The 59,321-nt window shown below is 41.5% G+C and overlaps 4 protein-coding genes and 2 non-coding genes across 6 annotated transcripts; 4 read left to right on the top strand and 2 right to left on the bottom strand.

Moving 5' to 3' along the window:
* Positions 1 to 4,138: 4,138 nt before the first annotated feature.
* gpr12 (G protein-coupled receptor 12) lies at positions 4,139 to 13,703 on the bottom strand. The gene is made up of 2 exons (XM_012857473.3): positions 13,566 to 13,703; positions 4,139 to 6,611 (listed from the first exon to the last, which is right to left on the bottom strand). Exon 2 carries the CDS (start codon positions 6,597 to 6,599, stop codon positions 5,574 to 5,576), a length of 1,026 nt encoding a protein of 341 aa, XP_012712927.2. The 5' UTR covers positions 6,600 to 6,611; positions 13,566 to 13,703; the 3' UTR covers positions 4,139 to 5,573.
* A 1,663-nt stretch (positions 13,704 to 15,366) lies between these two features.
* trnaq-cug lies at positions 15,367 to 15,438 on the top strand. The gene has a single exon. It is a non-coding gene; the product is annotated as a tRNA-Gln (tRNA).
* Positions 15,439 to 17,091: 1,653 nt separating this feature from the next.
* Positions 17,092 to 17,163, top strand: trnaq-cug. Its single transcript has one exon. It is a non-coding gene; the product is annotated as a tRNA-Gln (tRNA).
* Positions 17,164 to 17,726: 563 nt separating this feature from the next.
* Positions 17,727 to 32,529, bottom strand: usp12a (ubiquitin specific peptidase 12a). Its single transcript, XM_036125164.1, has 9 exons — positions 32,157 to 32,529; positions 31,159 to 31,239; positions 23,985 to 24,198; positions 23,663 to 23,898; positions 23,435 to 23,511; positions 21,610 to 21,693; positions 20,451 to 20,648; positions 18,729 to 18,807; positions 17,727 to 18,624 (listed from the first exon to the last, which is right to left on the bottom strand). The coding sequence occupies exons 1-9, from the start codon at positions 32,202 to 32,204 to the stop codon at positions 18,523 to 18,525; spliced, it is 1,119 nt and encodes a 372-aa protein (XP_035981057.1). The 5' UTR covers positions 32,205 to 32,529; the 3' UTR covers positions 17,727 to 18,522.
* A 3,522-nt stretch (positions 32,530 to 36,051) lies between these two features.
* Positions 36,052 to 40,047, top strand: rpl21 (ribosomal protein L21). The gene is made up of 6 exons (XM_012857435.3): positions 36,052 to 36,157; positions 36,760 to 36,838; positions 37,379 to 37,440; positions 39,276 to 39,388; positions 39,681 to 39,831; positions 39,923 to 40,047. Exons 2-6 carry the CDS (start codon positions 36,772 to 36,774, stop codon positions 40,010 to 40,012), a joined length of 483 nt encoding a protein of 160 aa, XP_012712889.1. The 5' UTR covers positions 36,052 to 36,157; positions 36,760 to 36,771; the 3' UTR covers positions 40,013 to 40,047.
* Positions 40,048 to 55,559: 15,512 nt separating this feature from the next.
* On the top strand, positions 55,560 to 59,106 carry gtf3ab (general transcription factor IIIA, b). Its single transcript, XM_012857436.3, has 9 exons — positions 55,560 to 55,754; positions 55,838 to 55,932; positions 56,014 to 56,110; positions 56,202 to 56,290; positions 56,373 to 56,446; positions 56,888 to 56,968; positions 57,050 to 57,282; positions 58,774 to 58,827; positions 58,897 to 59,106. The coding sequence occupies exons 1-9, from the start codon at positions 55,641 to 55,643 to the stop codon at positions 59,029 to 59,031; spliced, it is 972 nt and encodes a 323-aa protein (XP_012712890.2). The 5' UTR covers positions 55,560 to 55,640; the 3' UTR covers positions 59,032 to 59,106.
* The last annotated feature ends 215 nt before the right edge of the window (positions 59,107 to 59,321 follow it).

Below are 59,321 nucleotides of genomic sequence, written 5' to 3'. Positions count from 1 at the left end.
TTAGCAATCTCTCCCTGCTGCGTGTGCGTGTGCGTGTGCGTGTGTGTGTGTGTGTGTGTGAGTGTGAGTGTGAGAAAGGGGAGGGGCTAGTTTGTAACTCTGTAACCTCTGACCCAAAGAGAAATAAAACCATGAATGAAGGATCGCTGCTGAGCTGTCACGTCTCTTTAATGCTCCGCTCTCATCACAGACACAACACACAACACGACACTCACACACACCTGGCTGCGGGATTTGGGTTTCCATCGCAACAGTGCTGCTATGAAAGGGGGTTGCCAGGGAAACAGAAGAGCGCATAAAAGGAGGGCAGTGAGCCACGGCGAGGATGGAGAATAAACACCGACGAAATCAGCGGAGGCATCAGTTTTATGCACAGCACGTTTTGTCTTTAATACAAAATTAACAAGATCTCCTCTCAGTAGAGTGCACTAACCAAAGCAATAAAAAGTACATCTAACACTTTGGAAAAATAGACAGCACGTTCATCACAGACATTGTCATTTTTTTTTTTTTTGTTTTGTTTTACAATACTTCAGTTAAGTTAGTGCAGGTTGATTATCGTTAATACGTTCCGTTTTGCAGATAAATTACTCGTTGTGCCATTTTTAATTCCCACCCCACAAAAAAAAAAAAAAGAAAATAAATAAAGTGCATTTCACATTGAAAATCACGTCTACACAAGATGCTGTTTCTGTGACTATTCAGCCTCGTCGCTGGGTACAAAAACAAAAGGAACGCTCACGCTGACACACACATTCACAGGCCCTTGAGTGTTTTGATATTTAGCTCTAAATTAGGAACCATCAGAAAAAAGACACCTCGTCCTGCTGGTCCAACACCTCATTGGTGACACATATATATATATATATATACATATATATATATAGATATATATAGATATATAGATATATAGATATATAGATATCTATATCTATATATATAGATATATATAAAGATATAGATATATCTATATCTTTATATCTATCTATATCCATATCTATATCTATCTATATATATATATATATATATATATATATATATATATATATATATATATATATATATATATATATATATATATATGGATATGGATATAGATAGATATATATAGATATATAGATATAGATATATACGTATATAAAACAACTTCCTTCACATCTTTGTGCATTATTACAAAATAAATGCATTAATTAGATAAGTGGGGGTGTTCAGAAACAATAAATACACCCGACGTCGCAGTCCATCCCTTCTCCTGGATACAAAGCCCTTGTTAAAATGCTCAGCAATGAAGATCTTGTCGTTACAGTGGCAAGAACAGGTTCACATTCCCCGATTGTGTGTCGATTTGCTTCCCGAACGTCTGCCGCTTCAGTCGGCGAGCCCGACGGGCCAAAAATCCCCCCCCCAAAAAAAATTAAATCTGCATATTGAAGAGAGAGGAAATGAATGGAAAGTCAAACAACAATGGTGCAACCCAGCCGTTCCTCTCAGACTGACTAGCTTTGGTAGCACCATGCAGGGTGGGAAGAGGCCCGCCTCCTGTTCAGCAGGCCCTGTTTACCCAAACACAAGTCAAGAGGACGAGCTTGATAGATACTACATTCAGATAAAGGCTTTACAGCGCGCTCGTGTCGTACAACATCAGACACAGGAAAGGAGGAAAAGGAAATACAACTTCTTAGTTGCTGTGGTGAAGTAGGCTTTTCTCTAAAAAGTAAAGGTAAAAATGATTTATGATGGAACGGTCTGACCCACAGCGCCTTTTTTATTTTACTGGGATTTTGCATGACAGAACTGTGTGCATTTGCATTCAGCCCCCCCGTAATCCGATGCCCCATTTTTTAGTGACGCAATGCCTTTCAAACTTGATGCGGATAAATTTCAAATATTTGCCGCAACCTAGTGTTATTAACCAAGCGTTTGTCTTCATTACTAAATATTTCATGGTGAACAGGAACCAAAACATCCAGCAAATGTTATATACAAAAAGCAGAGTTTGGTTGCACGCCTAGAGCAATACAACAAGCATTTGTTTTTATTGAAACTTTGTCGTGGTGGGGATTAAATTTTTTGAAATACTCGATTTTCTTTTGTGGCCCGACGAGTAGTTTAAAGAAGATTCAGGGCAAAAAGTTTGAGGACCACTGGTTTAGATGGCCCAGTCAAAGTCCAGAACTTAATCCAACAAAGAATCTGTTGCAGCACTTAAACATGTCTGTCTACAGATGTTTTCCATCCGGTCTGACTCAGTTTGAGTTTTGCTGCAAGGCTAAAACGGGCCTAACTTTCAGGTTTTAGATGAGCAGGTGGAGACAGACACCATGTAGCTGTAACCGCACGGAAAGGTGCCTCTACTGAGGATTAACTCCGTGGGGCTGAATGCATTTTTCATTCGCTGAAACGTTTGAAACCATGTGATGTTTTCCTCCACAGCTATGCGTTCCTTTGGGTCGTTCTGTCAAACAAAGTCCCAATATAATGCTAGGAATCTGTGGCTGTGACAAAACAAAATGGGCAAAAGTCGGTGAATCTACAGGATTGAGTCTGCTTCTGCAACACAAGCCACTTTTTATTTTTTTTCATTTTTCAAGCTAATTTCCTCATTAAAAACAAACAAAACAAACAAAAAAAAATCCCCTCCTTCTTTGAAGCAGCAAAGTTGAAGATTTGAAGCTTCTGGAATGTTTTCATGAGGCTCGACGGGACAAAGTTTAAAAACACAATTAATAAAAAGCCATCATCTTTGTATTTGGAAGCAGCAATCACAAGATCACTCAGCGACACCTGTCTCTGATTTGAAGCAGAGCGCGGCGACAAGCGACGCAGAAGAAGACGCGGCAGGATCGGTATCGCCGGGGTCGTCCAGAGTCCCTGTTCCCTTTTGGCTGGAAGTGCTGGGGAGCCAAAAACATCCAGGTCCCGTTTCCAGCACGACCAACACGGAGCGGGGCCCGCTTTTTTTCTCAGAACCGACAGGAAGACTGACAGTGTAATCCTCTAAGGTCAGGGGTGCCAACGACACACTTGTTATCGGAGGTGACAACACTCAGAAAAGGCAGCGGCCGGAGGAAGAACTTCACAATTCTCCTCCGGATGTGACAAATGAGCCTAACCCTGTTTGGGGGTTTGTGGAAAAAAATGAGGCGGCGGTGTCACCGGGATGAACGAGCCGTTTGACCTTGGCCCCCCGGGGAGTGATTAAACCAAACCTTCCTTTGCTATCCATCTGTTTTGGCCCCCGTTCTAAGATGTAATGGTGCTTCAGGATGTTATTGCTCTCAGAGTATTGCTTCACATCTAAAAAAAAAAAATACCTACCGTTCAGGCTAGTTATTGCTGACATGATCCGGAGGAACGGAGAACCTACACATGACTGGAGACAGTAACTTTTTTTCTAATTTCATAAGACTTGCCAATCATGAGATTTACAACCCTAACAGAGATATTAATATCTGCACTGTTGAATAGATCGGAGGAATGTCCTTTTTAAGTGGAAAATCTATTCCATGGCAAATAGTCTTTTACGCCAAATCAAGGCAAATACAGTAATTTCAAGAAAATTTTACTTATTTTTAGTTCTGTTTTTGCAGTGTAAGGTCCCACACGTTAAACTCTGAAAAAGTGAGCTGCACGTTTGGATTCAAAGCCCCTTTACTCTTAAATTCAGCACAAACAGCTGCCTCCAGAGGCCATCAGGCCGGGTGAAGCTGAACGCCCATCGGACCCGACAGCAAAACAAGGCGGTGGCAGCATCATGCCGTGGGGATGCTCTGCTTCCTCAAGGACACAGAATGCGGTCAGAAGAGGTGGGAACATGGAGGGAGCTAAACAAAGATAGTGCAAAACACTTAAGCTTGGTGTAAAGGTTCGCCTTCCAGCAGCACTAACCCCCGTAACTATCCCTAAAGACCTGCAACTGTATTTTCCCCTAAGGTTTTCTGCAAAGTATGCATCGTGCATGCCTCTCTCTAAGGATGTTTTAGCGTAATTGTCCTTCCAGTTCACTATTATGCACACGTTTCTTTCTGTCCCATAAAAAATCCCAATGAAACAGGCAGTATTCGAGTCTGTGGTTGTAAAGAAAAGATAAAAAAAATGAACTTTTGCAAGGTGTTTTAATGCTAAAAGCAAAAGTAACTTTTTTTTAAAGAATGTGTGGCTCCCCATGACCTTGGTGGGACAGTTTTTAGCTCTTGTAATGCAGCTGCGGTGAAATACACCGTGGTACTTTTTGCACATAAACAAAATGACTCGGGTGACGGTGATGCACTCCTCCGCGTCAACGGGCTGCCCGCTGTCGTTTTCCTTTCCTGCTAGCAAACGTTCACAGACGGTTAAAACACAGCTGGGTCGTAAAAAACATGGATTTCACAAAATACAACGCTTTTTAAAAAAAAGGAGGGGGGGGGGTGAGGCGCTGAAGGGAGGAAAACAATACTGCTTTGTATTTGGGTTGATGACGTCACAAGAGGCACAAGTCACCAAGCCGATCAGCTGGCGTTAGCAAACGATGTGACAGATTTTAGCATTGATTCAGAACCATGAGAGCTGAATTTGAGCTGCAAGGAGTTCAACCCTCTGTGATTGAGAAATTTGATTGTAATCATGATAATAGAGGAGGGGGGGGGGGAAATAATACAAGCTGCCTTTGGCCTTCTGTGATGTCACCAGAGGCATGTTCATGTGGTAGCCTGTTCATTTTAATAAAACCTTCAGATAGAAACATATAAAACTGACGGCATTTGTGCCGTAGATGACAGATTATATCTAAAGTGGGTTTGCCTTAAATCTAACGGCTTGGATCGAACGGAAATTAATTTAGCTGTTCTGGCTAACTTTGGATCCCCATTTAGATCTTAAGATAACTTAAGAAAAGATCGAAGCGAATGACACGACTATAATCTGATAGGCTTGTTTTTTGGTTCAGCATGTGTGTGTGTGTGTGTGTGTGTGTGTGTGTATGTGTGCTAGCAAAAATGCAGAAGAGAGGTAATGCTTGGGCGGGTCTGCTTGGGGCCTTTTTCATATTGTTGCGCATTTACGCACAGAAAAAAAAAAAGAGAGAGAGGAGAGAGAAAGTAAGGGGGTGAGAAACGGGCGAGGCGAGGAGAAATATAGAGGGTAGATTTCTTCCCCGGCGTCTGTGGAGCGGATCAGAGAGCGCCGGGTCTATTTTTAGCTCCCCGCCGCTGCTCAGCTTTCGACGCACGTCCAGAGTGCAGCAGCAGCAGCAGCAGCAGCAGCAGCATCAACGGAGTGCCGGGTCGCTGCCGCTGGCTGCCCCAGACGGGCTTCAAGTGTTGCTCAGCCGCTGCACACCAGCAGGATCCTTCCGGTGCATCAGATAAAGCTACAGCTGTCGCATTGGAACAGGGGAAATAAGATAAGGGCGTGGCGCGCCTACAGTGGCCTACTTCTTGGCCCTGAGTAGGGAAGACAGGGAGACGCGGCGCTCCAGCCAGAGCTGCGCCCACAGCCCTTTGCCGCTGCCCTCCTCGCGCCGCCGGACGGGGTCCAGCAAGGGGCAGAGCCGCCCCAGCGCGCCCCTTCGTCTCGCCCGGGCCCGCGGGGGGTCACACGTCGCTGGGCGTCCGAGCGCGGTGCGCCACCCTGGCCGGCACGCAGCCGCAGCACACCAGCCACAGGGCCTTCTGGATCTCCTGGTTCCTGAAGGCGTAGATGACCGGGTTGATGACCGAGTTGTAGGTGGCCGGCACCAGCGTGGCGTACGTGTACAGCGGCGGGTAGGTGTAGTCGGCGACGAGCGAGTAGACGGTGAACGGCATCCAGCAGGCGGCGAACGTGCCCAGGATGATGGCCAGGGTGGACACGCCCTTGCGCGTGGTGACGTAGTGGGGCGTGGCGGCCAGGAAGTGGTGCTGGAGGGCGATCTGGTGGGCGTGGCGCATCACGATCTTGCAGATCTGGACGTAGAGCTGGAGCATGAGGCCGAAGAGCAGCAGGAAGGAGACGGACAGCACGGCGACGTTGTTCTTGGTGAGCGGGCGCACCACGCTGCAGGAGGCCTCCTCGGCCAGGCAGTTGACCCCCGTGATGGGCAGCAGGCCGAGGCACAGGGAGAGGCCCCACAGCAGCACCAGCATGGTGTAGGTGAAGGCCGCCGTCCGCTCCGAGTTGTAGGTGAGGGCGTAGTACAGCGACAGGTAGCGGTCGACGGTGATGGCCAGCAGGCTGAAGACGGAGGCCGAGAAGGAGGCCACCACCAGACCCACCGTCAGCAGCTGGGCCGAGTCCGAGCGAAGCAGGTAGGCACAGGTGAAGTGAAGGACCAGGCCCAGGCCGGCCAGCAGGTCCGCCAGGGCCAGGCTGCCGATCAGGAGGAACATGGGAGCCCTGAGCGCCGGGTTCTGCCAGATCACCAGCACCACCAGGGCGTTCTCGCAGGCGATGAGAGTCCCGGAGGAGCACAGCACGATGTCCCAGGGGTTGACCAGCAGTGGGAGCTGGCTGGGCGGCAGGGGGGAGTCCTCCACCGAGAAGGTCCCCAGGCCAGTGCTGTTGTCCATCAGTCCCCCGCTGGCCCACGACGTGGGATCAGGGCTCAGCCAGCTGGGGGAGGCCGGCGGCTCCTCGCTCATTGTGCCCCCCGTCTGAAACGAAAACGCACACACAAAAAAATCATCACTCGCAAAAAATATCTAGGGGTAAAATCAGGCCAGTTAATCCCATAAATAGAAAAAAGTGCCGGACCGATTATCCCTCCATCTTCAATTCAATTCAATTCAATTTTATTTATATAGCGCCAATTCATGAAACATGTCATCTCGAGGCACTTTACAAAGTCAAAATCAGTCAGATTATACAGATTGGTCAAAAATGTCCTATATAAGGAAACCAGTTGATTGCATCAAAGTCCCGACAAGCAGCATTCACTCCTGGAGAAGCGTAGAGCCACAGGAGAGGTCAGTCTGCATTGTCCATGGCTTTGCAGCAATCCCTCATACTGAGCAAGCATGAAGCGACAGTAGGAAGAAAAACTCCCCATTAACTGGAAGGAAAACCTCCAGCAGAACCGGGCTCAGTATGAACGGTCATCTGCCTCGACCGACTGGGGGTTACAGAAGACTTTGCACCTTTTTGTCAGTCATGAATCAGAATCAGGAAAATAAGCAAGCATGAGAATATCAGCAAAATGCTATATTCAGCTGGCAAGACAGGTTTATTTCTAGTCACATACAAGGCAGTCAGGTCCAAGGTGCTTTAAAGGACATCAAGGGAAAGACTGAAATACAATAATAACAAAACACCAACATAAAAGAAAACAATATGTTAAAATATAAATATTGGACGCTTAAAAGAAACAAATGTTTTAAACCGTCAGACCCTTTGTTTAAGTGTGGGAACACCGAGCGTCTCTGAAGACCTGTGGCAGTCTACCTGGTTCATACTTCACATGCAACGCAGCCATTTGGTGCTTAATAGAGTTATGAATGATGGATGGACTGGGCTATTTATTTTTTTCCTTGCCATAAAGATCTTTGCCAACTGGCGCCAGAAAATGCTATTATTGGGCTTTCGTCGTCTGGAAACAAATGTTTTTACAACCCTTTACGGGCGCAGCCATGATGAACTCGTTGAACTCGCTCAGCTGACAGTACAGCGATCTGATTGGCTGAGCAGCCAAAATCGAATCACGTGACCTTTTGGACCGGAGCGCAACAGTTTAGATTTTTTATCGGCTATAACTCAGTAATGTGCAAGTGAAAACGTGGGAACATTGGTGTTTTGAGATCACTGCTATGTGCAGCAACTTATCCCGGTGGATAGGAAAATCTGATCAATCCGCTTATTGATGTTATAAACACACTGAGTGTAGCAAACTAGGGTCCTGCAGTGACACGGAGACATGAGGTTGTCATCAGCTTACACATAATATGTTGTAGTACGCTATAATCTGAGCCGGTGGAACCATAAACATGTTAAACAAAAGTGGGCCGAGAATGGACTCTTGGGGAACTCCGTGGTTCCTTTTTTTTTGTACATCCAGATGTAGAAACAACACAAAGTAATCCCTGTCAGCCAAATAAGATCCGCACCAGTTTAGGAGAGTACCAGACAGTCCCTCCAAAACTGCAGCTCCTGTTGGGTGTTCCCGATTCACAGTTGGTAGTATCTATCAAAAATGGATCATGGATAAACAATGGCGGACCCGGTGGCAGGTTTACTATTTGCCAAGGCCAATGCTTGTTCTGGACATCTTTTCAATTGCTCGTTGCTCATTCAGACGTGGTGAACACAACTTCCCGAAGTTCAAACCACCACTGGAAGGGAAAAAAAGGATTAAAGGGACTTTGAAAGTGGCATGGTTGTTGGTCTGACTATTGCAGAGACTGCTGATCTACTGGGTCTTTCCTCTTACAACTATGCTTCGGGTTTACAAAGAGAAAACATCCAGTGAGCAGCGGTTGTGTGGATGAAAAAAAAAAATGCAAAGACGACAAAGCAATTCTAACTACAACTCGTCAGCATTCTGAAAACCATCTCTGAAAGCACAACACGTGGACCCGTGAAGAAAATGGGTCACAGCATCACAGAGAAACACACATTGGCTGCATCTCCTGTCAGCTAAGACCAGGAAACTGAGAGTACGATGCTCACAGGCTCACCAAACCGGCACAATAACAGACTGGGAAGTTTTGCTCGGTCTGACGCGTCTCAGTTTCAGCTGCAACATTGATATGGTAGGGTCAGACTTTTAATGTCAACAACACGGTGGATCAGATAACCATCCTGCGTCGTACCAGAAGAGTACGGTGTGAGCTACAGCCTACCTGAGTATTGTTGCTAAGCATGTTTTCCAACGCTCATCTTCTAGACCAGGGTTCAGCAACCTTTATCATGTAAAGCACTTTGCATTGTCTCTGTACTGAATTGTGCTATATAAATAAAATTGCCTTGCCTTGCCTTTACAACCCAAGGAGCCATTTTTGCCTTTGGTCCAGCTAATAAGAATTTGTTTAGAGCCACAAAGGGTAAGTGAGCCTCCAAAACCTAATTACCAGTTTTTACAATATTTACTACAATAAATGTTATAATAATCTAAAATATTTTATAAGCTTATTGAATAAAGGAAAGCATTGGATTCTTACATGCACTGCATAAAGGGAACTAAAAGTAAGTAAAATTTTCCTGAAATGATTGGTATTTCTCCTTGATTTGAGCAGGCAAGTTTAAACGACGTCTCAGTGGAAATAATTTTTGCACTTAAAATAAGAACAACTCATCTCCATGATCTAATTTAAAGTGCAGCATATCCAATTATCTTATTTTAGGGGTCAAAATACACATTCCATTGGCAGATAATCTTATTTACCAGCTACGTTTGAAGATAAATACACAAATTTGAAGAAAATATAATCTACTTTTAGTTCCCTTTTTGCAGTGTTAGAGAACGAATAAATTTTCTTTAATGCAATATAAAAAAAATTGTCATAGAAATGTCACCAAAAACAAGGAAGACCAGAAAGATTTACCCAACAAAAAAAACATTCCTTACATTATTGGTGTAAAAAAAAAGCACTATTCATTTATTACCTATAGATTTTAAAACATTGCTCAATCCTTATCATATTTGGCCAAACTTATTAAGAGCCACAGTGGGGGGACTGAAGAGCCACTTACGGCTCCTGAGCCACAGGTTGCAGACCCCCGTTCTAGTGGCTACTTCCTGCAGAATAATGCCAAAAAAGCTAAAATCACCCTAAACTGATATTATTTTATATGAAAATGGATTTACTGTACCCCAGTGGTCTCTGCAATCACCAGATCTCAGAAACCAGTCCACCAGAGCAGCTTTGCACTGCAAAAAGGGAACTAAAAGTAGGTAAAATCCTCTTGAAATTGGTGCCTTTTTCATTAATTTGAGCTGGTAAATCAGACTATTTGCCAATTGAATAAGATTTTTGCACTTGAAATAAGAACAATTCATCTCTATCATCTTATTTCGAGCTCAGGATGTCTAATTATTTCATATTAGGGGTAGAAATTCTCATTCTATTGGCAAATAGTCTTATTCAGTGGCTCAAATCAAGTAAAAATATACTGATTTTAAGAAAATTGTGCTTATTTTTAGTTCCCTTTTTGCAGTGTGGGGTGTGGTTGAAGGGGGGGCTCAGCTTTGTCAATGTGCAGCCAATAAATCTGCAGCAACGCTATCTTGTCAGTATGGACTAAAATCTACGATCCTTGAGGAGCGTAGTCAAGACCTTGTTTGCATCTATATTGATGTGTGTACGTAGAGGACCGCAGGGCACAACCTAACCTGCCTGCCATAAATGAAAACTGAAAATATGCTTCAGCTTACTGGTCCACCTTCAGAAGCAGGGAGATGTCCTAACTCACTCCAGGTCGTAACACTCGCTGAAGCACTCGGGCTCCATTCAATATAAATCCATCTAGACTATATATAGACACCATTTGAGTCTTTATATCCAACAACCCCTTCAGCCCTCTTTAACTATTTATCTTGAGGCAACAACAAAAGGATTGATATAAACTAAAAATATCTACTCATCTGTTGCTTTTTGTCTCTCGATGATGTGTGTGAGACCATCCCTCTGTATCGAACGTTTTACCTTTTTATCATTTTCAGTCGTTTCTGGTTATATTATTGTAGTTATCCATTAATTTTCATTCAGAATTGTAATCGTTTACCTTTATTTCTAGGAATTATCGCTTTGTTTAGTAATTTAGTTCCCACTCATTTGCTCTGCACTCTGCTATGTATTCATTTCACAAGCCATTATGTGATACGCGGTTTATGACGGGAGTCAGGATGAGTTTTACAGTATTTTTCATTACCAAGTAGATGAAGAGTTTTATAGTAAGAATTTCCAGCGGTTCAGTGTATGAAAATCCCATTCAGGTTCCACCAATCTAATTTATTTTAGATATTTAACTACATTTGATCAAATGCTCCTAAAATGCCTTTAGAAACGAGAAGCACCATATTGTAGTCGGAGGGCGCCGACATATTTACAATCAATGCTGGAAGTTCACTCTGGAAGTTTTTGACATTTCTCCTTCTAAGTATGATATGCAGAGACTGAGAGAAAGGTAAGGAAACTTAAACCTAAGGTCAATGTATTTAAGGCCTAAACTTAATTTAATACCTGTGCTTTTACCTCTCCCTGAAGGGCTAACCTTAACCCTAACATTGGTGGATGGGAAACCTAAACCTAAAGTCATCGGATTTAGTAAGACTTCATTAACTTACGCTTTGAACTGACTTCCGGCGATTTTGTTAGACCTCCAGTTCGTACATCTGACATTGATGGTAGAAATGGTGCCGTTAGAAGCTGCTAAAAGGTCTATTTCTACAGTGTGGAGTTGGAGGCTTCAAAACAGCATCACTATGCAGCAATGGAGACAATACAGGTGGATCGGGGTGACATTTAAAATAATTATTCTTTTTTTATTTTTTATTGCTTTCTTGTGCATTCCCTGAATTCATATCTCCCTGGGCATTGAGCCACATTGGATTGCATGTTCAGACAACCCATTGGTCCAATAGTCCGACACCCCAATAGTCTGATATAGTCGGATGACCCATTAGTCCAACAACCCAGTTTCAAGATGAAAAAAATGAGCTTGGTTTTTAGTATTGACTGTTAGCAGGCTTATACCTTGACAAGATTCATGCGCTAGGCCTATGCCCAAATTCATCTTATCTGTATACAGTTACCATGCCTAGTACGCTCTGATGGCATTAGCTTGTACTTCATGGTGAGTGCATGGCGAAGGAAACTAAACTTTTTCCACATTAGACAAGAACGGTCATGACTTGTGCCTTAGATTGTCGGACTATTGGGTTGTCGGACTAATGCTATGCACCCAGCAGGCTGCGTAGAAAAGGCCACATTTTCCCAGAGGGTTCAGGGTCCTCACTACCATTTTATTTCAGCGTAACGTTGGACAGCTGGTGCTGTGTGAACATGTGCATGTGTGTCATTTCGGTGCTTCTCTGGATGCATTCCCGCAGCGGAGCGTTGCGTGGTGCAGCTCGAAGGAGGTTGTTCGTCAGGCTAACAACAGCTAGCGCTAGCTTTAATGATGTCCGGGAGGTTTATAGCCGCGCTGATGCACGTTCAAGAGTTTTATTGACTTTTTTTACGTTGCTCTGAAACAGCCGTGTTGTTCTGTTCCGTGTCGTATTGACCGTTACTCTTAAATTTCAGCGTGACTTTCTGCCTAACGGTCCAATACGCTGAAATGCATTGGCTAGAACCCTGGGGTTTACACTACACACTAAAGACTAGTATTGCGCCGATGCCATTTTTTGACCTCGATACCGATACCCGATACCTGGCTGTGCAGTATCGGCCGATACTGATACCATACCGATACCATTACTTTGAAATTTATGTGTGTGTATATAAGAAGAACAGCATACTACTTTGATGTAAAATAAATGCTATCATGGCTTTGTCAAGCTGCTACCTTATTAAAGCAGGAAAAAAAGACTAATACAAAGTGAATCCAGTAGAACTAGTGAGTGTCGGGAGAGAGAAGGCTGCGTTCAAGTGACATACAAACATCAAAATGGTATCTGTGACCTATTTGTTGGTACTCGCCGATACCGATACCACCATTTTAGTGCGGTATCGGCGCTCCGGCCGATACTGGTATCAGTATCGGTGCAACACTACTAAAGACCCAAATAAACAAAGCAAAACTCGGTCAGGGTGCAGATGAACTGACTTGTTTTGGTTTGCTCGCTTTGTTCTCTCAGGTGCTTGTTCCACCCCGTGAACGATGGCGCCCTGAGCAGGTAGCCGCATCACCCATCCCAAAAACAGCCACCGGGAAGCGACACGACCAAATCTCTTTTGTTTGTTTAGGTCTCTGTTTAGTGTTTCCTCCACATCGAATCAATCAAACGGGTTTGCGTGCCCTGCGCTAAAAACCACTTGGTTCAGCTAAGTTGTTTATAAAATATTTACGTTGCACGGGGCTTTGCGCACAAGCGGTACTGGGTGTTCTCTGGGCTTCACCAGACTAAAGCATGGAGCTTTAGAGTTATTGTTTGAAAATTAAACACAACATTTTCTTTAATCATTCCCTTTAAACGTATAATTAAAGACGATTAAAACACTGCAGTTACTGTGCGAGACACGCTTATGGCAGCATCGTTGTTGGAGATGAACAGATTGGCTGTAAAAGTTATCACAACAGAGGCGGATTACAATGAAGGGCTCTGTTTAATGGGCGAATCGACAAAAAAACGAAATCAATGCCTTGCACTAACTTCCAGGTTGCAATAGTCGATACTGACAGCCGTGCACTGCCAATAGTCATCATAGCTCCACTCAGCAGCTGCCAGAGAACATACCGCACCCGTCATGGAGACACCTCAGCCTGCACACATGCATCCCTGCGCACCTTGCATTGGGGAGAAAATTACAATGCACCTTCACTTTCTCTGTTAATGGAGAAAACCCGGGGGGGGGGGGGGGGGGGGGGGGTATGCATCTTTCCGTGCAAAGGATGCTCAGTAATCCGTCTCCCTCCATTCATCCATCCATCCATCAATCCACCCATCCTACCTTGACTGTGCGAGGTGCGACTTCCCGTCTAGATGGAAGAAGAACGACAGCTTTGGGTTCCCATGTCGGGGGTGCAGATGATGCGGCGCCGGCGGACAGAGACGCAGCTCCGGGGAGAGGGACGAGGAGGGACGGGGATCATGGAAGAAGCGGCTGGGCCACTGGCGGGGCCGTGGAGTGCGGGTGTGCGCGCCGGGGAGAGAGCAGCAAGTGAGGCGGCCGCGGCGGAGGAGAGGAAGATGAGGTGAGGGAGAGTAGAGGAGGAGGGGGAGGGTGGAGATGATGATGATGATGATGATGATGAAGAGGAGGAGGATGGTGATGATCAAGGAGGAGTCCCAGAGGGACCAGGCTGCCGGAGACCGGTTGAACTCCGGTGGTTTCTGCTTCGCGCCTCATCGAGGCCAAAATGGTCTTTTTTTTTTTTTTTTTTTTTAAATGCGCGCTTCATTCAAATAAACACACAAGTCAAACAATGAATCCTAAAAGGTGGAAATATGATCACTCCTCATATCTGATAGAAGTTTTGTTTAATTTTTATCTAGAGGAACGTGCTCAGCTTTGACCTGACTGCTGAAGTTTCAGACGGCGGGGTGCAGCGAGTCGCTTTCCTCCTGCGACGCCCTGCTATTCTGGTCCTGTCTGGGTTATTAACAGCGACACTGATGTGTGTCACCCTCCTCCTCCTCCTCCTCCTCCTCCTCCTCCTCCTCCTCCTCCTCCTCTTCCTCCCTGTCCTCCATCTTCTGCTGCGCCGCCTCTAAGTCACCTCAGCAGACAGGTGGCGGGGCACAAAAATGCGCCCATCCGTATAGCGTCTCATTGAATTAAAATATAATTTAAAATAAGACTTGTTATAGGATTTAAAAAGTGAAAGTTGTATAGATTGGTCTAATTAAATTGATTTTTGATACAGAAATGTCACCCTGCTGAAAAAATGTCCACGTGCTGCACAGTATAGGCACCAAATATTCGGTCCAGGCTCCTTTTACATGATTTACTGCGTTAATGCAGCGTGGCATGGAGGTGATCATTCTGGGACAGAAGGAGCAGCTCTTCCTCTGAACAATGACCCGTAGATTTACTATTGGAGAGTTTGAAGAGCATAAACAAATTAAATTGGCCTCTTCATGAAAGTCGAAGGCGTAAAGTGCTCTAAAAGGATCTTGGATGTGATGCTGACTTTGGATTTGTGGAGCAACATCAGCAGCTCCTCAATTAATCACAGACATGTGGAAACTTTAGACTGGACGCTCCAGCATCTTGGATTCTGAGCCTCTCCGGGATCCTAAATTTCTGAACAAAATCCAAGATGTAGCTTCACTTGAAAAGAGGACTTTGGACCGTTGAGCAACACCACAGTCCCTTTTCCTCTATCGGAGGGAAGGCATTCCTGACATTGTCTCTGTTTCAGGAGCAGCTTAACACGGAATGGGAGTTTTAATTAATGATCCTGGAAACATCTGAGTGTTGAAGCACTGATTCCAGCTAGCACAGTCCACAGCTTATGAATCCCACCTTTAACCCTTGATTTGGCTTCACAATCTTCTCCAGGCAGCATTTATACCTGTTGATTGCGCTCATTTTCTTTCCACCTTCCCCGTTCCACAGCTTCTTTACTAATTACCTTTTGCGACTCAAACTCCTGGTGGACTGTCATGGACTGTGCGGTGCATAACTGTAAAAAACTCCCCTACGATCGTACTACATATTCCTGTTAAAGGGGAATTTTCCTCTCCACCGTCACTTCATGCATGCTCAGTATGGGGGATTGCTAACCAATCAACATAGCTACATATGTGGTTCCATGGTGTAATGGTTAGCACTCTGGACTCTGAATCCAGCGATCTGAGTTCAAATCTCGGTGGGACCTGACTTTTCAATGGATAGAAGTTATGGTGTACCAGAGGTTTTGGGTTCAACTGCTACTCAGGGTCTCCGAGCAAGACCCTCAACCCCAGATTTCTCCCCGGGTGCCGCACAGCTGAAAAACTTTCAGTGGCATGTATGTTGCAACAACAATAAAGATGATTATTATCAAGACTCAACCTATCTCTCTTGATTAATTGGTTAAATTTGACGTTAAGTTGCGCTATATAAATAAAAATCAATATATATCTAGATTCTCTTGACTGGTTTTAATGTTACTCTCTTTAGTCATAATCACCAATATGAAAAAAATAAACACCCCAGGATACGACTGGTCTTATGTAACTCTTTTCAGTCATAATATAAAAATAAACACTCAGGATACGTTGCCGTTTAATGAATCTATGTGCATTTTAATTCGATAAAATAAAAACTTTCAACAATATTCTCAATTATTCAGATGCATCTGTATGTAGTGCTGCCTTGCTGGACGAAAAAAAAAAAAAAAACTCCTGATGGGTTATTAACAGCAACCCTGATGTGTGTCACCCTCCTCCTCCTCCTCTTCCTCCCTGTCCTCCATCTTCTGCTGCGCCGCCTCTAAGTCACCTCAGCAGACAGGTGGCGGGGCACAAAAATGTGCCCATCCGACCAGCCAGGTATAGCCACTCATTGAATTAGAATATCATTCAAAATGAGACTTTTTATAGGATTTAAAAAGTGAAAGTTGTATAGATTGGACTAATAAAATTGATTTTTGATACAGAAATGTCACCCTGCTGACAGAATGCCCACGTGCTGCACAGTATAGGCACCAAATATTCGGTCCAGGCTCTTTTTACATGATTTACTGCGTTAATACAGCGTGGCATGGAGGTGATCAGCCTGGGACAGAAGGAGCAGCTCTTCCTCTGAACAATGACCCGTAGATTTACTATTGGAGAGTTTGAAGGGCATAAACAAATTAAATTGGCCTCTTCGTGAAAGTCGAAGGCGTAAAGTGCTCTAAAAGGATCTTGGATGTGATGCTGACTTTGGATTTGATAAGACAAGTGGAGCAACATCAGCAGCTCCTCAATTAATCACAGACATGTGGAAACTTTAGACTGGACGCTCCAGCATCTTGGATTCTGAGCCTCTCCAGGATCCTAAATTTCTAAACAAAATCCAAGATGTTGCTTCACTTGAAAAGAGGACTTTGGACCGTTGAGCAACACCACAGTCCCTTTTCCTCTATCGGAGGGAAGACATTCCTGACATTGTCTCTGGTTCAGGAGCAGCTTAACACGGATTGGTAGTTTTAATTAATGATCCTGGAAACATCTGAGTGATGAAGCACTGATTCCAGCCAGCACAGTCCACATGAATCCCACCTTTAACCCTTGATTTGGCTTCACAATCTTCTCCAGGCAGCTTTTAAACCTGTTGATTGCGCTCATTTTCTTTCCACCAAACTTCCCCGTTCCACAGCTTCTTTACTAATGACCTTTTGCGACTCAAACTCCTGGTGGACTGTCATGGACTGTGCGGTGCATAACTGTGAAAACTCCCCTACGATCTTACATATTCCTGTTAAAGGGGAGTTTTCCTCTCCACTGTCACTCCATGCATGCTCAGTATAGGGGGATTGCTAACCAATCAACAGAGCTACATATGTGGTTCCATGGTGTAATGGTTAGCACTCTGGACTCTGAATCCAGCGATCCGAGTTCAAATCTCGGTGGAACCTGACTTTTCAACGGGTAGAGGTTTTGGGTTCAACTGCTACTCAGTGTCTCCGAGCAAGACCCTTAATCCCAGATTGCGCCCCGTGCACAGTTGAACAATTTTCAGTGGCATGTAAATTGCAACAATAAAGATGATTATTATCAAGACTCAACCTATCTGTCTTGATTATTTGGTTAAAATTGACGTTAAGGTGACGCTATATAAATAAAACTCAATATATATCTAGATTCTCTTGACTGGTTTTAATGTAACTCTCTTTATTCGTAATGACCAATACGACTGGTCTTACGTAACTCGTTTTTAGTCAGAATATAAAAATAAACACTCAGGATACGTTGCCGTTTAATGAATCTATGTGCATTTTAATTCGATAAAATAAAAACTTTCGACCATATTCTCAATTATTCAGATGCATCCTGTATGTAGGGCTGCCTTGCTGGACGAAAAAAAAAAACAAAACGAAAAGCCAGAGTACCCGCACCGACCGCTAGATGGCGCCATAGAGCCTCCCCCATGAGTCATCAGCGCGCACCTGTGGGACACAAAGCAGGGCAGACGGTCCCCTCGATCTTATTGGCTTTATTTCTTTTTCTTTAAAACAGAAAATGATCGCTTCACAACAGGCCTTTTCGAGCAAGCAATCCCCCCCCCCCCCCTCCCGTCACATTAAGCTTGCCAACACCTACAAAACAGTATCAAAAGTGCACCATAGTGTTAATACATCTTCTCCAAGTCTAACATTTTTTTATTTTTATTTTTTTCAATGATAATATCTTAATGAAATATTTATACAAATACCATTCTGTACACTAGAAACACACAGCCCAGTGCTCTCTCTCTCTCTGTAGGGTGAGGGCACCCACCTCCTGTCCACCCTCCGTTACATCCATGACCCAAATAAACAAAAGAAGAAGAAGCATCCGTCACAGTTTAGGTTAACATTGTGGGAGGCGAAGACTCCAGGCCGATATTACGTCATATGAATTAAATACCCACTCACCCCACACCCAAGGCAAAAACTAGAACACCACTCATACAGCCAGTCGATATCTGTACAACCCTCAGTCTTTTTTTTTTTTTTTTAAACTATCTCGACACAGTTTCATTCGTTATAGTCTCTGTCCTCGCAGCGGCGGTGGATGTAAGGGGGGGAGGCGGGGGGTGCAGGAAGGACATGGTAAGTAGAGGGAACTGCCACGGCTGAGCTGCAGAGAAAGCACGGGCACTACGGCAGCTACCACGCCGTGCGGCTTTACAATCGGCTGCCCCCCCTTCCTCCTCCTCCTCTTCCTCCACGTGAAGTTCGTAGAGAGCGTCTCTGTGGGACCGCGTGGCAAAGCGCCCCGGCTCCACCTCCGCTTCAGTCTCTGGACTGGTAAAAGAGGATGTAGCCCGACTCGGAGTTCTTGGAGATTTCGGAGGTGAGGCCGTAGAACTCCTCTATGGCCTGGGCGTCGATTTTCTACAGGAGCAGAGGAGAAGACGTCCGGCTCGGTTAGCAGAGAGAGAGAGAGAGGGAGGGACGTAAAACGGGAAGGAACGTCAAATGCTTCCCTGCCCACTTACCTCTACGATGTCGTCGTCAAAGAGCAGCCAGAAGTCGTGACTTTTTACAATGGCGATATAGTGACCCCTGTTTGGACCGCTGAAAAGAAACAAAGTCGTTTTGTTATAGTTCCAGAATGACGTTTCTTTAAAAAAAAAACACTTTCTGGGAATTTGAGTGGATCATTTATTTCCCTACAGGATACACAACCTGTTATAACCACTGAGCTATATAATACACTGGAGTGCTAATCGCCGCTGTTTGAACGAGTCGCTTTGAAGCCACCAGCCGCCATATTGGTACTCCCTATTTCCCCCCAGTAACTAAGGAATATGTGCGCTACAGCATCGAATAACGAGGATTTTCTCATGTTCAGGGGGGGCTTAAAACTTTTAAAATGTCAGATGCCATATAGTTTTAGGTTATGTTCTAAAACTATTAAGTAATGAGAAAGTCATGTGCTGAAATATTTGGCATTTTATTTATTTAAATATATATGTCTAACATTTATAAACATATAAATAACAATATACAAAAACATATATTTACATATATATATATATACACACACACACATATATACATACTTATATATACATATATATATTTAATATGAATAACATGTAAAATATTTCAGCACCTAATTTCCTAGTAGTTGATAGTGTTAGTACATCCACTGACTGTAGAATTACCTGTGAAACGTTTTCACTCAGCCAGAAAACTGCTTGTTGTTGCAACCAAATCCTGTGGGATTCTGTGAGTAGGGAGTAGCAAGATGGCGGCCAGTGACTTCAGTTTTTCGGCAAAATCAGCACTCCAGTGTATTATATAGCTCAGTGGTTATAACGCAAGGTTTTAATGAGGTAAAAATAGTTACACCACATTTAATGATGCATATGTTCTGCACGGTTCAAATTTAAAAGACAAAACGACATTAGTGGGGATAAATATGTATAAAAAAAAGCTACAACATTCTGGTTGCTCCGGGCTTTGCAGGGTGCTGCCTCCACTTTTACCGTGTGTGGGGGAAAAGGAACATTTAAGTTCCCCAACAAGGTTTAGGGAGGCTGCCTTTGAGGTGACGGACCGTCATGTCCTGATTTAACGGCCAGAGCGATGGGTGGAAATCACTCCTGCCTCTTTTTTATTTATTTATTTATTTTTTTTATATATATATATATATATATATATATATATATATATATATATATATATATATATATATATATATATATATATATATATATATATATATATATATATATATATATATAAAAATGAATACCAATAAATAACAAACGAAAATATTGGGATTTCCTTTACCTGCTCGACAAAATACAATCATTTTAAATGAAGATATTAGATGTATTTAGCCTATTTTAGTAAATGGATTCCAATTGAATAGAGTAAAAGTCGTTGGATAGAAGTTGTCCTGTTTACTATGAAATTAAAGTGAATGTGAAAAGTCTGCTTATTAAAAAAGACACGTTTAGAGTAGTGGAGGAATCCTAAGCCATCAAAAGGGTTTAAACAGGAGTTCATCTCAAAGGAGAGAAAGAAACGTTCAGGACACTAGATCCGCTCCAAACGAGTTCAGCCCTTTCATCTTCGTCTTTCTTTTCAGCGCTGGAGTCTGCCTCAACACGCACGCCTTAAATAAACACAGACATGCCGACTCCCACTCACGCAAGTCAAGAGGAGAGAGAGCGTTTCCACGGCGGGTTGCGCGTTCGCACACTCACCTCCCACAATGCACCACCACAGCAACCAGGTCGTACAGCCTCTCGGGGTTGGTGGCGTCTCCGGAGGTGTTGAAGAGACGGAGCTCCAGGGGGAAGACGACGCGATAGGACAGCTTGGTGTACCGCTGCAGCTGCTCCATGTACTTAAAGCGCTTCAGGTGCAGGGCCAGGATCATGGGCAGCTTCTTTACGCGCATCCTGGAGGACGGGAGAGACGGGGAAAACGACTGAGACGCCGAACACCGCGCTGTCCTGTGCCTTTAGCAGCTCTTAGCGTCCTAACCGGAAACTTCTACACGTTTCACTGGGATTTTATTAACCAGACCAACATAAACACTGCAAAAAGGCAACTAAAATAAGTCAAGTTTTCTTGAAATGAGTGTTTTTGTCCTTGATTTGAGCAATTAAACAAGATTATCTGCCAATGGAATTAGTATTTTTACTCCTAAAATAAGATAATTAGATATATTCACTTGAAATAAGACGATGGAGATGGTTTTAAGTGCAAAACATCTTATTCCATTGGCAGATCATCTTATTTACCTGTTCAAAACACTAATTTCAAGAAGATTTGACTTACTTTTAGTTCTCTTTTGGCAGTGAAGAGATGAATAACTGGAAGGTGTGTTCAGCTCCTCCTGAATCCGTGCTGGGCTAGAAAAGAAATCTCTCAAGCTCGGACTGACTGGACGGAGAGCACACCTCTTATTTTCCTTCAGTTTCGAAATTATGCTCTGCTTGGTGTTGATCTCTCACATAAAATCCCACTAAAACACAGCGGAGCGTCAGGATGGAAGAAAAACGTCTCCCACACTGCACAAACAGATCTACAAATAAGTAAAATGTTTTTAAAGTGAGTGTATTTGTCGTTGATTTGAGCAGGTAATTAAGATTATCTGCCAATGGAATGAGTATTTTGACCCCTAATCTAAGATAATTAGACATCCTGCACTTTAAAAAAAGATGATGGAGATGAGTTGTTCCTATTTTAAGTGCAAAAATCTTATTCCATTGGCAAATTACCTTTTTTAACTGCTCAAATCAAGGACAATTGCATTCATTTAAGAACATTTTGTTTATTTTAAGTTCCGTTTTTGCAGTACAAGGGGCGTGAATACTGTAGCGGGACGTCGTACAGAAGACGATCTGCTGCACTGACCTCTTGTGCGCCTCCTGCTTGCTTCTACATTCCTCACAGTAGTACTTGTACTCGCTGCACAGCGTCTCTGTGTTGCTGAACCCTCTGAGAGGAAACAAGAGGACAAACTGGTTAACCTACGGCCTACATTTACAGAAACAATCCCTCGTTTCCTGGTGCCGCCTGCGGCTTCCCGCACAAAGCATGCCGGCGGCCATTAGCTTCAATAGATCTCTAATAATGCCCGCATTTTTCGTAGCAACATGTCTGCTGTAAAAAGTAAAAACACTAAAAGGAGCGATATGACCAGTTTGCAGGAAGCCAACTCGGACTGCAGCTGGGTCAAAGAGCGACCCTGAAGCAGACTAGTTAGTATGCAGCGATTGAGCATTTAGCATCCCTTCTCAGTAATTCAGCTGCTTACATAAAACAAAGCTCGAAAACAGTAAAACACACAAATGCAGGCGGACAAAACGTGACTGATTCATTCTGCACGAATATAAAGAGAACGGTAAGAAAAGACGACGGATGAAACGTTATTTCTACGCAAAGCAATAGAAACTGGACCTCGTAGTGAACGGCTCACACCAGATTTAAGCCAAACTTGTTCATACCAATGGCAGCTTTAGATTTAAAGTAATTTTCTTATTACCAGTTTCAACAGTTAAAATGGAAAAATAACCCACATGTACTGGGAATTTAAAGTTTTAGTAAAGTTAAATATGTTCTTTATCACGTAGTTCTGGTATAAAATAGTAGCAGAAATGTTTCATCGTGAAAGTTAGAAAATGATCCTTTTTGTAAAATAAAAACGTTCAGGTATGAACTTAAATGTCCCGCTGCCAACATAATAGGTTTGTAGATGCCTTAATTAATAATTTGCTCCTTCTGAGTTTCTGAACCGTGTTCTTGGCTCCAACACCTGGTTGACAAAGCTGCTGTGATGTTGGAACGGCAGTAAAAAAAAGGTGAGAGACGTGCATCCCGCCCCGCTCAGGATCTTTGTTTACAGAAAGGACTACTAGCTTGTTTCCTCTCTTTCATCACATTTGGATCAGAACATGTTGTCTTTGGAGTTCTACGTGGACAAAACTCAAATTCTGCACTGCAAAAACGGATCTAAAAATAAGTAAAATGTTCTTAAAGTTAGTCTATTTATCCTTGATTTGAGCAGGTAAATAAGATTATCTGCCAATGGAATGAGTATTTAGACCCCTAAAATAAGATAATTAGACATCCTGCACTTGAAATAAGATGATTGAGATTAATTGTTCCTATTTTAAGTGCAAAAATCTTATTCCATTGGCAAATAATCTTATTTACCTGCTCAAATCAAGGATAAATACACTCATTTTAAGAACATTTTACTTATTTCTAGTTCCGTTTTTGCAGTGTGCGATTCCCTGCATTTTCCGGACCATGACCTTGGTCCTGATTGACGTGCCAAGCGGTCCGGATTTGGACCAGAACCAGGAAAAATAGAAAGATTAACTAAGGCAGTTCAGATCTCTCTGGAAAGCAAAAGCAATGCTCGCTGTGGTGTTGTCCTGCTCAGAGCGAGGCATTCCAGCTGATTCATTAAAATAAATTATTGATTTGTTTCTTGCGTTGGAGGAAACTGCGAGTTTCGCACCGAAGTGAGCAGCACCAGCGGTCACGCACCCTTGCAGCATAAACAAAGGGGCAGGCGAGGCCGGCAGCCTGTCAAACTCTCCGTTACGCCGACAGAAAAGAAAAGAAGATTCCTGCAGCATTGAGGTTTAAAACGAGGCTCAGTAACTTTTCACATTTGAAAACTGCAGCCATTGTCCTCAGCTCTTTAATAAAGCTCAGCGTGCATCTCTACCTGAGGCAATGTGTGATGGAGGTATTCTGCTCTACGTCCACAGAGAGGTCCAGAAAGTCTTCATCTTTGCTGCTTATCTGCAGAGAAAACAAAAAGAAACATTAAGATGCATTTAATGAACCAAAAGCACCTCAAAGATTTAACAGAGGGTTGCAGCTTTTTAGCCAACAAGGAAGACAAATCGACTTCAGAGCAAAAACGTAAACGCAGTGAAGGTGTGGAGCTCACGGTTTCACAGGTGAGACAACGCGTCTCGTTGGTCAGCGTGCCTTGGAAGATCTCGTGGACCCAGGTCGGAGCGGGCGTGGCGTTGCTGTTGTTGTTCTGGGAGTCCAATGTGCCGTTGGCGAGACGGCCGTTTGACTTCTCCTGCTTCCTCTCCTCCTGCAGCAGGTCTGCGATGGTGTTCAGCAGGTAGTTCAGGAACTCGTGAGCATCCTGCTGCATGTAGTTGTCAAACAGCTCTGAGGAGGGAGCAGAACAGAAACTTCAGAACAGATCTTCTCTTCCACCTCGCGCGCCTCTGACCGCGTCTCTCGTCGCCGCTTACCGTTCTCCTTGCGTAGCCTGGTGATGAACTTCTTGGGCGGTATGACGCCGACTTTCCTCTTCTGGTTGGCGATGCTGTGGAACAGGTCCGCCAGGCAGGTCAGCAGGTTCTCCTTGCGCCGGGGCTGGCTGCGGTACGCTAGGATCTTCTCCCGAAACGGCCGGCAGAAGTACAGAGCCTGCAGCACCGAGTTGCAGTAGCAGGTGTTCCCGAACTGAAAGACGCAGGAGAGAAACGTTCACTGCGCCGTATTTAGCTAGAAAACAGGAACCCATACAGCTCACGCGTTGAAAAATGAACCATTTAGATTCGGTGTGTGGCTGTAACCTCTGCATGAATAATATTTATCCACAACAAACGAGGCAGGCTATATTTCTAAATCAAAGCTGTCGCCTTCATTTCTTCTTACAGCATTAAAATGCAACTTAAAGCGCAAATAATGTGAATCAGTCTTTATTTATGCATGCCCACTGTGTGCAAGAAGGAGTGAAGATGTAATAATAATAATTATTATTATTATTATAATATTGGAAATATGTTTGATTTTTTTAAGTATTTTTGTTGGAATTGTCCAACCCGACTTGTTACACTTCTAAGAAAGTGGATAAACGCAGCACATAAATTCACTTTTCACCTGCATTCACAGCTGTGTTCCCCCCCCCCCATTCTTGTCCATTTTTTTTATCATTTATTCCTAAAATCCCAAAAGAAACATTTGTATTTCTGTTCATTTTCAGCACAACGTAACTGACGTAAGATCTTTTTTCTATGCTAATCCCAACATACTTCCCCGTAAAAGCCTGAAAAAGCACAAATGTGCAGCATTTCTTAAAAAAAAAAGTTCTAACAAAACTAATTTCCAGCAGTCAACAAAACAAAAAAACAGGAAAACTGCAGGAAAACTCTGCATGCAAACATGCTCCAAAGCACGGACATTTTTCAGCCGACTATGTAGGCGAGCCAAACCACAAATGCAAAGGAGAATTTATGAAGGACTTTTATTAGGTCACTTGGACACTGTTGTCTTATAGTTTAGCTGCTTTAGCCCCATCTGGCCAGCTTTGACCAAATTCCCCTCCATTCCTCCAAACCGACACCAATAAGGCTTCTCTACCTCATACAATCTCTCACAAAAAACAAACACAACCTAAACTATTCCTGTGAAATGCTCCAAAAAGTGTATGAACACCATAGCCCAGCGTCCTCACCAGGACTTTTTTTTGCACCCGTGTGTTGTTCTGTTCCCAGGACGCATTTCCAAAGCGGAGCGTTGCGTAGAGCAGCTCCAACATGGCGGATCGTTAAGCTAATAACAGCTAGCATTAGCTAATGTGGTTCGGGAGGTTTACTGACTTTTCTATGTTGGTCTCAAAGATCCGTGTCATACTGACCGTTACGCTCATATAAACTAGCGTAACGGTCTGATTTCAGCGTAACTTTGACAACCTTCGGCGTAACGGCCCATTACGCTGAAATGTAACCATGTAGCCCACGACTGAACACTTTGTCCAAATGCAGTAAAATGGGACGGATTACCATTTTTCAGCACAGTAATGAATAATAGGACCATTGGTCTGCGGTGTAAGCAGCTAACTGAGGACTAGCCATTTTTATTTTACGTCCAGCAAATGAGTGTAAAAGTGTACACCATCTGAATCATCACATCGACATCAGTTTGCTAACCAGTTGATGATCGCTGCTTATGCTAGTGCTAACGCCACGGTTAGCTTAGGCTACGTTCACACTGCAGGTCTAGATGCTCAATTCAGATTTTTTTTCCTGCGGTCGTTCAAACTGCTGATTAAATGCAACCGCTAAGCAACCCGCATGTACACAAGGAGAAAGTAGATGTTGCAACAACGCATCCAATTCATTATATGGAAGTGACAACAATTCGTAACTGGACGGTTCAGGCTGCCATGAAAAAGTCGGATATTTGTGGCGTTTGCCTGCAGTGTAATCTGAACGTTGATTTTACTTCCACTAAACGTTCTTCAGGCTGATTCAATAACATTTACCTGTTTTTTCACATAGTTTGTTGTTTTCTTTGAACCGTGTACGTTTTTTGTGTTTCCATTTGTTGCCTCTTGGCCAGGACTCCCTTGAAAAAGAGGTTTTTAATCTGTTTTTCCTGGTTAAATAAAAAGGTAAAAGAAAACTGATACTCTTGTGGTGAAATGACCCAGCCTCCCCTCCTTTAACCCACAGGTACCCTGGCTGCACCACAGAAGCGAGACGTTACATCTCTCTTGCTCTTGTTTCCCATTTTATCAATAGCAAAATCTCATAAGCAGTTGTACAGCTCACTTTACTTCGTAGAATAATAAAGCTACAATTATCTACGAGTCTGCAGAACCAAAGAGGAAAAATTTTAGTTGTTTTTTTTTTGTTGAGGTTTGGAAACTTCAAGTTCCAATGTGCAATCAGCTGCAGGCACCAGAGAAGCCACAGGAATCCAGACATTAGGAAAGCAAACATGTAAACAATAATATTAGTTAGAGCTTCGGGTTTTTAGTAGAGCGAGTCCTTAGTACGGTAGATATTTAGTAAATCATGAGAACAACACGCTGCTAAAGCCGTCTCCTGGTTCACCAATGTGGAAAAATGCTCTTTCCACAATGTTTTTGGCATCTGGACAAACTTCAAATCAGTTAAAATCTATAATTCTCAGAACCGGTCTGGACTATTTCAGATCCACAGCTTGTCAGCAATAACTTCTCCACACAAAAACAAGTTTCCTGGCATCTAAACTGAACCCGGTTCAAAAACCCTGACCCCTTTGGATTTGTGCGTGTTTGTCGGGTAATAACTCAAATCAACGTTGAGCTGCGATGAGCTAAAAGGTAACAAGTTGTTGATTGCTCAGAAAAAAAAACGGTCAGATTCAGATTTGCATCTTATCTAAAAAAGGAAAAGCAAACCTATCTAGACTCGGGAAATGTAAACAAATAGCGAGCCAAACTTTTCAGGGCTGCACCAGATGCCTCCCTCCCCCTGAGATACGCTGGTTGTAGAAAAGTAGGGAGCAGGGGAGGCCAGGGGCTCCTCCGGCTGCTGCAAGCAGAGCTCACACTTCCCATGTCAAGATTTTCTGCCTTTTTAGACTCACTTCCCCAGGTTACTGCTAAAGTCAGCAAACAAAGGTTCCTACGAATCTAACAGCAGAAACGTTACGACTGTTTAAAATGAACGCATAAAACACCAGAACCATCCAACATGTCACGGAGCTTACAGAGTGAACCCCCCCCCCCAGAATCAACCTTGTCAGGACTTGTTCCCCCTTCTGAGTTACATAAAGACAGAAAACAAAGTGTAAAAACCATCTTCTTAAAGGTCAAAGTTCTGCATTTCTACTGTTTTCATCTTAAATAAACAGACTAGACCTGATACACTGCAAGAATGGAACTAAAAATAAGTCAAATTTTCCTGAAGTTAGTGCATTTGTCCTTGATTTGAGCGGGTAAATATGATTATCTGCCAATGGAATGATCATTTTGACACCCGAAATAAGATAATTAGATATACTGCACCTGAAATAAGATGATAGAGATGAGTTGTTCCTATTTTAAGTGCAAAAATCTCATTCTATTGGCGAACCATCTTATTTACCCGCTCAAATCAAGGACAAATACAGCCCTTTCAAGAAAATCTGACTTATTTTTAGTTTCCTTTTTGCAGTGTATGCTGTTTCACAGCACCAACATGAAAACATTTGTTTTTATTTAAAACAAACAAAAGCACTACATGTGACCTTTCTTTAGTGGTAGATGAATTTCATTTTATGCTCTACTGTCTGTTGTACAGTAACTTAAGAAGAGTTTTGTTTGGAAAAAAAAAAAAATCAATACAGTAATCCAGATTTATTATGGTTGGCTGAAGGGGAAATGTTGGGCTGGTTATTTGAGAATTAAATCTTCTGTGTGGCGCGATATGTGGAGCAAGCATGGAAAATGAGCCTGAAAACTCTGCATCCTGCTATGTTATATTACAGGTATATTTAAAGTGGTGTTGAACATATGGTCCTCTTCCTTTTTGGGGGTTTGTAGAGTCTTATGAGACCATGTGGGCTGGGCACATGTGTGCATGACACTTAAAAGTCATTTATTCATTCATTCACTACTGTTGCCAAAATAAACATATTGATTATTATAGGTAGAATAATGTTCTAACATTCATTTGCAGTTCATTTGTTTTTTGATACAAACTAATTAATGTGAGCAAACATGCTTCTCGTGGAAAATAAATCTTTTTGCCGCTTTGCTCTTTATATAAAAAAAAAACAAACACAAATATAAACAGCAGGTATTTGCTGTATAATCCATTAGCTGTCTGCTCTGGTAGAATCACATCATGGTGTTTAAAGGTGCATCACTGCATAAACCATTTCATGTAGGTGATGTTGCTGCAGATGTAAATTCTCCAAAGAATTATGGCATGCTGTTGTTTTGTCAGGATAAATGTCCCTCCTCAGTAAAAAGGTTTGTTGCATTAATGATACGCAGCTCTACCTAGTTGACTTCTGATTGGCTATAACTATATTTGGAAAACAGGTCACATTTCTCTCGTCCTTCGGGACTGAGTGGAAACTTCTATCCGTTTTTTCTAGTGTTGCACCGATAACGATACCAGTAACGGCCGGGGCGCCGATACCGCACTAAAATGGTGGTATCCGTATCGGCGAGTACCAACAAACAGGTCACAGATACCATTTTGATGTTTGTATGTCACACTTGAACGCAGCCTTCTCTCTCCCGACACTCACTAGTTCTACTGGATTCACTTTGTATTGGTCTTTTTTCCTGCTTTATTAAGGTAGCAGCTTGACAAAGCCATGATAGCAATTATTTTACATTCAAGTAGTATGCTGTTCTTAATATATACACACACACATAAATTTCAAAGTAATGGTATCGGTATCAGCCGATACTGCACAGCCAGGTATTGGGCCAAAAAATGGCATCGGCGCAACACCCTCGGACATATCAGCTCCCCTTTTTAGTAACCGCTGTGAAGTTAGTTTGAGGTGAATATGGGACATTAGCCCTCCGCGGCTTCCAGCCAATACAGGGAGGCTGATCTGGGGCTGCTGCTCCTTCGCCTGATGGTGTGCTCTGATTGGAGAATTTAATGACAGAGAAAGATAACCTATATTCTGATCTGACGGTTTTTGAGCAAAGCAACAAAGCTGACTGCCCCGGAGATCCTTCTGTATTCACTTTTGAGATTCACACAGCCTCTTCAGTGCACAACAGACCATATTATACCTCCAAAACCTCAGAAAAATTTAATTTGCTGTCATGGCCCCTTTAATAGAGCAACATTACCTTGATAAGAGTGATCGGTGGCGCTCCAGCACCAACACTGTCTTTATTGTCGCGACTGGAAATATTTTAAATTAGCAAACCTTTTCTTACAAGTTGCACAAAAGTACACTATTGTTCTTTCAGCCAGCTGACTGGCAGTGTGCAACGACAGGTTGGGGAGGAGGAGCGCAGCGCTACTTTATGCTCCGCACAGCAAGAAAAAGAAAGACGGTCACATCAGTCCTTTTTCTGCCATCTCATTAAAAAGGACTTTAAACCACAGGAACAGGGTTATTTAAAGCCTCCAACACACGAAAACATATATTGCCTCTGGAATTTCAAACAGTGGCGCTCGCAACGTTTCAGTTGCTGGTTTGACTCTTTAACAATGTTGCCACACCGTAAAAAAAAACATGGTTTGGTCATACACAACATGTGTGAAAAGGTAGAAGCAGTTTTAAGGCCTTTATCAGACGTATGTCAGACAAACAAGTGGGCCCAAGCACCCGATCACGCTGAAACATTTAATAACTCACAAAACCAAGAGTTGCATTTCATGGTTTATTTTTACTCAGCCCGAATCTAATCTTTTATTAAAAGGGACATAGGGAATTAAAGTGAGTTCCTTTGTCTTAAATACTATGGTCTGTGTTCTTTATTCCATCAATAAGTGGCTATAGCTGATTCGGAAGTTAACTTTAGGATAAAACTGCGTTGTTGTTTTTTTTTCAGATCAATGCAGGTCCAGTTTCTAAAGACTTTAAAAGAAGTCCCCCCCCCCCTCCCCAGGCTCACATTTTACTTTTAATTTTTATTGCAGACATTGGAAAGAACATTTCTACAGCTGAAGTGTCCCTTTATGCATATGCATATGTTGACTGTAACAAACAGGAAGTAGAGGTTGCCAACCAGCACAGACCACAGATCAGTAACGGAGTGAGGTTTTTATCAAATTGTTGCTATTTTTTCCCCACTGACGAGACTAACAAATGCTTGAGTGCCTTCGTCGGTCAACAGGAACCTTTCGAGTGTTATGGGAACATTCAGGAAGAGGCCGGCAGCAGAAACAGGTGATCAGTCATGTGACGTAAAAGTTCTCTACGTCAGAACTAATTCGACAAATGCGTCTCCCCTTTAGCATTTACCGTTTTTGGAAAAAGTCTAAAACTATCTCAAGTGAGCGTAAAGACTTTTTTTTCTTGGCGAAATTTAGTGAGTTAATTTGAATTTTGCTGTTTCCATCAACATTTCTTTTTCTTGATGCACATTAAAAGCACGCTTCTGCTGAGTGAGCCGATTCCAGGGAAATTGGGAAAACAGTGAACCTGGCAGTAAGTCTTATGAACATAAATATTTTATTGCAACTCATCCAAACCACACAACAGGCTGGTTATGTAAAGATTAAGTATATACTAAGATACTTTAATCAAGGCACCTATCGGACAGCCGGTCGAGGCAGATGACCGTTCATACTGAGCCTGGTTCTGCTGGAGGTTTTCCTTCCTGTTAATGGGGAGTTTTTCTTTCCACTGTGGCCTCATGCTTGCTCGGTATGAGGGATTGCTGCAAAGCCATGGACAATACAGACGACTCTCCCTGCAGCTTTACGCTTCTTCAGGAGTGAATGCTGCTTGTCGGGACTTTGATGCAATCAACAGGATTCCCTTATATAGGACATTTTTTGACCAATCTGTATAATCTGACTGATTTTGACTTTGTAAAGTGCCTTGAGATGACATGTTTCATGAATTGGCGCTATATAAATAAAATTTAATTGAAGTGAATTATGTAAACATTTAAAGGGGAGGACATTAAATCAACTTTTAAAGAAAAGATACCCAAACTTAAGAAGCACTCCATCGTTTACTCACGTTGACCAGGCCAAAGTAGTGCTCATTGACCGGAAACTGCTCAGATCCAATCTCTTTCTCCAGAGCAGAGGCATTGGCGCCCTGTAAAATGTGCAACACATACATGTTATATTTTTTTTTTTTTGGCAAACTCTTGATGAATTTGGCCTTTCATCATCACACCACACTGACAATTAATTTATTCTGATGGATAATTTCAAAACAACTCTTGCTCAAATGAGACATTTCTCACAATCTGGCAGTAATATCTGGCAGTAATGGTGGGCATGCCTGCACTTACTTCCACCCCTCCCACAGGACTTTACATACAACACTGCCGGGGTGATTTATAGAGGTTTGCATGATGTTAGGGAAGCTTGATAAAGCTACAATATGAAGAGAATACGCGATCAAGCCGCAGAAAGGAGGACAAGAAGAAACGGGAGCTGGAGACGGAGCACACAACTACGCCGCTAATGTTATAACAATGTCGTCATAGCCCACATTACTAGGATCTGTTAGCTGGTTAAAGCCCAGCGCGATATCCTAGTTGCTGCGTTCAATGTTTCCTCCACCAGCAATAAAGGCCAACTGTCTCTCCCCCCCACTCTGAAGTCACCCATTACCCAGCTGCTCCAGTTGTTGACAAGCAGAAACACTGATTTTAGCTAAAGATTAGCCGGTTAGCTTCAAATCCCAGCGTCAGCAGGTGCACTGTCACCGTCCGCACATATTAATACCGACAAACACGACCTGATTGCAGTGCAAAGCTACCGGCTAAGAACCTAGACACGCTCGTATAAAGTCCATATTCAGCCTTTGACATGAAAAAAAAAAGGAGTGCGGAGGAGAAGGCGGTGGGTGGCTACGTACCGAATCTGCTTGCTTAGCACAACTACCAGCATTAACTGCTTTAATTTCTATTTCCACGGCTTAAATAGCTAATAACGGCGTAGTCGTGGTTTTTCCGATAATAACATAGTTTGAATAATGCCAGTACGCGGCCACTGTGCACTCACCATGGTACAAAAAGAAGCAAATTTTGAGACTGTCATTAGGATTTCCATTCGGCTAGCGCCATCTTCCACAACACAGCCGCGCGCTGACAGGACTGGGCTGGCTGTCCTCGTGAGGAGACGCTGCTGAGCTCGCGACTGCTGCGGACAAACAGCCCGTGGAAGACAAGAGCGTTCACTGCCGGCTGCTTCCCTCTTCGGCTAGCTCGCGGGATTCTCGTTGCGGATCAGTTTCGGCACGCATTTGTACAATCCTTACTAAACGTTAGGCGGAACATTAAAAAGTACAAAAAACAGAGCAAGTAACGTCGGTTTAAACGGTCAGTGTCAGTAAACAAATTACAAGTGAGCGCCCTGTTGGTTAGGGCAGAAGCTTCCGTGGGTTTGCGCATGCGTGCTACTCTAGCGAAACATTTTTAAATAAATAAAGGATGTTGTGGATGGCTGGAAATATAAATATCCTTTATTGCTCCTCTGTGGGGAAATTCAGGTGTACAAGCAGGAAAGTATGCAGGTACACACAGAAGTGAATGAATATATATATATATATATATATATATATATATATATATATATATATATATATATATATATATATATATATATATATATATATATATACACACACATATATATACATATATATATATATATATATATATATATATATATATATATATACACACATATATATACATATATATATATATATATATATATATATATATATACACACACACACATATATATATATATATATATATATATTTATATATATATATACACACATATATATATATATATATATATATATATATATATATATATATATATATACACACATATATATATATATATATATATATATTAGTGTTGTGCCGATGCCATTTTTTTGGCCCCGATACCAATACCCGATATCTGGCTGTGCAGTATTGGCTGATACCGATACCATACCGATACCATCTGTTTGGAATTGATGTGTGTGTATATATGAAGAACTGCATACTACTTACGGTAGTAGAACTTTTTATTGCCTACCTGGAATGGGTGACAATAGTTGAATAAACCTTTGGCTCTCAAATGCCTAAATAGTGCAACTTTCACGAACTTATATAACATGTATAATACTAGTCGGGAGAGAGAAGGCTGCGTTCAAGTGACATACAAACATCAAAATGGTATTAGTGCCCTATTTGTTGGTACTTGCCGATACCGATTACACCATTTTAGTGCTGGATCTGGGCCCCGTCCAATACTGGTATCGGTATATATATATGTATGTATGTATGCATACCAGCACCTCTTGCGACCCCACAAGGGATAGACAAGTTAGAAATTGGATATATATAATCAGAAGTGACTGTAAGATTTGGGAAAATTTACAGCATCGGAAAAATAACACTATACAGTTATTGAAAAACGCATACTCAGATAGATAAATGTGCAACTGTGTAGGATAATTTACAAATGTTCAGAGTGCGCATCTGTGCATGCAGAATAGCCGAACGATTACAACACAAAACTGTGCATATAACAGCAGATTAGGGCTAGGCGATATGGCTTACAAAATAAAATCTCGATTTTATAATACGATTAATCGTTTTTTTCTCTCCTCCTTTTCATTTCAGAAAAATAAATTTGAAAAACTTGACAAAATAAATACAAGCTGTGAAACATGACTGTAAAACAAGATGGCAGGCTCTGCCATTAAAAACAATGAAACTATAACAAAATGTTTGCTGCTAGTGGTGTTACGCAATGAGCTAAGAACAGGCTTTACTTCACTTTTGTAACACCAAACTAACTTTTTAAAAAAGTATATGAATAAATTAAATACCTCGTACCATAGTAAAAAAAATAATTTCTCTATACAATATTTTGACTAAATTTATATTCAGCATTGCTGCTATTCTCTTCATGGAAGCCCAGTGAGTGCACTGGCAAAATAAAATCCAGATTTTCCAAAAATTAAACCTTAATCAATTGCAAATTTGAATTAACCAATTAAATAGATTTATTGCCCGCCCCTACAGCAGAAATGTTAACACTTATTGAGGTTGTTGGGAGCAGTGATGGTTTATAATGTCTAACAGCTGCTAAGAGGAAAGCTCAGCAATAACATTCCTTTGTGCACCTAGCTGAGGAGGCATCCTGGGACAGAGCTGGACTTCCCGATGAGCTTGTCTAATCGCCTTCTCTCAGCTGTATAAAAAGTTACTGCTCCAACAAACCACACCACAGACCATGGCTGACGTCACCACAGAGTCAAAGATGGCACTCCATGCACTCCAAAAGATGTCAGTCTCCTCAGCAGGTCAAGTCTACTCTGACCCCTCCTCTGAAGAGCAACAACTCTCAGAAATTAACCCATGAAATATGTCATTGTGTGTAATGAACTTATCATTTACAATCTAAATACATATATTGTCATTTACATTAGGTATATGTTTAAATATGAAATTATTTTACCTACATAGTTTATTTCGTATTATAAATAGAAACAATAAAGTACTGGGATTTATGCTTTCTGTGTGTTGTTAATGGATGAATAGAAACAATTAAGTTTTGAATGTTAGTGATGAAGCTTGTTCAAGTGAAACTAAAGAAGTCTAGTCAAGAATTTTCTTAGTTTGTTCTTATTTTAATGAAACAAAAGAAGTTATTTTAGTTGTAGCTCTTAGAAAAGTTGGACAAAGCTACTTTAGATCATAAAACCCCTGAGTATTTACTTAATTTATTTCTTATTATGAATAGAAACAATTAAGTAGTGATTTTATGCTTTCTGTACATTTATTAATGTATGAATACAAGCAATAAAGCTTGTTACAGTGAAACTAAAGACGTCTGGTCAAGAATTTGCTTAGCTAATTTATTTGTTAATGTAATGTTTTTCTTTTCCTATGTAAAATTTCCCTCTGTAATTTCTTTCTGTTCATGTACAGTGCTTTGAAACATCTTGTTATTGAAAAGTGCTATATAAATAAACTTGCCTTGCCATACCACATTTTTTATTGTGTTGTGAGCCATTTGTAGAAAACAAAATATTGTCCCTCCATATAAGGCCAGTAATATTACGGGGGGGGGAAATATACATTTCGTTTGTAGCACACACTCCAGTTGTCACACTTACTTTAAATGGCTTTTTTTCTTAGCATTTGTCACTGAAGAAAGAAGAGGGCAGTTGAGCAACAAACAGGACATTAGCAGGTCTGCTGGTGTTTCTGTAGCATCATAGATACAATAAAACACTCAAACTACTTCAATATTGAGATAAATTGGTTTAAATCCCCCCCCAAATCACTTTTGTAGTTATTTCTGCTACATCTTTATGAGCCATGTGCTGCATTTAAAATTTATAACAAGAGAGAAGGATATGAGAACAAAATGTCTAAATTTAAAGAGTTCAGCGTCTGCACAAACTAGGGTTGCTAACTCTTTGAAAAATAAATAATGGGACACTTTTTGGCCAGCCATTGTCTCGCACCCTACTGACATGATTAATCTGTTTTTATTTACCTTTCATCTTAGTATGAATAGGTATTGTAAACATTTGACTCAAACCTTAATTTAATGAGACACAGATTTTTGTTTCTATATATGGGTCTGTTCCTTTATTCAAGGGACAGCTGGCAACTTTAGCAGAAAGGCGCTAAAGATCTTTAAAGATCTCTGCCTCCACAAAATGAGAAAACACTCATCAAAAACGATTCCTACAATCCTCTCATCAATAAAATGTCGTCATCTTACTTATTTTTGTAACATTTTGCTTATTTATACATCTCAGCGTGGGGAAAACTTTTTTTTTTACCATTCCATCTGTCATAGTCTCTGCTTTTTATTGAAACGTCATATACTTTTAAAAAGGGACAAAAATAATAAAAATCGAGTTTCTTTGTTTTCGTTCAGGCAATCTAACAGTCTGCCTAAATCCTGCTTCACAAGGCGGAGCTAGGGGGCCTTTAATCTCTCTTTCCGCCGTACCCGCCATCTTGTAGAGACCCGGGGTAAGATGTTCTCCGTTAAAATCCTTGTTTTCTTCTTAATTACCAGCTGATTTATGTCTAGTAACACCAACACGCTCACCGGAAGCGTACATTTATCTCCCACCGAAGCGTTCACGGGTGGGAAATGATCACCTTACGTGGTTTTGTTCGCTAACTGTGAGCATGAGGAGCAGCGTGGCTCTCCATGCGGCCCTGTCTGGCTCAGAAACACCCGAGTAGCAACGTCCATATCCTCTAAAATAGACTAAATCTGAACGAAACGCTGTTGTAGCATCAAGGTTCTCGTTAAACACGGTCACAGGTGTGAACCGAGGTGCTGATCGCTGTTAGCTCGTATGTGTCACGTGTTTATTGTCAGCACCGGCGTGTCCGCAGCTTTGGCCAAATGTGCCCTTCTCTAAAAACTTATAATTGTATAGGAAATCTGAAAAGTTTTCGTGAGTTGCACTAAATTAGACATTGCATTTATTTTTTTTTCTTTTGTGGGGGATAACTCTGTTGCTGTGAAGGCTGGATACCAGAATTTTAGCTTTTGGTGACGTAGATTCAGACAGGCTGTGTATGCTGTGGGTTAGTAAAGCATTTCTGTTTCCCCCCCTCAGTTATCAGGCATCATGACGAACACCAGAGGCAAGAGGAGGGGGACCAGGTACATGTTCAGCAGGCCCTTCCGCAAACATGGTGAGTATCAGAATCAGACATACTTTAATAATCCCAGAGGGAAATTACTAATAGTGGACTAAAAGCGGATCCCTGGGCCGTGTCACATCTGGTCATGGTGCTTTATGAGCTGGGAATGGGTAGACTGGTGAAACCTTGAGAAAAATGTTTAGGGATCCTCTGTGATATTTAATGTTTCGCTTGTTTTCTTTTTTTTCCCCCTTTTAATTGGTCAAGTAATTTGCTCAGACATTTTGTTTCTATTATTTTTAAGCACCCATAGTCAATTTACTCAAACTGTGTGTAGCCTCCATGTATTAAAATAATATAAGGAGGGAATAAATTAGTGCAAAGTTGCAAATATTTTAGGTATCTGAAAAGTGCAAAACACTGGTTGACCAGGATTATTAGACCTGTATGCTGTTGAATAGAAGGAAATGTTACTGGCTCGATTTGAGTAAATGTTTTTTAATCTTCTGACTACAAAGTACAATAATCATAATTATTTAAAAACTGGATTTGCATCATTTAACGTGAACTTTTGTCCCCTTTACTCCTTAGGCCCAATCCCTCTGTCCACATACATGCGCATCTACAGGAAAGGAGACATCGTAGACATCAAGGTGGGAAATCACAAATTTAACCATTTAGACCTAGGTTCTGTTTAGACCCATCGATGCTGCAGTTTTATATTTAATACAGAAACCTTTAGTTCTGCAGTGGACTTTGACCCCAACGTGAAAGGCCGTGATCAGATAGGTGTCCCTTGACTTTTAATGTTAAGTCTGTGTGAGGAAAAATATGTTGTACCATAACTTTACAAATAGCAACTTTGATTTTGGTAAAAATTGTGATTTTACTGTTTTTAAAAACTTTACCCTTTTAGATTTCTTTCTTAGGCATTTTGGGGTCTTTTGGTTACTAATTGACATCTGCAACATTGAAAGGGAAATTTTGCTGCATCTCTGGACACCAGAAAACTTATAACAATTTTAGTTTGGGTCTGTGGACCACAGAAATTAAATTAAAGTTTTTTTTACATTAAGATGCAAAAGAGAAACGGTGGTTCTTTAAAGTGTGTATTTAGCGTACAGGTTTTCTAAGGCTATGTTTACACAGCAGGGAAATGCAACTCATTTGTCTTATTCACAGCAGTGTGAACAACCCAATTCCGATTTTTCCTATTTGTGCTTCTTCCATATGTGGTACTAATTCGGATATGTCAGATTTTTTTTTTTTTTTTTTAGTGTCCACTTTCTGAATGGTTATGTGGCATTTTATCCGTCTTTCACGTCACTGTCCTGTCTCTCGCTACACAGCCACACAGTAGCAACAGTTAGCGCTGCATAAAAGACCGTTCTTATTAGCTCTGCTGCTTTTTTTCTGGTCTTACTTCGTCTCGGCTCGTTGCTCAATTACTTTCTAAAAAATGAGATGCCAGCTGGTATCCGTGTTTTTCTTTTCAATGTTTTTTTTTTTTTTTTTTTTTTTTTAAAACAACTTTATTGAACACTTTTAGAAACAATTACATTCACCATTACTTCCGTAGCTGTAGCCACTTGGGAAAAGTTTGGAATCGGGTCTGGAGACGTATGGGGACAGAAAAATAGATTGTGTCTGTGTCGACCCTGACCCATTGGGTATGTCCGTCCTCAGTCCATTTATCACTAATTCAGTTTGACCAATCCTCGATCCATTTGTGTTTTGAAAACTCTGGATATTTGTGAAAATGGATATTTGACATAAAATATGGTGCTCCAGGTGGTCCTAAAATATAATTGATCCAAGTAGCTCCAAAAAGCAGAGAAGTAGCGCTTTGCCCAGAGATAAAAAAATAAATAAAAATCTCCATTTAAGTCTCAAAAGTATTAGTTTTTTAAAATGGAAAATGTTACCGGTTTAGTAATAAAGTAATGTTTGTACCTCACTAAGAACGGGAGCTGATCCTTTCCATGCTGTTGATCTACAGCACGAGTCAAACTGAAGGTCCGCGGGCCGAATCTGGCCCGTCAATGCAATACCTCCGGCCCTCAAGCGCCAAAAAAAGCTTATCATGCTATAAAGTAGAGGCAGTTATCCTTTTTTAAATTGTATAAAGTGGGTAAAATGGTGCATCCTGTAGAGAATGTAGTAACAGCATCCTGCCACTAAATGCCCGTTTTCTCACAACATATTAAAACAACCCAGAATTGTGAAAGAAAAAAAATTATGCAGAAAGTTTCACTCACCCCAATACCAATTTTTTTTGCCAGATAAACCGTTCAATGGGCCTAAGGGTGCTACTTTTGTTACTGTGAAGGTTTTTACATTTTTATGTGAACTGGAATGAAATTGTCTATATAGGTGCAACCGGCCCTTTAAATGACTTCATGATGCCGATATAGGAATGACTTTGACAGGCCTGGTCTGCAGCAAATATCCGGTCGTGACGGTTGTTGTCTGGCTCCATGTCTTCCAGGGCACAGGTACCATCCAGAAGGGGATGCCTCATAAATGCTACCACGGCAAAACAGGACGCGTCTACAACGTGACGCAGCATGCTGTCGGCATCATTGTCAACAAGCAGGTCAAGTGAGTAGAAACCAGCCGTTCTGTGACATTTTGACTGCTCTGAGGAATCAAATTATAGTTTTTCACACACTCTGTAAAATCCCCATCTTCACTTTGCCACCCGGAGCCTCTCTGTCCTCGGTGGTCATTCACGTGGGGGACATTAGCTCATCCTCACGCGCCCCAGTCCAAACCCAATGTTTGGGCTTTTGGGTTGTTTTGAGGAAACATTACAGGAGAGCAGCTTCACAGGGTGTTAGGATTCAGCCACTGTCTCACTACCTCATGCTTTTCTGCCCACTTTCCTTCTCAGAGGCAAGATCCTGGCCAAACGGATCAACGTGCGCATCGAGCACGTGAAGCATTCGAAGAGCAGGGACAGCTTCCTGCAGCGCGTCAAGGAGAACGAGCGCAAAAAGCTGGAGGCCAAGCAGAAAGGAACCTGGGTGGAGCTGAAACGCCAGGTATGAGCAGATCTATACCCGACATGTCGACGCTGCCGCACAGATGTCACGCTTTGGTCCTTTTTAACTGGTTTCTGTGTCGCCTCCTCAGCCCGCCCCGCCCCGCGAGGCTCACTTTGTCAGCACCAAGAAGAACGAGCCCCAGCTGCTGGAGCCCATCCCCTACGAGTTCATGGCGTAAAGTGCTCCGATTAATAAAGATGTTTGTACACACACCGTCTGACTCCGGCTCGTCTTTTTCGCTCTTTTAGTAAACGTGGAAGGGTGAGCCCTCACTCCGTGATGATCCTCCTCCTTTGATTTTCTAAGATGAAATCAAAAGCACCTCATTTCACCGGCGATCTGAGAGTGATGGGCTCACAGCGCGAGCTTTTTCATGCTGCCTTGGCTTTCAGCCCAGGGCGAAACGGGCAGGATTAATGTTTTCAGCCAGCCTGGAGGTTGTGTTGCTGCTTTCTGATTGGTCAGAGCGGCACCGATGTCTGGGTTGGGCTTAGAGAGCGCAGGACCTTTTGAGTTGTCTGCAGAACCTCCTGAAACGTGGAGGAGGTAACAATTAGCACAATTCCCACTGCTTGTTTTTAATATTAAAAATATGAATCTGATGATTAAAACCATTTAGATGGCATGTAGTTCAGACCTGGGTTATTCCACCTGAGTATAACAAATGGTTAGGTGTTCAGGAAGTTCAGGCCTTTTTATTGGCGGCTAAACTCCTCTACCATGTCTCCTGTACCCAAGATGACCATTTATAGATTTTCTTGGGGGTTTAGGTCAGACCAGTCAAGCACAGTGGTATGAAGGTAATTAAACATCAGTATTATGAAAATGTCCCACATGTCACCAACATGATGCCTGCAGGGACCAGGTTGTCCCAAAGGAACCTCTGTGCTGCCAACAATTTTTCTAAAAATGGCACAATCCACCAGTGAGCTGCAGCTAGATTTATTTTACTGCGTTTCCTTTTCAATCACTTGCATTTCTGTTTTTAAAATGACTAAAACTGCCTGGAAAAACATGTTTATTTTACATGAGGTTGAGCCGAACTCTGATTAAATGGCTCTCCGTTTTAAAAGGGCCGGGGTCTCTTGGCCTAGTCAAAGCCCGGAACCAAAGCCAGGTGAGTGGACCTGGTAAAAAACAGCTGGTAGGCCAGCTTGAAGGAGCCAAAGCACATTTCATTCCACTCCTGTAGTCCTTGATTGAATTGCTGCTAAAATACATATTGTTCCATAGTATTTGTGCATTTTACAAGAAGGAAAAGAGCCCAATAAAAGTTGGTTTTGTACGAATTAAGTGTTTTTTGTTTTTCTTTGGCTTTGTTGTGAGTGGTGTTTAGTCTGCTTGGGCAAGTATTTTCCAGGTTCCAAATAAATATAGGAAAACATGAGGTTTTTTTTGTCTCATTTTAGTTTCTAAAACAGAAATAATTCGCTATTCTTCAGAAGTTGTCTTGCTTTGGCATCTTCTGTGTCAAATCTAGTTTTGGGGCAGTAGAACAAGAAAGTGCAAACATTTCTCAAATATCTACCAGCTTTCATATTGAGATCTGAATATGTATACAGCAGGAAAACATCACATTTAATGCTAAACAAGTTTAGTGACAAAATGATACATTTGTCTTCTGTTAAGTTCCTTAATTGTTTGCTTTTCTAAACCACTTTCTGGATTCTGACTACACAACAGATTATATCCTAATAACAGCCTTGCAGTATTTTCACTCAACAGTTAAATGGTATCCATCAATATTTAATTATTACTGTTTTGTTTTTTTGCCCAGAACAACAAATGCTCTCTTGAGACTGCTGGTTTTTGGAGTTGCTGACTCTTTGTTCTATTAATGTTTTATATTAAGGGTAAAAAAAAACCCCACCAGAAATGGCTGATAATTTTAATGTTGCTCTTCTGATTACAGCATGAGTGTCCAAAGTGTGGCCCTGGGCCCCTGACAGCAGAATCCTATAATCTGGCTAGCGCAGGTGGCTGATGCAGATGGAGGCTTTTAAACTTTTAATTAGGGCAAATTATAATCTTACAGTTGAATTTTTTTGAGTTGTAACATAGTATTCTTTTAATAATCATTGTTTTACTTTCTATTTTCATAGCAAATTGGAACTTTTACACTGAAGCAGACTTTGATGCACCCAAATCTGCGTTTAATTAATTTATTACACTTGGCTAAAGAGTTTTCAGTGGAATATTATCTCAAATCCTGTTTCATTACTCTGATCGTTCTATATTTTATTTTTTCTGGTATGTTTTCACTCATATCCCAAAAACCTTGCAAACTGTATGCAAACATTAACACACCCCACCTCCCAAGGTCTTGGTACTACAGATCCATTTTCTACAAGAAATCTCACTAGTTGGTTAATTAAAATATTGCATGCTTAGTTCATTGTTGAGAAGGTAATAAAGAAAAAAATCGCAAAAATGTATTCTTGATTTTAGTGGAACATTTTTTTTTTTAGCCTGAGGATACTTTTGACTTTATGACTCAGGCCCATGTGTCAAAAAAAATAACTAAACAGAAAAAAAATAGTAATCACTGGATTACAGCTTTTACCAAACAGTATTTAGATTTTTTTCCTTTTATTCTTCCTTAATTAAATGTTTTCCACGACTACTTTTTACTTGAGTGTTATTTTAAAGTAATTTTACACCTGTGTGTAGCCTGCATCTTAAGGCAGCCCGTCTCTCCTTTCATACATAAAAAAACAGAAGCAGATAGAGTTTTTAACATTTAAAGGTTTCTCTTTTGTTGCGACAGAGTTGGAGTGGATTATTTGTTATTTGGAGTTGAGTTTACAAGTCTGAGGCGTTTGCATTTCTGCACTCAAGCCTATTGAGTGCACACCCACTCAACACACCCCTACGAAACTGGACCGCGGTGAAGTTAGTTTGATATTGGACATTGGACATTCAAGCTCCGCGGAGTCAGCGGGATCTAGCTCACGGTTGATCCGGTTGAAGGACTCCGTTTTCGGCCAGCGTCTCTCAGCTGCTCCCTTCTTGCACATGCGGTGGTGCAGTTAGGGACCGTCAAAAAAGTTTTGAACCAAGCACTCTTGAGAAATAAAAATCAATAAATTCCTTATGTAGTGATCAGCTAAGACAAAACTAATAGGAAATGATGCCAATAAATAACATCTGTAAGGCACACAAATAGTTATCCCATTTTAAGACTTTCTTTATTTTTAAAGAATTTTTATTATAGAAAAATGTGATATTTCTTCAATAGCTTCCAGGTCATGTGACCCACTGACTCCAAATCTATGTCAAATTGTTCTACTACATTAGCTTGATGGGGCACAGTCATTTTTATCCCATTTTAAGACTTTCTTTATTTTTAAAGAATTTTTATTATAGAAAAATGTGATATTTCTTCAATAGCTTCCAGGTCATGTGACCCACTGACTTCAAAATTATGTCAGATTGTTCTACTACATTAGCTTGATGGGGCACACTAATTTTTATCCAATTTTAAGCCTTTTTCTATTTTTAAAGAATTTTTATTATAAAAATAATTGATATTTCTTCAATAGCTTCCGGGTCATGTGACCCACTGACTCCAAATCTATGTCAAATTGTTCTACTACATTAGCTTGATGGGGCACAGTCATTTTTATCCCATTTTAAGACTTTCTTTATTTTTAAAGAATTTTTATTATAGAAAAATGTGATATTTCTTCAATAGCTTCCAGGTCATGTGACCCACTGACTTCAAAATTATGTCAGATTGTTCTACTACTTTAGCCTCTTGGGGCACAGTCATTTTTGTCCAAATTTAAGCCTTTTTCTATTTTTAAAGAATTTTTATCATAAAAATAATTGATATTTCTTCAATAGCTTCCAGGTCATGTGACCCACTTACTCAAAATCTGTGTCAAATTGTTCTACTACCTTACCTTGATGGGGCACAGTAATTTTTATCCCATTTTAAGCCTTTTTCTATTTTTAAAGAATTTTTATTATAAAAATAATTAATATTTCTTCAATAGCTTCCAGGTCATGTGACCCACTGACTCCAAATCTATGTCAAATTGTTCTACTACATTAACTTGATGGGGCACACTCATTTTTATCCCATTTTAAGCCCTTTTCTATTTTTAAAGAATTTTTATTATAAAAATAATTGATATTTCTTCAATAGCTTCCAGGTCATGTGACCCACTGACTTAAAATCTGTGTCAAATTGTTCTACTACTTTACCTTGATGGGGCATAGCCTTGATGTTGTTGAAACAAAGGACAGTTTTATTGACAACATATAACTGTAAAGTATTTATTTTGAACAGTGTTAAAAAATTCCCCATTGATGGTAAGGAAAAACTTCCAGCAGATCCAGGCTCAGTATGAACGGTCATCTGTCTCGTCCGACTGGGGTTACAGAAGACAGAGCAGAGACACAACAAGAGAGACAAAAAAGCATAGAAACACACATTGATCCAGTAATCTGTTCTACATTAGATGGTAATAGCGGGTGAGCCGTCTTCTCTGGATGATGTCACAGTTAACAGAAGGCCAGACCAGGTGTGCCTACTATGAAGAAAAAAGAGAGAGCGCAAAATGTTAAAAGCTGAAATGAAGACAAGCAATGCAAAACTGGAGAGCAGTAGGAGAATTAAGCAGAGTGAGAAAAATAGACCCTGATGTCCTCCAGTAGCCTAAGCCTATAACAGCATAGCTACAAAGATAGCTCAGGGTAACATGAGCCACTCTGACTATAAGCTTTCTCAAAAAGGAAAGTTTTAAGATTAGTCTTAAAAGTAGACAGGGTGTCTGCCTCACGGACCAAAACTGGGAGTTGGTTCCACAGGAGAGGAGCCTGATAGCTAAAGGATCTGCCTCCCATTCTACTTTTAGAGACTCTAGGAACCACCAGCAGACCTGCAGTCTGAGCGAAGTGCTCTGTTAGGAACATACGGGGTAATCAGAGCTCTGATATATGATGGAGCTTGATTATTAAGGGCTTTATTCGTTAGAATTTTTTTTAATTCTATTGTATAAATTACAACTTCAAAACTATCTAGAGCTAGTCCCTATTTATGCATACTCTCACCCAGTCTGTAATTGGAGGTCCAGCAAATGGTGGCTTGCAGGCAGCACACATTGTGGAACATGTGTAGTCATCAAACACTGATAAAGAAAGGAAAACAACCATACATATACAATCCCTGGCAAAAATTATGGAATCACCGGCCCTGGAGGATGTTCAGTCAGTTGTTGAATTTTGTAGAAAAAAAAAAAACAGATCACAAATATGACACAAAACTAAAGTAATTTCAAATGACAACTGTCTGGCTTTAAGAAACACTAAAAGAAATCAAGAAATAAAATTGATAGTCGGTAACGGTTACTTTTTTAGACCAAGCAGAGGGAAAATAATATGTAATCATTCAATTCTGAGGGAAAAATGATGGAATCACCCTGCATCAAATTGGACCTGCTCGTTATTCTGCAATAAAAAGGAGTGATGACATCTTGGAAATGGCTCCAACACGAGAGATGTCAGCTGAAACAAAGGAGAGGATTATCAAAATCTTAAAAGAGTGTAAGTCATCACGCAATGTTGCAAAAGATGTTGGTTGTTCACAGTCAGCTGTGTCTAAAATTTGGACCAAATACAAACGACATTGGAAGGTTGTTAAAGGCAAACATACTGGTAGACCAAGGAAGACATCACAGCGTCAAGACAGAAAACTTAAAGCAATATGTCTCAAAAACCGAAAATTCACAACAAAAGAAATGAGGAACGAATGGGAGGAAACTGGAGTCAACGTCTGTGACAGAACTGTAAGAAACAGCCTAAAGGAAATGGATTTACATACAGGAAAGCTAAAAGTAAGCCATCATTAACACCTAAACAAAAAAAACAAGGTTACAAGGAAAGCAATCGTGGACTGTGGATGACTGGATGAAAGTCATATTCAATGATGAATCTCGATTCTGCATTGGGCAAGGTGATGATGCTAAAACTTTTGTTTATATATATATATATATATATATATATATATATATATATATATATATATATATATATATATATATATATGTGTGTGTGTGTGTGTGTGTGTGTGTAAATGTGCAACAATGTTTACACAATGTGTAAATTTGAAGCATAAATATAGACAAACTACAGGTAGTGTTGAAGTTGTAATTTATAGATGACAAGCAAATAAACACCCTAATCTGTGACAGGAGAGGAGTGTTTACTGTATTACTATAAAACTGAAATGGTATCTTTTCTTCTCTCCTGGAAAGATCTATGGGAGATGGAACCATTCAGGGAAAGCTTTACCATCAGAGCTGCTTATGATGTTTTACCGTCACCTGCAAACCTAAGCCAATGGTATGGCTTACGACCCCACATGCTCCTTGTGTCCAAGCCCAGCAAAACTAAAGCACATCTTAGTGGGATGCAAGACCAGCCTTACCCAAGGTCGCTACACCTGGCGACACAACCAGGTGCTCAGAAGTCTTGCAGCAGTGCTTGAATGCCAGCGGATGAGTGCAAATGCGCCCCCCCCCCCAATTCCACCGGCAGCCAACACTTTTTGTTCAAGAGGGTCAAGCCAGCTTCACCATCAGCAGTAGGGCTGACATTGGGCAGCTGGGCAGAGCACAGGACTGGAAAATGCTGCCAGACCTGGACAAAAACTGTGCTTTCCACAGAAAATTGCATCCATCAACCTGCGTCCAGACCTCGTTCTGTGATCTTCCTCACTCAAGCATGTGTACATCATTGAGCTCACGGTACCCTGGGCAGGTGCCGTAGAGGAAGCCTTTGAGCGGAAGAAGCTGAGGTACACCAATCTTGCAGCAGACGCCCAACAGCAAGGATGGAACGTGAAGGTACGACCGGTGGAAGTAGGCTGCAGGGGATTCGTAGCCACCTCAACATCAAGGCTACTCAGGGAGATGGGGGTGCAGGGGAAGGCCCACAGGCAGGCAATTAAGGACCTCTCCAAGGCTGCTGAAAAGGGGAGCCAGTGGCTGTGGACCAAGAAGAAGGACCTGGCCTGGGGCTCAAGTGTGTGATGGTTGATGGGAGTGAACCTGGGACGCTGGGATTCACTGCTGAACCCTCTGGAGGTGTCGTGGGCCTATCAGCGAAACACCCAAGAAGGAGGGCGCCCACTTGAGAACCTAAGGGATGCCCTCACCCACTTGATGGCCACAGTGTCTCGTCGGTGCCTTAGGTATCTATTGGGATAACATCTTGTCCTACTCAACAGATCTGTTGTATTTTAACAGATCCAGTGTGACAACTGTGACAGATGGTACCATGCCTTGACATAAAGAGCACAGAAGATGAAAATGCTAAGAAAGGCAGGTGGAACTGTCCATTGTGCAACTAATATGCAAACTTTGTACTCAGTTAAACACTGTTCAAAATAAATACTATACAGTAATATGTTGCCAATAAAACTGCAATTTGTTTCAACAACATCAAGGCTGTACTTCATCTAGCTAATGTAGTAGAACAATTTCGCACAGATTTGAAGTCAGTCAAAATCTTTAAAAATAATCGAAGACTTAAAATTGGATAAAAATGAGTGTGCCTCATCTGGCTAAAGTAGTAGAACAATTTGACATAATTTTGAGTCAGTGGGTCACATGACCTGGAAGCTATTGAAGAAATATCACATTTTTCTATAATAAAAATTTCTTTAAAAATAGAAAAAGGCTTAAAATTGGACAAAAATTACTGTGCCCCATCAAGCTAATGTAGTAGAACAATTTGACATAGATTTGGAGTCAGTGGGTCACATGACCTGGAAGCTATTGAAGAAATATCAATTATTTTTATAATAAAAATTCTTTAAAAATAGAAAAAGGCTTAAAATGGGATAAAAATTACTGTGCCCCATCAAGGTAAAGTAGTAGAACAATTTGACATAGATTTGGAGTCAGTGGGTCACATGACCCGGAAGCTATTGAAGAAATATCACATTTTTCTATAATAAAAATTCTTTAAAAATAAAGAAAGTCTTAAAATGGGATAAAAATGACTGTGCCCCATCAAGCTAATGTAGTAGAACAATTTGACATAGATTTGGAGTCAGTGGGTCACATGACCCGGAAGCTATTGAAGAAATATCAATTATTTTTATAATAAAAATTCTTTAAAAATAGAAAAAGGCTTAAAATTGGATACAAATTAGTGTGCCCCATCAAGCTAATGTAGTAGAACAATTTGACATAATTTTGAAGTCAGTGGGTCACATGACCTGGAAGCTATTGAAGAAATATCACATTTTTCTATAATAAAAATTCTTTAAAAATAAAGAAAGTCTTAAAATGGGATAAAAATGACTGTGCCCCAAGAGGCTAATGTAGTAGAACAATTTGACACAGATTTGGAGTCAGTGGGTCACATGACCTGGAAGCTATTGAAGAAATATAAAAAAAATTTATAATAAAAATTCTTTAAAAATAGAAAAAGTCTTAAAGTGGGATAAAAATGAATGTGCTCCATCAAGGTAAATTAGTAGAACAATTTGACATAGATTTGGAGTCAGTGGGTCACATGACCCGGAAGCTATTGAAGAAATATCAATTATTTTTATAATAAAAATTCTTTAAAAATAGAAAAAGGCTTAGATTTGGACAAAAATGACTGTGCCCCAAGAGGCTAAAGTAGTAGAACAATCTGACATAATTTTGAAGTCAGTGGGTCACATGACCTGGAAGCTATTGAAGAAATATCACATTTTTCTATAATAAAAATTCTTTAAAAATAGAAAAAGGCTTAAAATGGGATAAAAATGACTGTGCCCCATCAAGGTAAATTAGTAGAACAATTTGACATAGATTTGGAGTCAGTGGGTCACATGACCTGGAAGCTATTGAAGAAATATCACATTTTTCTATAATAAAAATTCTTTAAAAATAAAGAAAGTCTTAAAATGGGATAAAAATGACTGTGCCCCAAGAGGCTAATGTAGTAGAACAATTTGACACAGATTTGGAGTCAGTGGGTCACATGACCTGGAAGCTATTGAAGAAATATAAAAAAAATTTATAATAAAAATTCTTTAAAAATAGAAAAAGTCTTAAAGTGGGATAAAAATGAATGTGCTCCATCAAGGTAAATTAGTAGAACAATTTGACATAGATTTGGAGTCAGTGGGTCACATGACCCGGAAGCTATTGAAGAAATATCAATTATTTTTATAATAAAAATTCTTTAAAAATAGAAAAAGGCTTAGATTTGGACAAAAATGACTGTGCCCCAAGAGGCTAAAGTAGTAGAACAATCTGACATAATTTTGAAGTCAGTGGGTCACATGACCTGGAAGCTATTGAAGAAATATCACATTTTTCTATAATAAAAATTCTTTAAAAATAGAAAAAGGCTTAAAATGGGATAAAAATGACTGTGCCCCATCAAGGTAAATTAGTAGAACAATTTGACATAGATTTGGAGTCAGTGGGTCACATGACCTGGAAGCTATTGAAGAAATATCACATTTTTCTATAATAAAAATTCTTTAAAAATAAAGAAAGTCGTAAAATGGGATAACTATTTGTGTGCCTTACAGATGTTATTTATTGGCATCATTTCCTATTAGTTTTGTCTTAGCTGATCACTACATAAGGAATTTTTTGATTTTTATTTCTCAAGAGTGCTTGGTTCAAAACTTTTTTGACGGTCCCTAACTGCAACGCCGCGTGTGGGAGAAGGGAGCCGCTGAGAGACTCTGGCCGAAAACGGAGTCCTTCAACCGGATCAACCGTGAGCTAGATCCCGCTGACTCCGCGGAGCTTGAATGTCCAATGTCCAATATCAAACTAACTTCACCGCGGTCGAAACTGGCTGCTAGACTTCCTCACCAACAGACCTCAGTCAGTCCGGGTCGGACAGAACACCTCTGATGTCGTCACCCTCAGCACGGGCTCCCCTCAGGGCTGCGTCCTGAGCCCCCTGCTGTTCACCCTGATGACACACGACTGCGTCCCCAGGTTCACCACCAATCACATCGTGAAGTTTGCAGACGACACAACGGTGGTGGGCCTGATCAGAGACGACAACGACCAGGACTACAGAGAGGAGGTGGAGCAGCTGGTGGGTTGGTGCAGAGACAACAGCCTGATCCTGAACGTGGATAAGACGAAGGAGCTCATCGTCGACTTCAGGAAAAACCGGCCTCACCATGCTCCACTGCTCATCAACAACTCAGCTGTGGAGGTGGTCAGCAGCACCAAGTTCCTGGGGGTGCACATCACGAACAACCTCACCTGGACTGTGAACACCACGTCACTGGTGAAGAGGGCACAGAAGCGACTGTACTTCCTGCGGAGGATGAGGAGAGCCCGCCTGCCCCCGCCCATCCTCACGACCTTCTACAGAAGCACCATAGAGAGTATTCTGACCAGCTGTCTCTCTGTGTGGGGTGGAGGCTGCAGTGCCTCCGACTGGAAGAACGTGAGGAGAGTGGTGAGGACAGCAGAATGGATCATTGGGGCTCCTCTTCCCTCCATTAAGGACATTTCATCGCAGCGCTGTGTGTCTCGTGCCCGTAACATCATCAGGGACCCCTCACACCCCCACCATGAACTGTTCTCCCTGCTGCCCTCTGGAAAGAGGTTCCGCAGCATCCGCTGCAGGTCCACTAGGTTCAGCAAAAGCTTTTTCCCTGCTGCCATCAGACTGTTGAACTGCTGAAGTACAAAAGTGTACCACACTAGATTCGCTGATTTGCACATTCGCACATTTGCACATTGTATCGTACCCTGAAAAATTGATGCTGCACCTTAACCGGAAACGCACTGCAAAACTGTGTACAATGCAACTGTCTACTTTTAAATCACTGCCGCACCTTACTGCATATTTGTCTACATTTGGTTTACATTGTTTACATTTCAACTGCCTACTGTTCACTGCTGCACTTTATCCGGAAGTCAATTGAAATTTATCCTGTAAGTGACTGCGATTGATCACTGCACTTTATACTGTACTGTAATTCACTGCAAGGTATCCTGTAGAGTTACTGCAATATTTCTGAGCTGTGTGAAAACGAAATTTCGTTCTGTATGCACTCTGTGTATACAAAATGACAATAAAGAAAGTCTAAGTCTAAGTCTATTGTTCAAATAGCTTTCATTATTCGTCCAGCAGGGGGCGCTGTGCACCACATTTGTGTCTTGTGCTAAGTAGTAATGGTCTAGCTGCTGCTCCAGCACACACATCACTCCATAGACATGCATGCATTTTTATTTAGATTAACCAGAACTACATTGCTTTCCTGACCATACTGATAGTATCTACCATAACATAATGTAATCTAGTCTGTTTTAGGCCCACCAGGAGCCTCTTTAATCGCCTTAGCAGTTCACAGTAGCAACAATAGACCTACTATACGCCACACGATAAAAACAGATTAAAATAATTTGGTTTATTTTCAATGATGTTGAGACAGTTCTCATGAGGACAAATGGATTCTATTTCCAATGATAACATTTAACTTGAACCTGTCAAATCATTATCTTTAGTCATGCTTGAGTTAAAGCGTACAGCCACTGATTGAAGGTAAACCTAAAATCTTAGATCCTGCTTGCTGTGACGCCCTACTGAAGATGGAATATGTGTGGGTAGTTTTCTTTCTTTTCTTGCGCTGTGTAATAAAAGGAAATTGTATGAGGAGCCAGAGCTCTGTTTGTGCGGACCACTTGATGTGTGCTGTTTAATCAGTGGAGGCTGAATGCCTGGTTGGTTATGTGACAAATAGGTTATCTTCCCTCATCTCAGTACTTTACCCAATATTGACACAAATTAGGACCGGTTTGCTGAGATAAGGCGGGCAAGGGAGGAGGAGAAAAGCAAAAGGCCCTTTGTGGAAAACTAACATTTTATGGTTTGATGCTTCATGATTTTTAAAAAACAAAAAGTGAAAAAAATAAAATAAAAAATAATGGTACGGTTGATCAAGTATTGAAACCCCTTACACGTTTTAATATACAGACACAAAGTAGGGAATTGTAAAGAAGATGATTGGGTGCAGAGCGTTTATGAACATCATCCTGCTACAGATTCAGTCTCGTCAAACCAGTTTAGGTGCTAACTTTGACTAAGCCATGCTAAAACCTGAATATCCTTTCATCTAAACCAGGTGTGCCCAAAGTGTGGCCCAGGGTTCCATTTGGGGCCCCTGTACTGATTTTATGCACCCCCCCCCCCCCAACCACATTTCAAGAATGACGATGCTGACCAGCACTGGTGGCTGGTGCAGATAGAAACATTTTTGTTTTAATTTGGGCAAACTTACTGCAGTTAAAATTAAGTTAAATTAATTGAGTTAAAATCTCAAAATTAAATGTTGAATTGAATGTTAGGTACAGCACACACAGGTTTAAAAAAGCACTTTTTTTGATTATATTATTTCTTTTTTTTTCACTTATTGGGCCTTGGGTGCTTTTGACTTGACAATTTTGGTCCATGAGCTAAAAAGTTTAGATCCACCCTGATCTAATCCATCCCATTGTAGCTCTGGCTGCATGTTTGAGGTTGTTGTCCTGCTGAAAGGTGAACATCTGTTAAAGTAATTTAAGGCCAACAAGTTTTCTTCCAGCGTTGCCCTGAATTTAGCTCATTTTGTCAGGAACTACGATCAGCTTCCAGGTTCCTGCTAAAAACATAACAAACCCATCCCCACAGCATGCTGCGGTCACCACTGTGCCCTTTCATGCAAATGGAAAGTTAAGGAGGATGTACATCACATTTCACAAACAAGCTGTGTTTATATTCAGATTAAATCATACAGAAACAGACTATCAATTAGGAAACTTCAGAAAAGTATTGGTTACACTTCATATAATTTATGAAGTTCGGAGAAAAAGAGTCAGACTTTTACTTGCATTCTGAAAACAATGCATCCTACTCCTTCCACTTTGCTTTTGTCTACTTTTGTTAGTCTTGCACGTGAAATACCTGCAATAAATAAACACTCAAATTGGTGGTTATCACATGACAAAATGTAGAAAGGGTCAAACATTACAAATGCATGATTGCATCTATTGCAAAAGAGGATGAAGGACGTTGTAATCTTTCAGTGATGAATTATGGCACTACCGATTATTTAAACCTGCGGAGGTTTTCCTTCCTGCACCTCCATAACCTGCTGGCCCGAGGTCAATGGATTCAGACACCGGCCTTATCAGGACAAAGTAATAAGTGTCCAACAATCCAAAGCGATAAAACCAGGAAAAGCAGATGGAAAAACAAGATGCAATCAATCAATGGAGCAGGCTGGCAGCCAAAGCCCTTGGTATTGATCGGCACGGTCCGGATCCAGCTTGTAGTGTTCAGATAATGTTATCTGCACAGTTTTGAATGATATTCTCCCGCCTTAAAGCCTAACAGTGAAGGGAAGCATTAAAAAGCAATCATTTATTCCCGTCATAACACCCACTTTTATGACCGACACGAGGAGTCGTTTTTTCCTCCCGTTCTTCGGGTGTTCTCTCAGATTCTCACCGACTCATGAAAGTTACTGATTGAAGGAGGAAAAGGCACGTGGACTGAGGGGAGAGGGAGGAAGCAGAGCGAGTTGGGAGGTGGGGCAGAAAGAAAGAGAAAGAAAGAGAAAAAGAGAGAGAGAGAGCCGGCCTGTGGATGAAAAAGCTGCAGAGCACTATGAACTCCTTAATCACACACGTTTGACACACACAGATTGAGTCTGGCAGCTCAGTCAGCAGCTCAGAGCAGCTGTATCGACCTGGGACGTTACACATTAACACAACACATACACACACACACACACACACACAGAGGTAAACAGTGGAAATTCGGACACATGGGCACAGTGTGTTGTGTGGAGCTGCTACATAGTGCGATGGCCTCAGACCACTACAAGTTACCTGGATAACTCAGAATGGGAAAAATTAGCCCTGCATCTGGATTTTTTTTTTTTCTATTTAAGGCATTTAATGCAAGACTTCAGCCAAACAAGAGTCACCAAGCCCCAAATGAAGGAGATTGCACCTTTTTGATCTAATCACGCCATGAAAACAGCCTATCAGCCTCCAGCTTGACATTTGTAATGTTTGGGATGGGTTTAAAGATGCAGAAAAAAATAAATAAAAATCCCCCTGCACGCCAAACAGAGCCGCTGCAGGCTGTGTGTCTTTGTGTGCAATAGGTGGGGGTGAGAGCCTGTGTGGTTATCAGGGACAGCCAGGTGTAGGCGTGGAGGTATATGTGGCTATCGCTGCAGCTGTATTGATCCACTCCCTGGCAGCGCAGGCTGTGTTGATGGTGGTGGGGGCGCCGGATGAGGAGAAGAGGAGGAGGAGGTTGATAACAGAGTTTACTGGATGTGGGCATGCTTACCTGAGAGCGTGGGAGGGCGCTGAGGTAACGCCCAATGCACTCTGAATAGGCCTTATTCACAAAAGTCAGTCAAAGGTTTCACATGAGGGCAGAGAGCACGGGCACATGAGGTGATCAGGAATGTTTGGACAAGCAGATAGCGACTCTGGATTGTTCCACACTTCTTTTTTTTAAAACGCTTAAAGTTACATACGCATGTAATGTTCTAAAAAGTGTGTATTTTTTCTAACCCAAGAAGGAAAAAATATAAAATGCAGCTACAGACTTTCGGATCTTGCATGATGGTGGCTAATTTAATCAAACTTACCGATGCTGATGTATTGGGCAGAGAACAAAAAATTACTAAAAAGTATAGAAAAACAATTAATTTCTATAAAAGCAAATATAACAATGCTAAATGCAGAACATAACAACAATAAAATATACACAAATATTTTAGGAAACAGGAAAATAAATTAAAAACACCTTCAATCATAAAACGTCCATGTATACCCAAACTTCTTACAAAAATATTTTAAAATCCTTATAAAAAATTGAAAATAAATAGAAATATGAAAACATGCACCAAGAAGAAGACACAATAAACTATAAAAGGGGAAAAAAACTAATTAAAAAAAGATACTCAAAACTTTTCTAATACAGCATGAAGAACACCAATCAGAAAATACTGAAAATCACAAAAACAATTTACCAAACAACACAGAAAACACTCAAGATTACCTTCAAACATTCTAACTTTCAAAAAGAACAGAAAACAATTCCTAAAATACAACAGAAATTAAAAAAGTAGTGAAAATAACTTCAAAATCTACAAAAAAGTTTTTAAAAACAATAAATACAAAAACACAAAAAAACACCTTGTAACTAAAAATATATGCTCCTTTATATATAAGAAACACACTCAGGAAAACCCAGAAAGGACAGAAGCGAACAATGACACAAAGGGCTACAAAGAATCTTATTGAGAACACCTTTTTCACAGCAATAAATCACACCTTGGAGGAGAAGTTATTTTAGGAGATAAGCTTGAGATTAGGGCAGTAAAATCTGTGTGTGTCACACTGATGGAGACAGTCAGACGCCTTTTCTTTCTCCTTTCTTTTTTTTTTCTTTAGGGTATGTCCTGCAAGGAGCCTGGCCGTTGTTTTTCCTTAAATTGTGTGGAAAAAAGAGAGAAGACCTTCAGATACTTACAACACAAGAGTGAATAACTGTTAAAGTCAGTAAAACTTTCAACCTCTTACACACTAAATCTGGGTAAAACCCATCAGAGGGTTGTCCAGAGAGTACAATGTGGAATTTGTTAAGTTAAAACGAGGAAGGACACCCCTTTTCTTCATGATATGGTACATCCCAATTAGATAAATTAAGCCCAGGTGGAGCTGATGGTTGTGGGTCATCGATTGTCCTGCCAGTTTTCACAAACCCTTGTTAGATTAAGTGAGCGACTCAAAGCCTGGCATCTGTTGTGAAAGATGGGCGAGAGGCTGCAAAGGCAAAACGCCTATGTTTGTTCTTTTTTCGGCTGTAACGCCACGTTTAGGAAGTCATGGAAGCTGCAGGCTCATCTGTGCAAACACACTGGCTTGGTGAGGCTGAATCACCGCATGATGACGCTGGCCCCCTGCTCTTGCTCTCTGACTCCATGTACAGGTTTGTGGGTTTGTCACAGAGACCGTTTTCCTGCGAGAACTGCGAGAAGAGCTTCTGCGCTCGCTACGAGCTCACCAGGCATGGACGGGTGCATAGTGGCGAAAAGCCACACAAGTAAGACACGCGTGTCCTCGTTGTTGGAATTGGAGGGAGTTAACCTTCTGGGGGTTGTTGGTTTACCTGCCTGGCTTGCAGGTGTCCTGCTGATGGGTGCTCGGAGGCCTTTGGGAAACATGCCAGCATGAAAAACCACATGGCTAGAGTCCACCAGCAGCAGGAAGAAAGATATCAAGTACAGTGCTAGCCTCGATTTCTCTCATCGTGAGGTGATGATCCAGTGTCTCGTCTTTGCACTTGCGTATTGTTTTTGTTGCCCCTCATAGTGTGACCATCAAGGCTGTGGAAAGGAGTTCAGCAAGAAGAAGCAACTAAAAGCCCACAAGAGTGAGCATGGAGAACCTTTGGCTTTTCAGTGAGTGCACATTGGATTCAATTTAAAAAATTGGGGGGGGACAAGTGTCCGTTTCTCTAGATCTGAGCTTCTCTGTTCATAGCTGCCCCGTCAACGGATGTGGGAAAGGCTTTTCCAGCCGGAGCAAGCTGAAGCATCATGAGAAAGTTCATCAAGGTTTGCTGACTTTTTTTCCCTCCTTAGCTGAACGACCCTCTAAGTCACAGGTGTCAAACTCAAGGCCCGCGGGCCAAATCCGGCCCGTCAAGGTAAGTTATCCGGCCCTCAAGAGCCAAAAAAAAAAAGCATATCATGTCATAAAGTAGAGGCATATATCCTTTTAAAGTGTATAAAGTGGCTAAAACTGTGCCTCCTGTAAATGTAACTCACCCCGATATCAACTTTTTTTGCAAATAAACTGGGCCAAAGGTTGCTACTTTTATGTTACTATGCATTTTTTATACTTCTATCTGAACTGGAATAAAATTATGAAATGAAAAGTATAGTCTATACACGTGCAACCGGCCCTTTTCATGACTTTGTGATGAAAAGTGGCCCCATATAGAAATGAGGTTGACACCCCTGCTCTAAGTGAACCGGTACCCCCTCTTGCTGCAGGCTACCCCTGCAGCGTTGACCTGTGTCTCATCCGGAGTAAGACATGGACAGAATATCTGAAGCACAGAGCACAGCACAAAGGTATGAATGCATTGCCATACCTACGTCGGCTTTTCTGAATTTCTCTATTAAAAAAACCCACACCTGCCTCTTTCTTCTTAGAGAAGGTTCTGTGTGAAACGTGCCAAAAGCTCTTCAACAACACCTGGTTCTTGCGCTTGCACGAGCTGCGCGTGCACTCCAGGGAGAAGAGGTACTTCCTGTGCCCCGAGGAGGGCTGTGACAGGAAGTTCACCCGCCGCTCCAAGCTGGAGTGTCATGTGCTGGGAGACCATGAGGGGAAGACGCCCTTCACCTGTGCGTACGCCGGCTGTGGGAAGAGCTTTGCCTTGAAGGTGAGGGACCGCTTGAGCTCAGCGATTAAAGTGACACCATGGAGCCAAACCTTGGAGCTGTCCTTGGAAAGTGGTCCCACCACAGAAGGACGCGCTGTTGAAACTGTAAATAAGTTGGTAGAGGTGATGTTTTAGATTAGACACTTGGTGTTTGTGGGTAAGAAACCTTAACGCAAACTGGCGGAATATCTGACCTAATGGAAATGCTGCAGAAAGATGAGATGCATTAAATATCATGGCTTCCCTGCCACTGTTCGTTCTCGGTGTGATCAGGGGAATTAATTTTGAACAGGCTATTAACACTGAAGCTATTTGAATACTTTTACCCCGTCCAGGGATCTGCTCAAGTTCATGTATGTATGTATGTATGTATGTCTTCTTGTCCATGTAACTCTAATGCTTAAAATAACAAGTTGGTTCTCTGAAATGCTGCTTCTCTTCTAGAGAAGCCTTATAAGCAGGACCTTTGCGTAGTGGATCGACATGTTTTAAGTGTGAGGGTGACCATTAAACCCTGAGGCCTCCACCTCTGTAATGACAGCCGGTCTCGTCACAAATTGCTGCTTTTATTCCTCTCCAAGAATGACAACATCTTCCACCCTGAAAGGGTGACCGTGCTGAATCTTGGCCTGATGTTGCTCTTCTGTGCTGGGTCCTCCGTTTGGCCGGTGGTTGTCTTGTTTTTCCCGACGTATAGCTGATTGGTCGTCCTGGCACTTTACAGCGTACACAACTCTGCTCTGTTTGTGCCGGGGGACTGGATCTTTAGGGTGAATCGGTTTGTGTGGGTTTTTTTTTTTTATTTTTTGTTTTTTTTGGCAGGGGTCACCAACATGGTGCCAGTAGGCACCAGGATGATTTGTGGTGCCCTCAAGCCTGCTCTAAAAGAATGGCACAACCCTCCAGTGGGCTGCCTTTAAAATGCCATTTTATTCAATTGCTCTTTTTTTTAATCATACTTGCATTTACATAAATTAAAAAATGACAAAAGCATTTAACACTTGTATTACATAAAGTTAAGGTGGGCTTGGACTCTTGTAGTTAAAAGGTCAGTACATGTAGCCCTTCCTATGACATAGTACCAACAAAGTAGCCCTGTTTCTAAAAGGATGATCCCTGCTCTAAGCCTTATAGTGTGATTTCTCCTTCTCCCCGGCTCCTGAGTTTGTGGCGGTGTTGTCTGCTCTGTGAAAGGGTCCCAAGGACTCCTAATATGGGCTTTTGGGGGGGGGGGGGTGCTACATGTAGGTTTCTGACTTTCCTCCATCTAAGACTGAGATGGCAGTCCAAGAAAAGCAAGCTGCCTTTTTACTTAACATGCATTTACCCAGAGCTGACATGTTGGGTTTCCTGAAATAAAATTTTAACCCAGGTGTCAAAGGTACCTGAACCAGTGGCTTTGTGTCCCTGAAAAGGGCCTTAAATCTTCTACCTCCATGGGTGGATTACTTTTGAATGAAATGGCTAAAACGTCTGCATTCTGATCAACAGGAAAGCCTAAATCGACACGCTGTGGTTCACGACCCTGCAAAAAGAAAGCTGAAGGTAAAGTATACACATGGTCTTTGAGTTCTTGTTCAAATTTTGGTTTATATTGCTCTGAACTCTTTCCAGAAAGGGAAGCCTAAAAAGGCCGAGCCGTCGCAGACTGCGCAGGAGGCCACCCTGTCGACTGCAGACCATCAGGAAGAAGCTGGGAAGCTTGCTGCAAAGCTGCACAGTACAACTTTAGGGGATGACAAATCATGAATCTGTCTGATGGCGCTTGTTAATTATAAAGCGTTCCTACAGACTGCTCATTGATGCTGGAAATGTAAATAAAAACCCCTTTCAAATCACAAGCAATGCAATCTTTCTGAACCTTTATGTGGTGCTCTGAGGCATACTAGTTGGTCACTAATGTTGGCGAAACCTATTGAGCACTATAACCTTTAACTATATTTGTGGGAAATGAACCAAGGGGCTAAAAGAGAATTTATGTATGTAATCAAATTTCTGAGGATAGAATGCAAATAAGGTTTTATTTGGGGGGGGGGGGG

The sequence above is a fragment of the Fundulus heteroclitus genome, chromosome 21 (genome assembly GCF_011125445.2).
Source record: "Fundulus heteroclitus isolate FHET01 chromosome 21, MU-UCD_Fhet_4.1, whole genome shotgun sequence".
NCBI lineage: Eukaryota > Metazoa > Chordata > Actinopteri > Cyprinodontiformes > Fundulidae > Fundulus > Fundulus heteroclitus.
This window is presented reverse-complemented; position numbering and strand designations above follow the sequence as displayed.

Coding starts and splice junctions, on each gene's coding strand:
- gpr12 (XM_012857473.3), bottom strand. CDS start 6,599: ATGAGCGAGGAGCCGCCGGCCTCCCCCAGCTGGCTGAGCCCTGATCCC.
- usp12a (XM_036125164.1), bottom strand. CDS start 32,204: ATGGAAATCCTAATGACAGTCTCAAAATTTGCTTCTTTTTGTACCATG. Junction 23,512..23,662: donor GTTGTCTCACCTGTGAAACC/GTGAGCTCCACA, acceptor TTTTCTCTGCAG/ATAAGCAGCAAAGATGAAGA. Junction 18,808..20,450: donor GTGGTGGTGCATTGTGGGAG/GTGAGTGTGCGA, acceptor GTTTCTTTTCAG/CGGTCCAAACAGGGGTCACT.
- rpl21 (XM_012857435.3), top strand. CDS start 36,772: ATGACGAACACCAGAGGCAAGAGGAGGGGGACCAGGTACATGTTCAGC. Junction 37,441..39,275: donor GAGACATCGTAGACATCAAG/GTGGGAAATCAC, acceptor CATGTCTTCCAG/GGCACAGGTACCATCCAGAA. Junction 39,832..39,922: donor GGGTGGAGCTGAAACGCCAG/GTATGAGCAGAT, acceptor TCGCCTCCTCAG/CCCGCCCCGCCCCGCGAGGC.
- gtf3ab (XM_012857436.3), top strand. CDS start 55,641: ATGGGCGAGAGGCTGCAAAGGCAAAACGCCTATGTTTGTTCTTTTTTC. Junction 55,933..56,013: donor AGTGGCGAAAAGCCACACAA/GTAAGACACGCG, acceptor CCTGGCTTGCAG/GTGTCCTGCTGATGGGTGCT. Junction 58,828..58,896: donor CTGCAAAAAGAAAGCTGAAG/GTAAAGTATACA, acceptor AACTCTTTCCAG/AAAGGGAAGCCTAAAAAGGC.